The following is a 70,787-nucleotide window of genomic DNA, read 5'->3' as shown; positions in this document are numbered from 1 at the left end:
GCTGACACAAAAAAAAAAAAAAAACGACTCGAGGAGGAGCTCTCTCAATGCTTAAAACTAAATAAAATTAATTTACAATTAGGATTTTTCCATAGATACTCGTATATCTTTTCGATTTGATACTTTTCTTGTTTTCCTTAATTGGTTAGTGCGAAAAAAATAAATTATTGTTTAGCGTATATTATAGATGGTTTTTTGTGTGTATTGGCTAGGAATGTGGTTTCTTGTGAGTGATTTTTCTTAGATCTGTTTAGAGATTTCACTAGAATTAAGCGGGGAGGATTGATAGAGGGTTGAGGACTGATAGAGGTTGGCTTACTTAGAGCTTCTGAAGATTTAAAACCAGTGGATCACTTTGGGAATGCTTCAACAATTGTACTCTACTCTGTACTCTACGCGGGGGACGGGATTCCCTCTAATAGAGGACCGGCACTGGTCGCCTCAGGGCGCTGTCCATGGAGCCGTCCATTCCATTGGGTGTGATGGTTCCCGGCGAGGATCCTGGCGAGGAGGTGGACGATGAGGTGTACAGGCCAGCGGCTGCGGCATTGGCGGAGTGGGCGGCGTACAGGGAGGGCGCCGACATGCCCGAGTAGATGCCGGAGTAGAAGCTGCTCAGGGACGTCGGGGGAAGCTGGGGCGGTGCTTGCTGGGACTCCAGCACCTTGTGGCCCTGATTGTTGGCCGCCGCAGCGGCTGCGGCCTGTGACTGATGCAGCTTTGACAGGGCCAAAGGATCGAAGCCTCCGAAGTACGGCACCGGGTAGGGCTGATCGAGGTGGTGCGACGGGGCAAAGTACGGAGGCAGTTGGTGGAAGGGATTGTAGCCCCCGGCACCGGCTCCTGGACCACCGCCCAACTTCTGCTGTCCCATTCCGTTGGCCTGCATCTGGAGTCCGCCCTGGGGGCCGGCGGTCATGGGATTCTTGGGCTTGCGACGTGGGCGGTACTTGTAGTCTGGGTGCTCCTTCATGTGAAGGGCACGCAGGCGCTTGGCCTCGTCGATGAAAGGCCGTTTCTCGGACTCAGCCAGCAGCTTCCATTCGGCGCCCAGGCGCTTGGAGATCTCGGAGTTGTGCATCTTGGGGTTGTCCTTGGCGATCTGACGGCGCTGGAGCCGCGACCAGACCATGAAGGCGTTCATGGGTCGCTTGATGTGTCCCTCCTGGCCGGGCGAGGTGGCGAGGCTGTGCATCCCAGAGGACTGATGGTTGGCGTGTCCCGAAGATCCGATGCTGGAACCGTTTCCCATGCCGCTGCTGCCCAGGCTGCTCTGGCTGCCCAGACTTCCGGCGGAGCCGATGGAGCTGTTGGGCGACAGGGTCTGCTGGGCCGACACGGCGCTGTGCATATGATGGGGCGTCATGTGATGGTGGTGGCCCATGCCGTGGCCGCTGGGAAGCCCGTTGCCATTTGGCGAGCCACCCATGGCGGCCAGGCTCTGGGAGTAGTGAAGCACCCGCTTGATATCCATATCCATGCCCGGGCTCAGCTGCAGCTGGCCCTGGTGGGCGTAGTCGCTGGGCGAGGGGAGCTCCAGTCCCTGTCCGCCGCCGGCGCCCAGGTGGAATCCGTAGTTCGGGTGCGACGATAAAGTGGCCATTCTAACGGATTGTCACTCAAAAAATCTTTTTCTTCAATCAAAAAAAAATTGTTTTCTTTCTGTGTACTTCTTTGCTTTGTCTCTTTTTCGGTAATCTCTCTTTTATTGGAGGTATTCACTTCACTGTTTCTCACAAAGGTCTGTGTTCTGTTTTTTTTTTTTTTTATTTGTGGACTTGTGCTATCAACGGAACGTCTCTGACTGGTTTCTAGTGCTGCTCGATGCTTCTGTTTGGGCCAACAGCTATTTTCTGACTGATTTGTCTGCGCAATTATTGGGACCGACACGACTGCAGTCAAATCCAGTTTTTCTCGCAGTCCGGGCGCTGGGAGAGCGGAGCAGCGGAGCAACCACCCTGGCGCAGGTAAGTGGCGGGTGTGCGAGTGTGATGGCATGAGAGGACGGCAGGCTACCTGAATGCTGCCGTCGCTCTTCCTCTCTTTGGCTGCGTTATTGTTGGCTTTGTTCCATTGGCTCTTTTATATCGGTTATAGTTGTTCGCCCATTGAGGGGTGTGTTCAATAGACGAGTGAATAGAGCCAAAAGCCAACAGCAGCAGCAGCAACAACAACGACAACAACGACAGTTTCTGTGTTCGGCTCTGCTTCGTGTTTTTCGTATCGTTTGCCGTTGCGACCTCATTCGAGTGTTGAGAGAGAAAGAGAGAGAGAGCGGGAGAGAGTGACAGAGAGAGGAGCATGAGAGAGAAGTGCTTAGGGTCGGAGAACATTGATTTTTGCACAGATTTCCGTTATTGTTCTGCAGCGACGTTGCACTTCCGCGGACTGCATTGTGGGAGAGAGGGGGAAAACGAGCTCACTCGCTCTCCCTCTCACTTCCTTCTTCTCATTACTCTCTTGATCTCTCTTCTATCTAGCGCTCTCTCTTTCTCTTTCTCTGTCTATGTCTCCCTCTCTTTCTCGCTTTCCCCCATGTTCACGAGTGTGTGTGTGTTCTTGTGCTTGTGCGTGTGTTGGGCCAATCACAATGGGCCTTTGGTGTGAATTTTAGTCCATTGTGGGTGGCTGTGTGCGGCTATGTACAGCTCTATATGCCCGGGAGCTGTATTTGTGTGTGTGCGTGTGAAAAGGACTTTTTAGTTTGTGAAAAGGACATGGAAACACGCTTTCCATTCTCTCGCTCTCCGCTCTCTATGGCCATTCTTTCGTTTCGTCTTCCTTTCTTCACCATTCTTCTCCCTTCCCTTGTTTTGTTGTGCTACTTCTTCCCCGCCGCCCGAAAAGGATATTACTGCAATTATTTACTTATTTGGCCAAAGAAAAGTGGGTCCGGATAAAGGAGCGCACAAAGCAATGAGTGGAAATGAGGCGAAGCTCAGCCAAAATGCATGTAAAGTGTTCCTATATGCTTGCCCCCGGCTGTATGTATGTGGAGTGGTTGTGGGTGGCAGGTGGGTGGCTGGAGGGTGGGGCGGGTGGATGGTTTGAGGGTGGTGCGGGTGGCCGCCTAGTTGCCTGCGATTGCACAATGCTCGACAAAGGAAAATGTTGAAAAATGTATAACGCCAAAAGTATATGTACATTTATTTTGATACGTTTCGTTGAGTGGAATTTTCTGTACTCTTTCTGGAGAAGATAGAAACTGGAGGTAAACCTTTGCAGTTTGATCATTTGTCAATCTTCTACCCAGTACCCATTACTCTACGAAGATTGGATACAATTTAGTATTATAACTTTACTAAAAATCATCAAATATACAGCATTCATGCGATTACTGGCTTAGTTGTATCTCCCATTACAGCCCTACACTCCCCCTAGATTCTAACCTGACACTTTCTCTAACGCACACACGTGTGAGTACACACACACACAGAAACAGTGCAGTTTGCAATTGCATTCAAAATGCTCTTATACCTGGCCCATGGCATAGAGCATAAAAAGCTTTCAGCGTTCTTAACGTTTCCTTTGTGTCTGCGTTCACCAAAATAAAGAAGAAGAAAAACGAAAAAACGAATAAAACAACAAAAAACTCAAATAATAAATAAAGAAGAAAAAAACTGTTGATGTGTTGTGTAATGGAAAAAGTTTTGTTCGTGCAACGTTTTCCTTTCTAACCATTCAGCTTTTTCCTTAGAATAAGTGAGTGGGGGCGAGTGAGATAGAGACGGAAGGACACACAGTGGATAAGAGGGGTTTATTGAGGAAGAGAGACAGACAGAGGTTTTTACTTTTTAAGAAGCTATCCCCACTCTTTGTTGCGAAAGTACGAGTACTTATGCATAACTGTATGCACATACATACATACATACATACATATGTATATCGTAATTTTATAGTTCACATTTTGGTAGATTCTGCTCTAGACTCTACTGGGTATTATTCAGTTATGTGAAAGCCCCGAACCCATTTGCCATTAACCATTATCCTTTCACCTTTCTCACTGTCCTGCTTAACCCCCAGCTCAACTCCTTCTCAGTTCTCTGATTCTCATTATCCTCAGAGAGTCGCGCGTTTCATTGTTTGCCCCGCGCCATTGTTGATTGTTGATTGTGGATTGTTGATTGTTGTTCATGTCATTCAATTTTCATTTGGGGAGCTGGTTCTTTTTTGCAATATACGTTTTTTCATTCTTTCATTCTGTATTGTTTTTTTTTTTTTTTAATTAAATTCAGTAACAATCGAGCAATGTGATATTCAACAATTATCACAATGAATAAATGATAATGAGAAAAATGAAACGAAAATAAAAGCCAAACGAGGTTACATTCCACCTTTTATTCCAAATGATTGAATTGTTCAATTATTGATGTACATATTAATGTATATATGTATGTACACATGGATGGAAGGTATGTATGCATCTTTTTTTGCAATCGGACTTCCATTTATACTTATATAATTCTGTATGCACGACACCTGGCATTGGATGAAGAAAAATGAAACATTTTAGCTGGATTTTCTCACGTATTTAGTTCCGCCTTTGTTCATTTTGCATTCGAATCGAATTTCCCCATCCAATGCTCTGCCACCCACTAGATTTTCTCTTTGATTCCTCTCGTTGTGCGGACGTGTCCATTTGATTGCTTCACAGATTTCAGCGCTTTTCACATGTCATTCTAGTTAAGAGCATTTTTGGCATGCTCACGAATTTTCCTTCATTTCACCCGCTTTTCCACTTTTCCGATGCTGATCTGCTTCGTGCTCTTTTTGGGTTGGAAAAATGAAAAATTATGGCATATTTATCTGGCAGTGGGATGGAGAGAGAGAGAGAGCGAGTCGCGTCACGTCGGGGCAGGCAGGTCCTGGTTGGGATAATGAAAACATTTGGCTGTACAATTTACGATATATATGGACATATTTATGTGCAGGAAGAAGAAGAGATATGAAAAGTGTATTCCATTTGAATACATATTTAAATTTATTAAATTATAATTTACAGACTTTTCTCACGGTTTAGAGATTAGGCACATATTATCTAATATGTACCAGATATTCTTCAATTTATATTTACTTCCATCTCCACCTGTGCTCAATATCTTATCTAAACATATACCTCATCTCTATAGCGAAATGCCAAATCACCGCCTAGTTACCAATTTGTTCCACTAAAATCAACGAAAACTATTCATGGGGAGCATGGGAAAACATACCCGAGCTACATTTTCAGAACCAGGCGTGATTATGCGACAAGAAATGGCCAAATTGTCTCAGAAATGTTGTTTCTCAGCTCATCCGTGGCTCAGGCCATTAGGAGAACAAAACAAGATAATATTCAATGGAAAACTGTCCTTATAGATAGGAAAAGGACGCCCACATGTGTTGTCGACTTCCGTTTCGGCTTCACCTGATGCGAACCGGTTCTGTCATGGATATTGCACAATCCCATCCCGAGGAGGAACAACTTTTGTATCCGTTTTCCCCCATTGTTCTACGCTCTATGCAGTTCAAGGGAACTCTAGGAATGCATTTTGTTGTGTACTATTTCAATAAACAATGCTTTACAGTGGACTATTTCCGGGGTCAGTTATTGTTATTGATAATATATATTTTCCAATATCATCCTGGACAAAAGCATTCAGCAATTCAGTTTTCCTAACAATTTGCGGTATTTGCTAGAGGGATAATTGGTGGAGAAAACACGTGTAAGCCCGCATGACTTGGTTGTTCCGCTCTGGGTTCGAAGGAATGTGGGAAAATCGAATGCAAATCCAATTGTCGGAGCTGTCAGAGCGTAGGCCATCGATGGCCACTCATAATCCATGCTCGATTTGAGCTCATTACGGTACCAGGTCCTAGATGTCATAACAGATTAACCAGGAAACGTTCACATCTCTGATTCTGATTCTGATTTGGATTCGGATTCTGATTCCACCTCCTTCCCTTCCTCCATTGTTCAGAAAAGTTCCTCCATCAGCCACTTGGACTAAACGATGTTAATTTCTTGAACGTGTACGGGTACGGGTACGGTGCGGTTAGGGTTAGGGCTTCACGGGTCTGTTCTGTTCTGCCTTTTCGTACCTTTCCCTGGCTAGGATCTCAAACTTGAGGCTTTTTTTTCTTCCCATTTGTAATCGAAACGAGCCACTTAAAGAGCTACGCGATCCTTGAGTCAAATTTCTTTATACTTGGTTTTCATATTTCATTTCTTCTCATTTTTGCATATTTAGGGGTTGACTCCGAGGGGGTGTGGAGGGGTGGTGGTAGGGTGGTGGCGGGCAGCTATGCTATTGAAGTGCTTTGGTAGGTCTAATTTTTGTTGTCGCTCGTCTCGGGGCAAATCGTCGCCGTCAAAGTGCCCACTCGATGCGACTTCCACTCAAGTGCGGGCCCGGCCATGGAGATGGAGTGGCCTACACAGCGAAGGAGAGGCAAGTTCCGTTCCTGGTCGGCGTGCCGAATCCCACGGTGTGTGTTTACGACCAACAAGCACAGTTGGAATGAGTCCAGAACGGGCTGCGACTCAGGAACGGTGTCTGGCCCTGGGTCTGGGAGTTCAGACTCCGTGTAATGCGAGAGGAATTAGCTGCCCAAATTGTGTCAAAATGTGGTTCTTGTGGTTGTAGCCCGAGGGCCAAACATCGGTTTTTCATGGGGGTGGTCGTGGGGCGTTTCCCCGGAAAAACCACAGCCAAATGAGGTCCACTCACCTGATGGGTGAGCGCCTGTCAAAAGCAGTTTATCGTTGGCGTTGGCGTTGACGATGACGATGACGTTTCCAACCCCCCGATGACTGGAATCGGTTTGACAACCTGCAATCATCTTTGCTGGTGTTGGACGCCCACTTTTGAGAGCGTTTTAAAACTTAATTAGAAGCAGCAGATACAAAGCACGGAATTTGAAGGAACACAAATGTTTATTACGATCAAGTATATCGGCGCGAGCAAGCGAGGCGAGTGGGCCGGGGGTTGGCTATGCCATCCATACACAAACCAGTCTGATAAAAAACAAAAACACATAGAATTGATACGTATAGCCACTGCTACCATTTCGTTGTTGTACCTCTGCAGTATTTCCTTTTTAGTTGACCCTATCCTCCCACCCCCCAGAAAGCATCTCCATCTCCGTCTCCCTTTCGTTTTCCCAAACTCAATTTCAATTACACTTGGCTGTTTTTCCTCTCCTTTTCCTTTGACTTTTTTAGGTGCGGCTTCTTCGCGTAATTAATTTCAGTCATTTGGCAAATGGTTTCCCACAAAGTCAAAGGGTTTTATTGAGCGCGCTTAATGTTGGCAGAGATCAAAGCGGTCTTTAAGCAACTGAAAGACACCTTGACACAGGAAACACCCTCCTTCTGACGGAATGGCCCGGCCCCTTCGCTTGTTTGTTTGTATTTTCTATTTTCTATTTATTTTCTTTGGTCGAATGAAACATTTTCACTCAAGTGATTTGATTTGGCGAATTGAATTTTCATTCCAAGTATGTATGCATATCAAGACCGAGGCTTGGAATATCAGAGTGCCCCCTGCTGTCCCATCCCAAGCTCCCCATCAATCAGTCATTCAGTCATTCAGTCGCTCAGTCAGTCAGACTTGGCGGCGTCGCCGTCGTCGTTGTCGCTGTCGCTGTCGTTGTTGTTGTTGTGCTGATTGTTTGTTTAGCGTCCTCCCGCGAGACTCAAGTGGCAAAACATTATTTTGTTCAGGAAATTCAATTAAAACTTTGCGGTTTTTTGTTAGAATTTGTTTTTTTTTCACTTTGGCTGTGGCTGAGGCTGTGGCTGCTGCTGCTGCTGCTGTGGCGGCTGCTGCTCCTCTGCTGCTTTCAATATTCAAGTGGTTTTCAATCAAAACGAGGCGTATTATTGAACCTATGGGATCTGTGAGGGAGAACAGTGAGGGAGCCGTTCCACGGGCAGGAGTCAAATCAATATATTGAAGGTGAGAGTTGGTGGGTGACTTGTGCCTAGAAATACCCTCAACGGCATTAGAAGTAGTTACCGATTCTGGCTTTAAATAATACCCGTTTGGTTACCCATGTAAGGCAGTCCTCCTTTTTGCCTTTCTGCCCTTTTGCCATACTATTTTTTTGGGCACTTGAACGAATCCTTCAATTCCATTCGAACTATCCGATCCATTGACACATAATCAATGACTGCCTGAAATGGAGGAAAAATCGCAGCCACAAGTGTCGAGGCATGCAAATGACAGGCCGCATGGCAATGGCAATGGCAGCCCCAAACACACACACAAATGTCAAAATCAAATTCACTCAAAATAACATTTAATAAAATCAATGTGCTTAAAAAGTTTACCCCGAAAAAAGGAGAGCGCACACACGGGAATAAAATCATCAATTTCACGTTTTGGGTGCTAGATAAATTTCCATTTCCATATGGGTGAGTGGAGCAACACCCCCCGAATACTCTCCCTTCCCTTCCGTTCTATTGCATTCCATTCCATGGGCAGCGACAGTGTTAAATCAAAGAGCAAAGCCCAAATGCAAACAAAGTTAACAAAGGTCAAACCCTTAACCCTTGCTCAATAGCCACCGCCCTCCCCCTTTGGCGGCCCACCCACAAACCAAATAAACGATTGCCAAAAAAGAAAAATAAATTGCAAACTTTTGTCCTTTGTACTTTGATTTGCATAAATAATTTACTTTAAACAAACTCTTGAGTATCCAAACGAACAGAACGCAAAGAAATCTGAGCAAAGAAAAAGGCAGTCAATGCTGAGGGGAAATCGAATTTTCTTTGAGTTCTAGTGGCAGTTCACCTGGGAAAAGTCCATAATTCTTCCTTGAATGCTTCTTGAACAATTTACCTTTGCCCGATCCCGAGCCCAAGCCAAAAACCAACTCCCAAAGGATTCAACTTGAGTTCAGAAACATTTTTCAGGATGTTTTTCTTGTTGTTGTGGGCTGTGAAAGCCAAAAAGAAAGAACAGACCCTGGAAAACAATTACGATAGTTAAGGCCGAATCACAGACGGCATTTAAAAGTCATTTGGCAAACGCCCCTCGCCGAAATTGCGCTATAAACGATGTTGCTCAAGGATCATAAAGCGGCTCCGGGCAGTACGAGTATAGTATGTTTCTAGGAATAAGCAGAATGTGAAAAACTGTTCGCATTAGCATTTCACGTTTTCCTGCCTCTGGTTCTGCCTCTGCCCTTCCAGCGCTCAGCTCGTTTTTATTGTTATTGTTTTACAATGTTTGTGTGGGCCGAGGAGGGGCGTAATTAAACAGCTTTCCCAACCTTTTTTTATTGCTGGAAATTTTCACAAGTCGACTAAGAAAACAAAGATTCTACTCTCTACTCTATAAATCTTTCGCTACTCAGTTTACAAAATACGTGCTGTAAATTGTAATGATCATTATTCAACAGCTATGAAATGGTATCATTCCATCTTCCATGTATCGAACGTAAAAGTATTTCGCCATAGCATTCCAGTAACTAATAAAATTGTGCAAATTTTGATGATTATATTGGGGTAAGATGTATTAATTTCGTAATGTGTTGTATGAACTGTTATTCTGTAGTTATTCCCAACATCCCGAAAGTGAAAAAGAGTAAATATTCATGAAGGACAAGTAATTATTTAGTCATCTATAGTAGAATCGTCCATTCCAGACTATTCCATTTACAAATTGGTTTCCATGCACAAATATATTTTCGACAATTTGAATGATCATTACAGAGGGGTTTATTCCTAGTCAAGAAGGTCAGGGAAATGTTTTACGCTGAAAAAATAAAGGAAGTGGGCGTTGATCTGGGCCTGGAGGTGGGCGTGCCCACACCATTCACAGCTGCCACCGAAGCTGAACCCAAAACATATGATTATCCGTCGAACTCGACACCTCAGACTGTGTGCGTTCAGTAATTACATGTGTACGGACCCACCCGGGACACAAAGCCAAGCCGAAGCCGATGCCAAAGCCAACGCCAATCGCCAAAGCTGGGAACATACTTTCTGGCCACACTGTGACATATTCAAATGGTTATTGTTGGAAGCCCTTTTGTTGTGATCGTCAAGGGTTGGACACCATATCATTAGCGCCACACCCGAAGGAAAGTGTTCAGAAGGGGTTTGGGCTGGGAACTTTTGCACGGATCGAATGGGATCGCAAAAATCAAAACTGAGACTTGGCTCTAGCTATGGCTATGGCACCGGCAACACAGCGGGAACTAAATTGCTCTATTCAAACTCAATTAAAGTCAAGCTGCGGCAAGCTGGGCCTCTGAGAGCAGCTCAGATAGTGAGTAGTGAGTGATCCTTGCTCTTTAACACTTTCGTATAGAACTCTAGGGCCACGGCTACCCTCTATCGTTATTTCATTCCATTCTTTTGTGCTCGAACGCGAACAAAGGCGCCTGCTAAACGCTTCCGGCAGAGAGGGATCTAGAGGGAGACCCTCGAGGATCTGATACCAGCCGATGCCGATGCCGATGCCGATCCCAATGCCGATCCCACGCATAATCCGGCAGTGCTCCCATTGATGTCAATCATCGATATCCCTCGCGATACGGATACAACAATGCAAGGTGTCAGGCCTTTGTTTGCGAATATTTTTTCTTCCAACCTTCAACCTTCGGCCTTCATCTTTTATTCATTCTTTTCCCTCTCCTCACTGCTGTGTCGCTGCTACAATTGCAATTACGTAATCGTTATCATCATGTGCAAATCGATAAGCGGATGTTGTCCTATGCCCCCGCTCCATTGGACTCCATCTTTATTGGCCCAGACCCATAAAAGATGTTGGCTTAATTCAAATGGCCGCCACTTGCCGCGACTTGGCTCTGTTTGCCAAGTCATAAAGCGGAACATTTATGGTGTCTTACGAGCATGAGATGAGGGTGGATAGAACGGATTGGGCAGCATGGTTCATTGCTTCATGGGACTTATAAACGGAACTCTATAAAATAGAATTGTTTGCTACATTCATCTATTCGATATTTGAAGGCGGTTTCAGTGAACTGTTGCTGTGAAACGGACAGTCGACTCTCAATTTATTGCACAAACCGAACAGATTTCAACAGGGCTCAATAAAACTTGAACTAATTAAGTGCTTCGGGGGTCGTCAGGACAGAACAGGACAGGGAAGAAGGACCTCAGAAGTTGTTGTTCTCGGAACTCTCCGACTTGCGGGCGGTGCCAAAGAACTTCTCGTACTCCTGCTGGCGGCGACGGGCCCGTGCCTCCCGCTCCATTTGCCGCTTATTGGAGAAGCGATGATGAATACGCTTCATTTCCTGGACCTCCTTCATCTCCTCCTTCTCCTCGTCCTGCAAAATAGAGGTTGTGCATATCATCTCTGAGCAGAGAAAAGAAAGAGATCTAAGCCTACGGTCATATTGAGGCGCAGAACCAGGGCTCTTCTGCCATCCGACATGGGCTGACTGTAGTGCATAAAGTTCTTGAGACGCTCCGCTGGCGGGACACTTCGCTCCACAACTAGGACAATCCGGGCCCACTGGCGCTGCCACTCGTTGCGTATCTCGGCTATCTTCTGGTAGGTATTACCCATCATGGCGATCAACATGTTGACCAACAGCACACTAACAATCACCATGAACAGGAAGAACAGGATCTTGGCCTCGTACTCGTGCTGGGTGGAGACCATGGCCCCGTAGTAGTCCCCGAAATTTGTCAGCGACATCAGGAACATGGCCACAATGGACTCCATAGGCGAGGGCATGGGATTCGATTCCGCATCCTGGTCCTCTGGCGTCGAGGGATTATCAAAGGTGAGAAAGATGATGTAGAAGGCCTGCGAGAAGCCCAGCACGAAGACTAAATAGATGGAAACGAAACGGAGCAGATCGCCCATCACCATGCGATATATCATCACCACGAAAGGACCAACGGTCTTGAAGCCACTGTGAAACGGGGATTCAAGGATTAAAGCTAGGCAATATATATAGTACTTGGTAGTAGATGGTGTTTACCGACAGAAGAACAGAAAGTATGGAGCTGTGGTCAGCATTATGAAAACTGTGACATGGTCATCGATCTCGGTGAGACAGGACACCCTCAACCAGGGTATGGTCATCATCAAAGCACAAGAGAACAGAAACATGACTCTCGAGGGAGCTGTCATCTATGGGAAGGGGAGATACAAGCCTAAGATATCGATTGAGGTCGGAAGTTATCGGTGCTTACCAAGTTTTCTACAAACATTTTATAGCCCAGAAATCTAGCCTCCCGTAGAGCCACAAGCAGATACAAGATCGCTCCCACAAAGTTGATCATCTCGGCCATGATTCTGAGCTTGGCCAGATCGGATTCGAGATTCATGAGCGGACACTGGGCATAGCTCTCCCACCAGGCGGGCAAGACTTCCACCTCATTAGGATCGTAATACTCCGTGAAGTTCAACCAAAAGGTTTCTGAAAAGAAACGAAAGAGTTACTTATGGAAGCCCCATCTCCGAGCAATACTTAACTGTATTCGGTGCTAAGGGACGAACCCCTTTTGCTCTGTTGATGGTGAACATCGGAGCTATCGTTTCTATAGAGATCATTCTTAGCCGTAGTGCTGTTTGCATTCTCCTCATCCTCCTCCTTGGCATCCGGACCTGGCCGCAGTATAAAGCTGAACAGCGAGATCAGAAAGTAGAACGCGAACATGTAGAACTGCTTATAGAATCGCGACTTGCAGAACGTGTCCCATTTGGTCTTCAGGAGATCTATGACCACGCCATCCAACAGCTCCAGATGCTCCAGCTTGTCCCCAAAGACGACGAAATTCAGCACCGAGTCCTTGTTGATATTCCCAGTCTGCTCGTTGATCGTGTCGATCATGAGCAAGGGATACGCGGCACAGGTGATGCTGCCCAGCTGCCAGTAGATCTCCCTCTCGATGCTCATCACATGGAAGAACATCTCAACGCGCCCCAGCTTGGCAGCCAGCGTGAGTGGGGTCAGGTTCTGGATGTTTTTCACGTGAATGTTGGTGCCCACCTCATAGCCCACATCGAACATTTCGATTTTCTCGTAGATGACCAGCATGTGGAGAACGGTATTGCCATTGGTGTCCTGGTAGTCGGGGTCCGCTCCCCGTGCCAGGACCAAGCGGAAGCACTCCTCCTGCGACAGGCAGGCGGCAAAGCTCAAAGGATACTCGCCCCAGTAGACGTACCCATCGTAGTTGGTTATGGGACAAAGAGCCACGTACTCGTGATCTGGGGAATCCGTGCGAGAGAATTTTGTATCCTCCGCCGACATGAAGGCCCCACAGCAACTAATTTCAATAGACTTGAGTGGTCATATCATTATGCCTTGAAGTTCGACTGCTACTCACCGCTCCTGGACATCGGCATTGGCATCCAACAGATACTTGACCATTGCCGGATCCTCGTTCACTATGGCTATGTGCAGGACGCTCTCCCCGTAGTACTCGTCACTCATGTAGATGTCCAGTATCAGCTTTGGGTAGAACTTGAGCAGCCGCTTGGCGAGGTCCGCGTGCAGTGAGGAGGCGTTGAGCAGACACAAATGAAGGATGGTCTCGCCCACGGCTCCACGCTCCTGTAAGGCAGAAAGGGAATAAATAGGGGAAGCTTCTGGAGCACAGAAACTCACATTTAGATCCCAACACACGAATCTGTAGGCACTCGGATTGGAGATGTACTCTGCCTCCGATACCTCGGGACAGTAGTCGTGGATGTTGAAGTCGTCGTCGGGGTTCTCCAGGGCCCGGATCTCGGGCAGCTGTCGCGTCCTTGGGCGGTCTCGATTGCGCAGCAGCACCAGCTTGGAGATGGGGAAATACCGTCCTGCACCCTTGTTGTAGAGAAAGGGCTCGACCTTGGTCTTGATGGCGTGGTCGATCTCCGCGAACTGTTTCGTCTGGCAGGCGCGCTTCATCATGTCCACGAGGAGGCCGCCGCCCTTGAGATTGACAAATTTGTAGAGGGCCTGTGTGGAGACTCCCGCCTGTTTCTTGACGCCACTGGTCACGTTACTCTCCGTATTCCCCATGGTCCGAAAATACCTTTAACCTTGGACCTCGTGCTTAGTGGTGTTTTTTCTCTGATTAGTTTTCGTTTTTATAGCGCGACATTGCTGGATTGCATCTATGTATCTGTTCTTGGAATTTCCTATGTTATGGCAAGCTTGTGTGGTCCTTGTCCGTTTTGGGTATCGACAAAACATTCCATCGAACTCCTCGTTGCCAATGCAACAGCTGAACTTGAGCTCCATTTTTCTGTTTACCCTACGTTGCCAGGACATCTCGGACCTGTTGCACTCACTCACTCAACAAGTTCAGGTTTGTATCTCTCTTTTTAGTATGTCCCTCACTATTGTGTTTACAATTGGTAATTGTTAGGGAAACTTGTAGAGTGCGGGGAAATGAACGGTATGGGTATATGGTATATTGATATATTGGAAGAAGTATAATTGTCTTGAATCATCATTTCCTTATGCCAAACTGCCAAACCTTATGATCAGGCATTTATTTATTCTTAATTACCATCTGTTGTTATTCAGTTGTGTATTTTTGTTGCATTTTTTGGCACATAAACATTAGGAATGAAGGAAGGAATGAAACATACAACTACGAATGAGGGTTCAAATTCGGATTCTACTTTGGCCAATATCCTTGTACATCATGGCAGCTCTAGAAGGTATGTATGCCAAAGATTAGGGAGTTCTTTCGGATCGCAAGAAGGCGTGGCACTCTTAAAATTACAAACAAACAAGAGATGTACATTTCGTACGTAGTGAAATGATCGCCAAATCGCTCCCAGTCAATCAAGTATATTTTTTCGCTCCATATATCTGAGAACAAACGAGGGGGAACGTTGTGAGTTGCTGCGGTCACCGCAACTCTACAGTTATACCCGATACTTAATCAGTATGGCTCTCCTCCGGCAGACGCCGCTAATATTAAACGACACGACAAAGAGTGCGTGCGAGAGAGACAGAAAATCAGTCTGAGCGTGACGTCGGGCGCTGCGTAGCCAGTGCAAATTGATTTGTTCCTTTTGGCTATAAAAATGATCCGATCTGATCCAGATTCAGCAGTCTGATAGATATGGTCATTATCTATGATTTTAGTTTTCTCGAATCTGCAATATTGTGGATGCAACAGATTTTCGTCCTTTGTGGGGGCGGAAGGGGGTGGGGCGAAATTCTGAGATATACGTTTTATAGTGAGATCTAACAGAAGTGCGGATACCAAATTTGGTTCCTCTAGCCTTAATAGTCTCTGAGATTTGTGGATGCCCCAGATTTTCGTCCTTTGTTGGGGCGGAAGGGGGTGTGTCGATATTTTGACACAAAACGGTCAAGGTCCGATATCAGAGGAGTGTGGATACCAAATTTAGTTGCTCTGGCTCTTATAGGTTCTGAGATCCTTGAACTCATATTTTGCAATTGGCAAAAAAGACCATGAAACCTGTGTGTTCGAGAGAGACAGAGCGAGAAGGAATGAAATTGTTTTCTTGATTCTGGCTGTAATAATTATACGATCTGGTTCAGATTTTACACTCTAGAACATATAGTCATCTTCTACGATTCTGCGTTTTCAGTTTTCTCTTATCTTTGAATTTGTGGATGCCACAGATTGTCGTCCTTTGTGGGGGCGGAAGTGGGTGGGGCAAAGTTTTGAAATATACTTGTATTAGTGACATATCACAGAAGTCCGGATATAAAACGTCGTTGCTCTAGCTCCTATCGTCTTTGAGCACTAGGCGCTGATAGGGACGGACAGACGGACGGACGGACAGACGGACGGACGGACAGGCGGACAGACAGACAGGGCTCAATCGACTCGGCTATTGATGCTGATCTATATATTCTTGGGGTCGGAAACGATTCCCTCTGGACGTCACACACATCCACTTTTTCCACAAAGTTAATATACCCCAATGCTCATTTTGAGTATCGGGTATACAAATATAACAATTATTTTGAATTGCGCTACATGGCATCTACACTATGTAAATTGTTACTACAAAATCGGCAGCGCCACTGTATGTAGAATGTAGAATATTTCATTTGGTAAAATACCTGAAGACATCTATATTTTCAACCGAAAATAATGTAGAACTAAAAGGCAACATTTTCTCTGCAACTTGTATGAAATTAATAATTTTGCAACATTCTTCGGTGACAGAAAAAATTTCAAATTGGTATTAAAATTTGATTTTTTCAACATTGTCTAGTCTCCAACATCGCAATATATGTTACGTGCTGCGAAGAGGCGATTTTGGATTTCGATTTGGATTTCGAAATCGAACTAGTTCATTATACTGGTTATGATGGTTTTGGCTTTGGAAATCCATTCCATCCAACAGTTCCATTTTTTTATTTATGTATCAAAATTGATGAATTTTTTGAATCGGTAATGGCCCGGCGGACAACATTTAATTCCTTGTCGTTCCGTTCAAAAAATTTATATTTGGCACCACTCATATCCAGTCGATAGTATCGATAACAGAACTTGAATCGGGTAAGGACCTCTTTCACCCGGTTGACAACAATGAGACTCATTCCATACACAGTGTTGCGGGCAACATTTACTTGAAAAGCATATTTTAGTCAAAATTTAATAAACACACGTGATTCAAGTTGTTAAGAATGTAGAAAATTGATTCATCAATCGGATAAAATTATGTGAGCATGGCTAAGTGTGCTATATAGCTGAGAATATTCAAAACGGAAGATCAAAAACGAGGAATATGTAAAATAGAACTTGAATTCGTCAGTATATTTACGGTATATTTTGAACATTAGGCGGTATATTTCGGTGCTGTTCTGAGGGTCATACTGTAGAAATACTGGTTTTCGCCGCGCTCCCATGGTATTTTTGTCAATTTCATCAATCTATTAATTTAATTTTCAATGTTATATAGAAATCCAATACAAGCAAGTATTTCGAATAGGCCAATCATGTATAGAATTGATTCATCAATCGTACAAAATTGAGTGGGCATGGCTAAATATTCAATATAGATAGTATTATTCCACGGAACAAAGAATTGGTCGTTTTTTGAATCGAATTTGAGTTCGCCGCAGTTCGCCGCAGGTTCGCTTTTGCAACAATGAGTCTCATTCCATACACAAACATGTTGCTAATTCCATGCACACTTACCCTGGGGGAAATGGATGATATAGAATTGCGGAAATGTGTTTCATCCCATGCTCTAATTAATGCAGAAACTAGTCAGTATCTATTTTAAACGATATTTTGCAATTAGTGGTCTTCTTACAGAGACAAAGAATCGCTACAGGGATCAGGTTTTATATACAAATAACTAATCAAATGCATGAACAGACCAAAAAAATGCAATCTAAAACTAGGCCTTTATTAATCACAATTGAAAGCAGCTTGGAAAACAGTATCTTTATATAATATTCACGAAATAGGGTATACAGACGCACATACCCTGGTTGACAACAAATGAGTCTGCAAATACGAGCAATATTGACGTCACAACCTGCGACTATTGAACATTTTTGTTGAAATCGTGTTTTTGTCAAAACAAAAAACATGCAAGTACTTAAAAATAATTAATCTTGATCAAAATTGTTTCAGCAATCATATAAAATGATCTGGGCAAAAATAAGAGATCTATATAGCTGGGAATATTCGACGGAAGAAAGATTAACCAAGAATTAGTCGTCATAACCGGTTCAGAACAGTGAGTCCCATTCCATGCACACATACCCTGGGGGAAATGGATGTTATAGAATTGAGGAAATGTTTGTCATCGCAGGCTCAGTAGGTATCAGGATCGACATAAATATATACAAGATACTAATAATACACATGAATAAGTCAAAAACATGTCAATTTGAGAAAAGGTCTTAGTAAATTGCGTTTGAGCTACATATAAAATTAACGAAATAGGGTGCACAAAGGCCTATACACGCATCATGTCTTCAAATACTAGCAACACTGCGACTGTTTTTTTTGTTGAACTATTTTGCTTAAACCTTGTTTTAGTCAATATACAATAAAAGCAAGGACTAAAAACTAACCAATTGTGTAGAAAATTGATTCATCAATGGGCTAAAATTATGTGGGCACGGCTAAATGTTCTATATAGCTGGTAATATTCGACGGAATATCAAAAACGAGGAATATGTAAAATAGAACTTGAATTCATCAGTATATTTTCGGTATATTTTGTAAATGAGATGGTATGTTTCAGTATATTCCTGATGGTCGGACGGTATATTCTATCGATAAATAAAAACAGCCGCTCTCCTCTCTCTTTGAATAATTAAACGCGTTTTAAACCATTAGCAGGCAGTTTGCACAGCTTTTATCGCACAACCGCAACACACAGATAAAATGGCTGCATCGATGAGAGCGCTGCTGAAAGTGCGAGGTAAGAATCGAGAGATACAACTATTGCGAAACATAGTCAGCGACCGCTGCACAGCCCCGCATAAATTATATAACTTCGATGGATTTATGGGGTTTGAAAAGGAAAGCAAACAAGCCGTGTATTACAGGTAGCTGTAATCCCGAGACTAATTTGGATTAATCTGATTCAATTGGAATTAATAAACTGTCGTAATATGCCAGCGAAAACGACGTGGCTGGAGGCAAGAAGAAGCAGCAGCAGCTGCTGTTGAAGGTGCACTGTCTGATGAGGGGGGTGGTAGGGGAGGTGCGACCGTTCAAGGTCCGCATGTGACCCATCGAACAAACAAAGTTTTAGCATAATTAAACACACACACACAAACCCGCACATCCACACAGCCACATCCATACCCAACTGATAACTGATAATGGAAATGTTTTTCCTTTTCTCCTGATTGACTCTGTCTCGCTCTTTTAGATGGCTTCGTGGCCGGCGTCCGCTGCAATTCGCAGTACAACAAGACGCGAGGCAACCTGAAGCTGACGAGCGACTCGAAGGTGATTTGCCAGGGCTTTACCGGCAAGCAGGGAACTTTCCACAGCCAGCAGGCTCTGGAATATGGCACCAAGCTCGTTGGCGGCATTTCCCCCAAGAAGGGCGGCACCCAGCATCTCGGTCTGCCCGTGTTCGCTTCGGTCGCTGAGGCCAAGAAGGCAACGGATCCACATGCCACTGTCATCTATGTGCCACCACCTGGCGCCGCGGCTGCCATTATCGAAGCTCTGGATGCTGAGATCCCACTCATTGTCTGCATCACGGAGGGTGTTCCACAGCATGACATGGTCAAGGTCAAGCATGCCCTGATTAGCCAGAGCAAATCCCGCCTGGTGGGACCCAACTGCCCCGGTATCATTGCGCCCGAACAGGTTCGTAGTGCCAGAGGCGCCCCAAAGAGATAACCCGTAATGGACACTGGTGCAAAGTTCAATCGATCGATTCGGACCGGTCCGGTCCCTATCCTCTGACTGTCATTGTTTATGCGGCTTATCTCTTTCCTTTCCTTTCCGTCTGACGCGTGAACCGGTTGGACTCTTCTTACGATACTCTCTGTCTCTCTCTTTTCGGTGTAGTGCAAGATTGGCATCATGCCGGGTCACATACACAAGCGCGGCAAAATCGGTGTTGTTTCTCGCTCGGGCACCTTGACCTACGAGGCCGTGCACCAGACCACAGAAGTGGGTCTCGGCCAGACCCTCTGCGTGGGCATTGGCGGTGATCCGTTCAACGGCACTGACTTTATCGACTGCCTGGAGGTCTTCCTCAAGGACCCTGACACCAAGGGCATCATTCTGATCGGTGAGATCGGTGGTGTGGCCGAGGAGAAGGCTGCCGACTATCTCACGGAGTTCAACACGGTAAGGCACGAGGTTTACGCCCAAAATGAAGGATATTTTCAGATTTTTTGTGTAATCTTTTACAGGGTATCAAGGCCAAGCCTGTGGTCTCGTTCATTGCCGGCGTTTCGGCGCCACCCGGACGTCGTATGGGCCATGCCGGTGCCATCATCTCTGGCGGCAAGGGGGGTGCCAACGACAAGATCGCCGCCCTAGAGAAGGCTGGCGTCATTGTGACCAGGAGTCCAGCCAAAATGGGCCATGAGCTCTTCAAGGAGATGAAGCGATTGGAGCTAGTTTAGATAAGCCATTAAACAACATTAAATATTGAACAAATCGTATGACGAAAGCCAACGTACCAACAGTACGCACTCATCGGAAGAGAAGATCTATGAAATGAAGGATTATTACCAACTAAAATTAAGCAAAAAGATTTGTCTGCCCACCGCGGCGAGCCGTAACTAAAATGAATTGTGTCGAAATCGAAAAGAAGCATAAATAAATTATTATTGTAAAATTCCGCTTAAGTGCAGAGAATCCCGAAAGAAAAATATGTTGCGGCGCGAAATGTATTCCAAGAATTATGTTAACTACTGCCGTACCACCAACTTGAACTAAATACATCCATAAATAACTAAACTAAACTGAATATATCGCACCAAAGACAAAACTCTTGAAATCCAAAATTGTTCATAGCACTCTTGCACTCGAAAATTATGTTGCGAATTGCCTTATTTTGAAATGTTTCTCGAAATATTAATGCGAATTGTATTTAAATGTGTAATAAATATGCAAATTGTGTCGAAATACAGGGATAATGTGAAATTAACTAAATAATTTTAATCGTAAATCAAACTCCGGCGCACTCTGCATAGCAGAGTCTTCACAGAGGTTCTTTGTTGTTAACAGTTTGCGCTAACATGTACTTTTCAGAAAACATTTTTTAGAAACGATAGTGTAAAAATCCATACCGATGGGGAGATAGTTAATATAATTACCAATAGATGGCGCTTACGCATGTAGAGTAGTTGCTGGAACTAAAGCTTATTTTAGACACAATCAAATAAATGGAAGTACTTAAAATTAACCAATCTTGTAGACGAATGTATCAGTCAATCGGACTAAACTGTGTATTTAGGGCTGAGGGTCCTAGCCAGCTTGTAATATTAAACCGAATATCAAAATCGAGGAATTTCCGATAATGGAGAGAGAACGATTAACCCATTAAAAACACACACGAATATTATGAAACTTGAAGAATTTTAGCGCAGTTCAGGTGAAGGATATAATTTTGGAATTTTTTGGAATTATAGGATCGGCTGGATCTACAAGTTCGGCAAAGATCGATATATTTCGGTATATTTACGGTATATTTTGGAAATAAGACTGAATATTTCGGTATATTTCTGAGAGCCCGAGGTATTTCAGGGTCACTTACTTGCTTGCCAGCTTATACACCATGTCCAGCTCACACACCTTGCTTACTTTTATAGTAGTATTTTCATAGTATTTTCGGTTGTTTCTAGTGTTTCTTAAGACGTGTTATTGACTCACCTCGTTGTGCTAATCCAATCATGTAGAAATCGTGTAGAAATGCCATTTAGATCCATGTCCCAGGCCACATCGAATACTAGTTCGGGCTAAGGGTTTAACTTTCAACCGAATATCAAAATGGAGGAATATGATTGAATGTATTCCTATTCATGAGCAGTATATTTGCGGTATATTTTGAAAATGAGACGGTATATTTCAGTACATTACAGAGTGTCGGACGGTATATATTATCACTAACTCCGCGGTCACACCGTTTTTTGTGGAAAAACATACAGGGCCTCGAGTGAAAAGCAGCGCCAGCTGCTGCTACAAAGCACTAAACAAACTAAAAGGCCAGGCGCAAACACCGGACAGCCCCAGCCATTAACTGCAACAATATCCAGCAGCCCCCCTGTTCCAGTTTATCCGCACGGACAGTGAAGTCAATCAATCAACAGAGTCGCCAGTCAACCAAAAGCAAACTTACAATGGCCAGCAGCAGAACTGAAAAAGGTGAGTTTTTCCAAGTAAAACAATAATTACATAGCGAAAAACTATTCCAAGCAATAAATGCAATTTGTTTGTGCACTCTGCTGACTAATTTTGTGAGTTTAATGCGTAGAATCGCCGTCTTCCAGCGGATCGTCGCCGAGCGCCGGCTGCCGCTGCTTTTTTTTTTTTTTTTTTTGTTGCACCACAACATGGAGCCCGAAAGGCGCCACTTGGGGATGTGAGTGAGTTGAGGGCTGGAGCGGTCTCAAATGGCAGGCTTTTTAGTGGAAAAATCTGTTTGCTATATGATAGGAGATTTTATCAGAAGTGTGTAAAAAACTTCGATGAAAAACGATTCCAGTGCCCATTAGAAAAAACAGAACCCACAAGTTTCGCTGACATATTATTTTGCAGCTCCCCGTCGCCGATGGTCGCGACATCTTCTGTAACACTCTTCTTCTTGTTAATGATGGGGCCTGCTGCGGGGCTTTATAGAAATGCTTTTGTTTGTGTTTAAAATAGATTCGAAATGGCTCTTTGGCCTGCGTCCGCCATTGTCGGCGTTTTTCGAGTGGGTTTTTATTGAAAATCTATTTTGCGAATCATCCGACCAGCCTGGCTATAGCCGCGGCCGCCGCGACCGCCGCGGCCGCCGCCGCCAGATCGTACTCCTAGTCGCTCCCTCCTCCTAGCCTTTTCATTTACACTGGTGGCGTAGCGATCATGTCGTCAGTTGGGTCTCTCTCTCTCTCGTTATTTCAAAGGGTATGCCATTCATGTTCTGGCAAGAGTATCGCAGTAACTTCTGAAAAGGGGGATAACAGTGCACGAAAAGGTTATGAGTTAGAGCGAGAGTACGTTATTTCAACTTCTTGTAAGCAGTGTATGAACTGCTTTACGTGAGAAATACTCTGCCTTTATAGGGAAATTAAGCTTCTTAGGGGTTTCTGCAAGTTTATTCTCTTGCAATAAGTGCTATGATGTTTCTCAGATTTCATCAGATTTAAATGCTGGGATATGAAGAGAAATAACATAATTTGTCAGAGATTTTTGAAATTGAATGCCCTTACAGATGGTATTATGGTATTTCCAAAATGTTTGCCTTGTTAGAGGGACCCTGTTGAACCTATAAAATGAAACTACGGACCTTTCGAAAGAGTATACAGACGCTTTTTTTTGATGAATGCACTGATCATGTGAAATCGGGATGAAATACGATCGTGAGATTCGTAATAGAGTTATTTGTGACAATCAGCCTATTTTTTTCATCGATAATCCAATCAAACTTCGCAAGCTGTAATTTAGAATGTTTTTGCATATTTTGATCGATTTTCGACGGATATTTTGCTCTATTTACTGGTGTACACCATTCAATGAGACCGTAATGATGACGCTGATGATGATGATGATGATGATGATGATGATGATGATGATGGTGAAGATGATGAAGCTCTCGTCCTATAAACAAAATGTCGGTGTCTTGGTTTTGTTCTCGTTGTTTAGTTAGTAATTTTTGTGTTTTTTTCGCTCGGATTCGCTTCGTTCGTTCGATTCAGAGGTTTACACACACACGCACACAATATTTTACTTAAAGAAAAATTTTTCATCCGAGAGAATGTTGTGTAGGAATTTGTGTAAATTAATTTATTGCCTTTGTTCATGCCATTTGCTATTTGTTGCTATTTTATTTAACAATTTCTAAAATACATTCTAGCATTTGGCATCCTCCTCTTCTTTTTTGTTGCATCTTATGAATAATCGTCTGTGATAAGAGCAGACGACACATCACATCACATCACATAGCCATCGCACTATGGTCCGAACGACCACTTTTGTTGGCCAAAACCTAATTTTTAAAAGTCACAACTAAAACTTGGTTTTGATCACTCTGCATTAGAAAAAGATGGACCATTAAAGCTGCGTACCAGAATTTTCCATAGATGGCGCCACATTCGCAAAATCAGCTGTGCAACCCAACTGTTTTTATAGTAAAGCACGTGGAGGGAAAAAGTGCCAAATTAATAACCATTTTAGATCTCTCAAAAATTGAAAAACGGCAAGAAGTGATTACATTTTTTTGATGAATCTTAATCTGTCGGGTTCTTACTACGTGTTTTGAGTTTTTAACTGTCTCTGGTAGTTGTGATGTCTTCGTAATTGAAGGTTAAAGTGAGGCCTTCAACATGTGCCAACTTGCAATGAAAACTAATTTTTGAAAAGGTCTACAAAGTGAGTCCTACCTAGTCCCGCCTGAAACCTTTTGTGTCTCGTAGATTAATAAATTCTTTTTGAAATGTATATAGTAAGAAATGCCACAATTCACCACAATTCTTGGAATTTGCATTAATAGAGCATAACCTCAAATTCGAAAATGCAGAGTTGTTTGCCGTAAGGATTTCAAAAAGGGTAAAATTATCAATTAATTGAAAACGGATCTTAAGGCGACATATCATATGAAATTAATAAAGCTTTTGAAGATACCAGCAAGAAAATTTGTTATCGCCTGGCAACATACCGGAACAAATGCAAGTAAAATTCACAGATGTTTGAACGAAAATATGTGGATTGGCCACAAGCCTTTATTTCACTACTATTATCTTTATGCCCGGAGAATGCTAACTAAGTTCGTAAGGCTGTACAGGACCCAGTCGGAAAGCCGGCACATATCTCACCTAACGAGGCGTTAACCTGGCTTCTAGACAAGGATCTCAGCAATAATTTAAGGAAACCTTTAAACGATTTTATTTTTATTTAAATCAAAATTTTGTTTAGGCGTGCAACGCCGTTTTCTTAAATAAAATATGCTTAATACTTTTTTTCACTATAACTAATAATTTAAATATGCATTATTAAAAAAAGGGGCGGTGCCACACCCATTTTTTTCTTAAATCCACTTCTTATTGATTATATATATCCAATACAAAAAACTAAATGAAAAAATCTTGTTCTGTTCGGGAGTTATTAATTTTGGCCAACAAAAGTGGTCGTTCGGACCATAGTGCATCGCACGCCAGTTTTCGTTTTGATTTGGCCCCCAAGCCCCAAGGCGTGTCCCGGTCTCACATCTGCCGCAGACAAAGTTGTGATGCCTATTCCGCCTATTCTATTCCGTCATGGGGAGACAGAGTGCTGTGTGGCAGGTTTCTTTGGGAACAAGGGCCCGACAGAGGCCGCCTAGAGGCCTCCTCCGTGCATATGCTTTTTGCATATTTCATAATTCCCGCAGGTGACTTTGGCTACGTGGCATGAATCTCCTCCTTCGCACAGGTCGCACAGGGCGTGGGCGTAGTCGTAGTCCTAGCCGTAGACAGTGTCCCAACAATCAAATGGCCCCAAATGCTGTATCCCCAGTGCCCCTTTGTGTATGCAACAAGAATTTTTCATATGCCAAATGAAAGATAGTGGCTGAGGAGGGGGGTTGCAGGGAGAGAGAGAGAGAGAGTGCGAAAAGTTGATGCTGTATTTATTTCAAATTTGTATTCTCCAGTTCCAATTGATGTTGCCATTTACAGGACATCATCTCGTCTATTTCGGAAAACTTGTATGCTTGGGCTTAAGCTTCGGTTTTTCGATACCCTTCATTGAAAGATCCGGGAGGAATGGAAGTGTTGTCTCATTGACACAGTATAAGTATCAGAAATGAGAGTGAGATAGCTCTAGAGAGCTCTGTCTGTATAAATACCTGGATCTATTCTGATGCCATCAATTTCGGGTAACACACTCTTGTGGTGATTACGGAGATCGGGCTTTTTTTAATGTATCTACAATTTTAAAGATATAGATGAAAGGTTTGGCATGAAATTATATGATTGTACAGCTATAATGATGAAAAGTTCTTATCTCCTTCGGAGAATTTCTCTAATTTTGAATGGGTTGTTGATTTCCACTTATAAGTCCGAGTATCGGGAAACTTAAAGATGGAAAACTTAGCTTTAACTTTCTTCCCCAATTACGTGCCCCTTTACAGGACATCATCCTAGTCTTGGCCTCCCTCTATCTGACTGTCTGCTTAGCTTAGCTTTTTATGCTCTTGTCTCTCAGTGAGTGAGTGAGTGAGTGTGTCGCAGGACTCGAAATGTTGCTCTCGGGCCTGGCCTTAAAAGTTTTCGCCATGTGTCAGCTGAAAAGCGGAAGGGAAAGGCGAGGGACGGAGGCGGAGGAGCCACAGACAAGCGCCAGCATGATTGCGGGGCCTCCCAGCAGGAGGACGACAGCCAAGAGACATCCATCAAAGCGGGGCATAATCAGGAGGCAGCAGGGTGTTGCAGGGACCTGTAAGGAGCCCCCAAATGAAGACTTCTCTTGTGGCGGGGGGTAGCCTCTTCTCCATGTCTCTCTCTTTCACTCTCTGTCTGTCTGACTCTTGTTGTTGTCTGGGTCAAGCGGTAGAGTGAAAGGATGTTATAGTCTTGTCCTTGCCTCACGTTTGTGCCAGTCTCTGTGCTTGTCTGTGCCGTGTGCCTCCTTAGCCTTAGCCAAGCGTTTATTGTTAACACCTTTCATGGCCGACGACGACGACACGGCATGTCCCAGCCTGTGCGACGGTGCAAATTAATTAAAGGGCCTCCCAATCCCTCCCCCGCCCCCCAGGAGGCTATGTCGTAAAGCATTTAGCATTTTAATTGCGCCATAAAACGTGCCCCCATCGCATGCGGAGGTGTGGGGGGGATTCTATGGCAAGAGTTAACTGTTCTTTGGCATTTGTCGGCTAATTAGATTAGATTTGCTTGGGCATATAGCCCGCAAGGATTAACACTAAAGGATTTAATGACTGGCACTATTGGCTCATCATCCGCTCTCTTTCTATCGGTACGTGTGTGTAGCTATCTCCCTCTCTTTCTGTCTAAACAAACTGGGGCATCCATCCACTAGGCCACACCCACTGGTCATACTCCCCCCTAAAGGAGCCTACCTCCCCCCCCGCCCCCTATTTTCGGGGCATGGATTGCAGTTGACTGCGGAAGTGACAGTCGATGCTGTTGCAGCAGCAGCAGCCTTAGCGCTGGAGCAGCAGCACTTGGCCTCGAAATGCGTTGCGCTTTTAAGCTCACACGTGCGACAGCGACAGCGACGGCGACAGCGGCAGCGGTGGCGGCAAGCTTAAGCTCTCCAAGCTCTGAGCTCTCTCTCCGCTGGGCTCTCCTTCGCTTCGTTTCGCTCTCTCCCGCTGAGAGCAATCTCTGCGTGTGTTGACCCAAATAGATGTCGTAATTGCAGGCAAAGGCGCGACATTTACGAATATGCAATTACATTAACCGTTACAGCGCTCGTGCTCGTGCTGCTGCTGCTCCCGAGAGAGAGAGAGGCAGAGGGAGAGAGAGCGGAAAAACGTTAGCGGGAGAGGAGCAACAGTCTCGTGCTCTCTCGCGTGCAGCCTCTTGCCAAGAAACAACGGTACACTGCTACGTTTCGTCTCGTTTCGTTTCCATTTCGTTCCGCCTAGCTTTTGGGGAGGGGGTTGGCATTTTGCATAAATTATTTATTACGACGCATTTGAGGGTAAACGCATTCGCCCCAACCCCAGTCCTATCCCCAGCCCCCTCCCCCTCTAGAGAGGCCCAAAGGAGAGGAGAAAGACGATGATGCCCCAAAGGGGGGGGAGGGACAGACCGATGCCTAATCGATGCAAATTATTTTTTAATTTCAATGGAGAGAGTTGTGTATAAGGAGGAGGAAACTGATAGGAGCATGAGGCATAGAAGGAGCTTCGTGGGAAGACGGAGAAGGAGGAGCACGGGGCAGAAAGAGCTTTAGGGGTAGAAGCAGTTTCAGCGCCAGAATGGTGCTGCAGCAGACAGCTACGGGTTCCTTCTGGAATCTAACCAAAAACCAAAACTTTGATTGAATTCGAATTCAAGGTCCCTTTCGACCATGTTTTCGCTTCTATTGCGTTGTTTGCCCAACAATTATGTTGCATACTTTGGGGTTGAAAGAGGTCTCTCTGATATCTGTGTGTGTGTGTGTGTGTGCGTGTGCGTGTGTGTGTGTGTGTGTGTGTGTGTGTTAGTAGTGGAATCTGGGGCATGCTTCACCTGACTCTATCTGAAAGTTTGTGAGATGCACTCGTGCGGCTTTTACCAAAGCCACTGAAAATGGGCGGAGGAGAACCTTTTATATAGCGAGGAGCGGAGGCAGAGAGATGAAGATTATTTCTGGGTTGTTATTATACTCGTATAAGCTGTAACAATGTCTGTCCTTTTGAAGGATCTGCTTCCCCTCATCCCTTCCCCTCGTTCTGTTTTTCTCTACCCCGTCTTACTTTTCTTGTCACCGCTTTCTGCCTATATACTCTCTATACTCGAATTCATGTTCTCTGCTTTAATGTGCGGAAATTCTAGAAGCTTCCCCCCCCCTCCCCCATTTGAATTTTAGAGTAGGAGCCGTGGTAGAAGGGGGAATGCAATGAAGATAAAAAGAAGAGAAATATACAGAAGGAGGAGCAGTGGAAGAGAGGGAAACTAGTTACAGTATGAACTGCGAAAAATAGTGATGGAGTAGGGAAAATAAAATAACTTGCATTTTCCAGTTAAAATTCCAATGCAATTTCAGTCTCCAAATTGACAGATATCCAAAGTGGATTACGAAAACGAACAGAAACGGAAGGGAGTTGGGGAGAGGGAAAAATATATATGTATGAGTACGTAGGGAGAGGGAAAAGCGGATATACAGAGGGATGGTAGGACAGGATGATAGGACAGAGGGTGGTAGGGTTGAGAGGGGGAGAAATGGAGATTGCTTCAATTGATGGCCACTTTTTTGGTCAATTTGGCACTGATTTATGTTGGTAATTGAATTGGTGAGATTTTTATTGAGATACAGGGTATGAATGATGGCTTCAAATATGCGAATGGATGTAAAAAAGTCTTATTTTTTGATTGGTGGACTATGAAGTATGATAATATTTAAGTGAAACCATGTATTCGTTTTCGGGGTATCAAAGATAGCTTTTAAAATGGGAAAAATTTGACTTGTTAGGGAAAAATTTATTCACAACCTTAAAGACTAAAGAATTATGGCTCTCAAGTACGAAAAAGTATGATTCAATAAAAGTCCAAAAGTCTACATTTTTAGGGGTATAGTCGATTGAAAAGTACTAAAATATGGAAGTATCTCAACCAATTTAAAAAACTACTGCCATATAACACATGAAAAGGTATCATCCAGTCATCAGGTCTCTCTGTCTCTCACTCGTTTTCTTTTCTCTACATCGCAACTATTTTCCCATCGTTTGCTTGCAGCCTTTCACATAAGCAATTTGATTAAAAACGTTTTGAAGTACCAGAATTCGATTGCTGTGATGGAAAAATGTCACTCTCTTTTCGGTATTTAGATTCAATTAAAATTGAATTTTGATGATTCCCAGGTAAAGCATACAAATCTAGCCCATCCTCAATCCTCCTCAGCTTTAACAAAGTTTTATCCTGCTACCCCCCACCCCCCTCCCCACCCGAAGGCATTCCTGTTCCCTGGCTCTCGGTGTGTTGTCTCTCTTTCGCACACGCATACAAGCGCATCCATGTCCAAGGTCTTATGTTGGCCTGCTTGGAAGCCAAAGAACGAACAGAGCAGGAGATAGAAGAGGAAACAAAGTGCGGAGTAAAACAAAGGAGAAGGACGAGGGGAAGGGGAAGGAGAAGGAGGATGGAACAACAAGAACAACTGCAGTTGGTATATACGCACCAGGAAGAAGGACAACCAGCAACAAGAGAATAACTAGGGGTAGAAGGGGGTAGTAGAAGAGCGGCCAAATGCCACCCCAATAAGCATTTTAGCTCTGGGCCATGGGACATTATCAAAACCGAACTCTAGCTGAGTGAGAAAGAGAGAGAGAGAGAGCGCCAGAGAGCGAGTGCGAGTGCGAGGGGAGACACAACCACACTGTACGCTTTAACCTGTTTTCCGCCAAAGCTTTTACGCACTCGCTCTCTCTCAGTTTGTTTGCCACCCTTTTCTACATATATGTATGTGGAAAGCACAAAGGGGAGAGAGAGAGAGCAGCTCCCCGTTAAAGAGAGAGCGGAGCGTGCGATGCTTTTCTGTGGGACTTTCAGCATGCGATGCCCCAGTACCCAGTGCCCAGTATCCATTCGGTCGTGTTCCCATAATGTCTGCCAGCGGAGCGCAGTGCTTGTCGTCGTCGCAGTCGCAGCCGTCGTCAACGTTGTCATTGTCATCCGTACTACCAGAAGACCATCAGCAGCAGCAGCACCAGCAGAAGCAGCAGCAGCAGCACAGATAGAAGAAGCGGAGCATCAGCACCACCACAGAGATTCTATAGAAGAAGAGGAGCAGCAGCAGCAGCAGGCACACACGATAGAAGAAGCGGACTAGCAGCAGCAGCAGCAGCAGAAGGAGCTTAAAAATACATTTTCACAATGAAGCAAGAAGAGAACGGAGGCAAGGAAGCGGGGCAGCAGGCCCAAGAAATTAGTTTATGTGAAAAAATACAAAAATAACAAAAAGAGAGACAGAGAGAGCGAGAAGGAAAGAGCACGAACCAAGCGAGATAGAGAGAGAGGCAAAGTGTTATGTGGGGGATTGGGGTGGTGGTCCGGTGGGGTGGGTAGAAAAGCTGATGGAAAATGGCACGCGCGAAGCAATAAATAAAGCAGAAAGAAATCGGAATTTGGAAACGGATTTTTAAAACGGCATCCAAATAAAGAAGATAAGAAACTGCAGACAGAACCCCAAAAGAACTATCGGGGGGAAACAAGAAAGAAAGAAAGACAAAAAACCCCCAGTGCCGGGTAAAAAGTGTTTAAAAATATATACATACATATGTGTGTTTGCAAAAGAAAAGTGTACAAAAGGGGGAAAACGTTTACGAAAAATGTGCACAAAAAAAAGCTCAACAGAAAATGTGCACACAAAAAAAAGAGTAAAAAACTGCAAAAAAAAAAAAGAAATGTTCGAAAAACAAAGCACAAAGGGAAAGGTGTTTGTGCACGCAAAAAATACAGTTGTTCCCTGATTTTTCAGTGGCTGTGTTCCCAAGGAATTTTCATTCGATTTTGAAGAAAATTTCTGTCGTTTTTTTCCATTTTTTTTTTTGTGTGTGGATTCTTCTTTTTGGTGTATTATATTGTACATACACACAGTCACAGGCTGTGCTACACGCTTTCCACACACACACAATTGCAAACGAACGACGAAACGAACCAAGTCGTGTGTGCGCTCGGGATTGCTTTCGTTTCGTTTCGTTTCGGCTCGCTTCGTGGATGAGGAGGAATCTTTCAATTCGGTGACGTTTTAAAAAACATTTAGAGGAGGTAGCGGAATGGATCTTTGGCGGAACATATCATCAGGCATGTCAACAAATTACAATAATTTCTCTCTCTTCTGCGGACGAAATGCACGCCCCATTTCGTCTATGTAGTTGTCTTTGCTATTGGGGTTTTTTCAGTGCCTCATTTTTGTGGCCCATTCCATTTTTGCCATTGCATTTCCTGCCTTGCTCCGGAGCTTCCTAAAGTGCAGGAACGCGAGTGTGCTTTCTCCCACGCAAGCGCCCTAGAGCTTTTGCTCTCTCTTTCTCTCTCTCTCCCGAGCTCTACTGTGTGTCACTCTCTCTCTCTCTCTCTCTCTTGTGAGACACCAGCAACACATTTCCTAGTAGAACAGAGCTTTTACCGTGTGTGAGAGCAGCTGTAAACAGACGAAGGAAGGCCAGGCCAGGCCATCAACGTGCCACTTGCACTGGACTTCTCTTCCCTTGGCCCTCTTGCTCCTCTTCTAGTCCGACTCTTGCTCTATCTTCTATCCCTGCTCCGCAGCTCCTCTCCAGAATGCATTTGCCTGACTTTTGTCCCAAATTTTGCTTTGGCAAACTTTGCCTTTGCCTCATTTTCCCTCTTTTCCCCTCGGCAGACGAAGACGAAGGCATCGTCAGCTTCGTTTTGGTCGTGTGCCACACGTCGTATGAGTGTTTCTTTTTAAGGCGGCTACGTCATCTGTCACCTGCCTGTGCCTCTGCCTCTTCGGTTGGGCCTTGCCTCCTCTTCTCCAAATCTTATTCTTATTCCGCTGCTCTGCCATTCCACGCTTTTCGCTTTTTTCGCGGGTATTTCCCAGAATATGAGATTCAGTGCGACTGACATGACATTCGCGAGTTGGCCAGGTGGAATAGTAGGCGTGTTTTGGGGGATTTGTGGGGGGTGCACTCAGACCTTCATTCATCTATAGGTTTTCCTTTCTTTTTTTTTTGTGCTTTTGCTTATATTTGTTGCGGATTTGGTGCTTGTTATTCCATTAAATACTCATCAAGAGGGCAAAAGAAAACTAAGTTAACTAAGTGGATTTTTTTTAAAGGAAAGGTTAAAATAGTAAGAGCAGGCACAGAACTTCCTTTGTTCTTTTAAATAAAGCTCTTTAGAACGTTTTGAAATTTTTGTTGGCTCTGGAGAGGTTTAAAACTGCCTAACTTCGAATCTTGGTCTAAAGGAAGAGACGTGTCTTGTCTTAAAAGGGCTCGTTCGAAAGAGTTCATACTTTATGGACCCTTTTTGATAGTTTTCATCTTTCCCAAAGATCTCCCTCCAAAGTTTTTTCTATGCAAATTCGCTTTTTGTTCATCGAAACTCTTGTCCTTACCCTCAAACACCGACTCCATATATTTATGCAAAAGTCCATTCAACTCGAAAGATAAGCATCAGAATCCCAGAAGATTTTTGGCTGTCCAGCAACCCTTTTGTTGGGAGAATGGGAACAAAATTAGCTACCTAAAAAGTGTAGCAATCAAAGATACATAATTACCAGCGAAATATGAACCAGAAACCAGTCCAGGGATAGGGCATATCCTTAAGGATACCCCACCACAAAAGAGAGAGCTGGTATCCACCCTTTTAATCATGCAAATCTTTCTGCCGAGGGCAATATTCGCATCAGGAAATATTCTCCCGCTCTCTCTCTCTCTCTCTCTCTGCAGTTTTGAATATCAAAATAAATCGTAAACAAGGTCATATTGCTTATTGGTATGCGTATGGGTTTACACAATCTATCTCGCCCTCTCTTGGTGGCCACTCTTCACCTCTGTCTCTCTCTTCCGCTCTCTGTTGCTCTCTCTCTCGCTCTGTGTGTATCGCGTGCGCGTTTTACTCTCGTGGAAAAGCCCTCAACTTGTACTCAAACGGTTTCCTTCAAACTTACAGAAAGAATAAAAACGTGTGCCACAAACAACAAATCAAGGAAATCCTCACAAAACCTCAAGAACTCTATAAAGAACAACAACACCAAAAACAAATGCTGAAAAGCTAAACAACAAACAAGAAACAAGAAAAAATTAAAGAAAAGGGAAATAAACAAAAGAAGAAGTAAAATCAACAGCAAAAACCAACAACAGAAAAAAGAGAAAGAAAAGCTTTAACTAAAATATTTTTAACTATACAATATACATACATACAAACAACATACATATATAGTATATAGTATATATATTATTTATAAATTAATTATAGAATATAGCCATTAAGTGTTTAGTGCATAAATTAATTTTTAAACAACAAATAATTGAGAAAATCGAATAGAAGTGCAAGAAGAGACCAAACCAAAACGCGCGTGAGTGGGCGAGCTTCTGATTTTCGGTGATATGGTGTAAATGTGATAAAAAAAAAAAAAAAAGTTATAAAAACTAAAAACTTAAAGCAAATGAAAAAGAATCAAGTTTTAAATTCAATTAAAATCGAAACAAAAATCAACCTAAAAGAAATACGAAAAGTAGTGTTTTTATTTATTTTTTTCAAACAACACTTTTTGCTACGAAACTCCAAAGAACAATAACTATTTATCTACCTAATCGCAAAGCCTTGTCTCTTCAAAAATACTAAGAGAGAAACCTAAACTAAGTCGCACAAAATTATCTAAAAGCAATTCTGAAAACTGAAGACTTTTTCGCAGTTCCGAAGTTTCTTCGTTTCTACTCTACTTTTTGTATGCAACAAAAAATATTCTATCAACTTCACTGCCGCAAAATCTTTTCGACAAATATGATTTTATTCGTATAAAAAAAATACTCGTACAAAAAGTAAGAACAAAAGCCATCTATGCATAAATTCTTCTGAGAAAAGACAAGAACTAACAAATCAAACGTGCGAGGGAGAAAGCAGGAAGTGAAAGCAGGAGGAGAAAGAAGGAGGCGAAACCTGGAAACGAACTGTTTTGGGAGCTACATAAAAACCGTATAAACAAAATGCAATAGTCTAAAACACTCATTGAGGTAAAGGTCTAAAGGGTGTTTTTTTTTTTTATAATATTGTTTTTTCTTTTTGTTTTTGGACTTCTCCCTAGTTCGCAAAGCTGCATTGAAAAATCAGCCAATTCTTACACTAAAGTAGATATTGAATCCAAGCTAAGAAATTAAACAAGCTATGCTGTAAAGACTGGGATTATAATAAAATGAAGTTCGAAATTTCCAGAATTATTTGGAAATGGAATTCAATTAAAAAGGTTTCCAAGAAAGTTTCTCAATAAACTTCTCGTTCGATTTCCCCTATGAGTATTCCCTATTTCTATATTTATGTAATAGAGCCTGTGTTCTAGAGCCATCTATTCATAAAATCATTTCTTGCGTTTGATCATCATTACGATTCAGTCAGATTCGAATCACTAAAAACCGAGTGAAAGCACTGCTGATTAATATCAGGAAGTTTCGTTCGTATGTCTCTGAAATGACTCCAAACATAACACGGAGTTCGTGTGCCTTCGGCCGTGTTCGGCTTTTGTGAGAAACATTCTCTTGCTTAATTTTGTTCAGTGTAAAGCAAAAATACTATACATATTTTAAGGCAAGGGGCGAAGCAAAAAAACCAGCATTTGTGTGTTGCTTTCTCCTTCTCTCTACTAGAAAATTAAGTGGAGAGTGAGAGAGAAAAGAGCAAAGTTTTCGGATCTGACACAGTAATAATAAAAATGACGAGACCTCTTCGTTTAGTCCGTTTTGGACGAGCGATTCGAAGTTGTGTACGGACGAAACGAATACCGAATCCTACCGAATCGATTCGGTTGCCCGTTCATGCAGGGCTCTAATATGTACCTATCTGTTATTATACCTTCTTCGATTACCCAACTAACGCTAGCTTCTATTCTCTGTTCTTTGTAGTACACTTGACATAAACTGTGATTATGAGTTCCACAAAATCTCAAGTAGCCCTAGCTACAAATATTCCAACCAATATATCCTCTGCCGCTTCTGCCTCATCATCAGCGGCCGCTGCGGCCGCCGTTGTAGTTGTTGCCAGTGCGAGTGCCAGCAACGCTGCCGACGTTGCCCCAAATACCCCTCAAACAGCAACAGGATTAGCAGCTGGAGGAGGAGCTGTAACAATCACAGGATCGGGATCAGGTTCAGGTTCAGGATCTGGATCTGGATCAGGTGCTCCATCTTCAGCAACGGCAGCCATCACCTCATCGTCGGTTGTGGCCACAGGCTCAACGGTAACAGCAAGTGCAACAAACAGCAACAACAACTGTGAAGATTCTCAAAGCGGAAACGGAAACGGCGGTGCTGCCAATTTGGGAAGACAAAATAGTTTTGGCAATCGACGAGTAAGTTTTTTTCACAGAAGAACAATTTTCAGAATCCCTGCTATCTGCTAAAAGGGATGCAGTCCGTTGTTTGCGTTGATCTATCCGCAAGTCAGTCTGATGCGTTGGGGCCAAGAGGAGTGCATACACATATAATACTCGTAGATATCGCAATGGAATATATAGGTCAGGTCAGTCAGGTGTCAACTTATGTTGCATTCTCTCTCTGCTCTCTGCTCTCCACTCGCGACTCTGTGCTTTCTCTCTCTATCTCTCTCTCTCTCTCTGTCTCTTTTGATGCAGATACATAAGTGCAGCCATGAACTGAACTCTCGAGCAAAGGATACACGCCCAAAAAACGTCTATTAAAGTGGGTCAGGTCACTGGCAAAAATCTGAATGGAGAAAATGGGGGATGGTACTATAGTGGGAGTGCAAATGCGACCCAGGGATTGGGGAACTAGGAGAGTGGGAGAGTGCAGTTGCGACAGGGATTGTCGGGGGGTGTCTGTGTTTTTGTGTGCATTACTCGGAATCGGTTATGCCTGGAAATTCCCCAATCGACCCCTACGGACGATGATAGTCCCAAAGAGTTGCAGCAATTGTTGGTAAACGTGTTTCTGATTGCTGGCTGCCTGCTGCCTGGCCCTCCCCTCCACAATCCCAGACAGCTCTCTGCTCTTTCTGCCAACAAAGTTCAAGGTTTATGTGTGAGTGTGTGTGTGTGTGTGTGAGCGTGTGTTTTTGTGTTTGTGTGTTTATGGGGGTGGCATTAGGTCTGTGGTTGCCTTAGTTAACTCCGCTCATGGAGGATTTATCGTCAATCATTGTTTATGTGCGCTCGGGCCGGCCACAAATTTTGGAGCTGCTACTGCTGCTCTGCTGCTGCGTGGTTCCCAAGGTCGATTTATTGATTTTTCACACAAAAAAACATTAAAAGTTCTGTTCCTGGGATTCCGGGAAATCTGTTTTTGAATTCAAAGAATTTTGCCAAGGCAACAAAGTTTCTTCCTTCAAGATGAAAGCCTAACAGGACTCTTGGGGCTCTCTTGGCAGATGAAAATTAAGGCTTGGGGGAAGGGAAGGGGCCTCAGGAAAGTAGTGATAATTAGGGGTTTGGGAATCATTGATTAATAGGGCTAAAGGACAGGCGGGACAGTGAGAGTTCTTGTGCTCTCCATTGAAGCGTTTCCCTATCAAGTGTTAATAAAGGACTTTACCACCAATTTCGAGTGACTTTCAGTGACTTCAACAACAACTGATTAATGATGTCAGTCTGCTGTCGTCTGTCAGTCGTTAGATTTGTGGCTGGGTGGAAAATCAATGGAGAGGCAAACAAATAGTAAAAGAACGAAATTAATGGATGGACTGACTTACTGACTGACTCATTGACTGAACCTGAACGATGGCTGAATGACTGAATGCCTGACGCCTGGGCTGACTCTCTCTGTCCTTCACGTGCCGCAAAAATGTCAAAAGGCAACCCAGAAAGGAGTAGTTTTCCGCCTCTAACCTTTTCCGTTTTCCAATGTATGCCATGGGGCGGCGACAGCTTGTGTTTTCACATTTGAATGAGCCAACAATTGCATCATGGAACATGGAACAGGGCTATGAACACAGGTTACTCCTTTCCCTTCAACTTTGGCATTCATTTTTGTAACTAATTTGAAACTAATTGCTACCCCTTACCTTACTCACACTCTTTCTATTTTACAGGGTAACATGAAGGGCAAACATCTCACACGCAGTCATGCCATGCGTGAGTCCACATCGCCTCCACGCACGCCAACGCCGAGAGCTGCCTCCGAGCCGCAACAACAGCAGCAGCAGTTCCAGGGGGAACCCAACGAGCACAACAACAACAACAATAATAACAATAACAACAACAACACCAATAATAATAACAGCAACAGCAAAGCACAATCATCCGGAATTCGGGGTAATTCCCCGCTAATGGAGACACCTGCCGTGATTGTCACTAGTCAGCAACAGCAGCCACAGCAACAGCAACAGCAGCAACAGACGCCGCCAAAGCCGCCACAGAACATGCCACTCAGCAATGAGGCAGAGTTCCCAAAGTTGTCGCCTCCGAAGAAATCTGGCGGAGGACAGCACAATCGCACCAACAGCAATGGCAGTGGCATGGAGTACACCAATAATAATAACAACAATAACAAGAAATTCGTGGTGGATTTGAAGGCCAATGGTCTGGACAACAACAAGCATCACAGCAACAGCAACAACAGCGCCGCCGCGAATGTCATCTATAATTCGGGAATGAACTACAAGGCGGCCGATCGCCACGAGCGCCACGAACGACATGAGATGTCCAGCCAGAATAGTAATCTCAGCAATAACCATGACGAGGAGAACTACCACTACGAGGGTCCGAGAGGCGGAGGCGGTGGCGGTGGCAAGAAGCATCGCGCCAATACCAATTCGAAGGGAAACAAGCCCCGCTTGAAGAACATTGGAGGCAGTTCGTCCGGCAGCATTGATGGGGGAGGAGAACGCGAACGCGGTTTCGGTGGAGGTGCCAATGGAGGAGGCGGTGGCGGCGGCGGCGGTGGCGGCATGCCCAACAATTGCAATTCAAACAATTCGAGCAACAACACATCGGGCTTCATATCGCGCGGTAAGTGGCATCTCTTGCGGCATCGAAACTGTGGCCCATCATCCGGCTTATGTCACTCACTGATTCTAGTCTTTCATCAATCAGAGAACTCGAGCGAGCACTACACCGACTTTGGCGGCACCGATCTGCTGATGTTCTTTCGCGATACGCTCAATAAGAATCCCAAGGATCGCAATATACTCTTGAAAATCGAGAAAGATCTTATCGATTTCATACAGGATAATGGGTGAGTGTGCCATTAAGATGTGCCATTCAGTTTTCATTAATGTCTCTCTATTGTTTTGTAGACACGATTGTGAGTTCCGTTTTCCACCAGCTTCCTCGTACAATCGTATGCTGATCCATCGCACGGCCGCGTTTTTCGGGATGGAGCACAATGTAGATACAGAGACACAGCAGTGCGTGATTGTGGCTGCCACAAAGGGTACACGCATACCCGAGGTAGGGCTCTAACTTTGATCCTATTCAAAATGTATATGAACTCTAGTGGGATTTGTTTGTTCAATTTGTTCGACGCAGATCCGCTTCCAATCGCTAGTGCGCGATGATGTACGCAAGTCAATTCTCAAGCGGGACACACACAGCTTCGATGAGGTACGCCAGTCGCCGTATCTCTGTCCCGAGCGTGTGATGCTCGACCGGAAGGCCAAGAGCTTTGAGGAGCGCGAGGAGGATTATGATCGGGCGCGTAGTCGCATCTTCAGTCGCACCGGCACTCAGGACTATGGCGATGAGGATTGCTATGGCGGATGGGAGCAGCAGCAGCAGCAGCAGAAGCAGTCACAACCACCGCGGCCCAAGCGGCCCAATGGAAAGATGCTGCAAATGCAGAATGTACGATACGATAGCTTTATATGAAGTATCCCCTAAACTAAGAACAATTCCATTCCCTAGTCGACGGAATCACGTGATGGCATGCGTTCTGGCGGGGCAGTGCCCAAGTCCCATAACTTTGGCAACTATGGTGGACCGCCCAGTGCTGGTGGTCCAGGAGGCAATGGCGGTGGCAACTCTTTGCCGCGCGGCGACTCCAGCAACTCGATCAAAAGCGGACGCGGGGGCTTTGCCAAACAGGACTCGACCGGCAGCAACAGCACTGCCTGGCGGCTGTCTCCTTCCAGCAGTGGGTGAGTAGTACTTGCAGCAGCATACCTTTCTGGCCGATTCCACATCCTCATGCCCAACCAATCCAATCGCTCTCGCTCCATTTCTTAAATTATATATGACCGTAAAACCGAAAACCGAAAACCGAAACCGTACATTTTTGTGTGCCAAAATCCCCCGCGACAAAACGATCACAAAACGAAACGAAACAAAAACGAAACATTTAAAACCAAAAATTCCAACCCCCCTCCAACCAACTCCAGCTACAAGACACGCACCCAGTCGGTGCGCTCCGATTCCGTCACGCCCTCGCCCACCGGCTACGGCAGCGACCGGCAGACACCGGAGCTCAGTCAGCCGCTCCCGAATCGCATGGGAATGGGATTGGGATTAGGATTGGTAGGGGGTGGCGGCGGAGGCGCCTCTTCGTACCAGCAGCAGGCAGCAGCAGCAGCATCCACAACAGCAGCATCAGCTGCAGCATCGTCTTCGTCCTCATCATCGTCGGCGTCATCGGCGTCCAATTGCTCAGGGACATCATCGGGACTGGTGTGGGCCGTCACAGACATTTCGAATGTGCCAATTGGCAGCCTCCTCATTGATCCGCAAACCCTCCAACCAATTGTCAATGCAGACGGGTAATTTACAAAAACTAAACCACAAAAAATACGAAAAAAATTTTAACCACACAAACAACTAGAAATAAATTCAAAGTTCGCTGCAAAATTTTAAGCCTATTTATTTCCAATAAAACAACAAACAATTATCGCAATGCTTTTGGTCCTTATACGTTATATTACGTTATACGTTTACGTTACGTTTTGTTCTAGTTTTATTTCGATTTCGACACTAATCCTAACAGAAGAACATAACAAAGCGACAGACAGGCGGCTTAGTGCCAGAGTTGGTAGATTAATTATAGGTATATTTTCGAAGTATTGTATCGAAAGACGGAGTAGTGTTTGTATCTACATTAAATCTACCTAATATTGTGTCCTCAAAGAATGCCAAAGATTTAAGATATAAGGTTTATCCCACCAAAATGCGCCTAAATGTTTTGTTTGTGAAATATTTATATTAAAATAGCTTTCAGGCTCAATATTCAAATCCAATAATCGAATCAATAATCATAGAGATACATAATGCTTATTTAGAAACTGATTATCGGGTATCTTGATGTCGAGGCACGTGTCCTCTCGGCGACTCTTGTTGTCGAGTATCAGGAATACCCGCTAGTCGGTTTTACTTTTTATCTTAATTTCTATAAAAAAGGGTCATTAGTTGTTTTTGTTTTTGTTATATCTTTGCACATATTTTGTTGAAATGTTTGTTCAGGATATACATGAGGATATATAATCAACAAAACCACCTTGCATATTCGCTTCAAGAACTCGCAAATGTTTAGCCATTTTAGTAAAACCATATAGAGTATTCCTAATATTTATATATACATTTATATATATATATATATATTTATATAAACGTTTGTTTTTTCATACTATATGCAATACTATTAACGTGTGAAATATGCTATTATAACTAGCTTTTATTTGTTCTGTGACGACTTGTTGATGTTGTTTTTGTAAATTATCTGCCTAAAACTCGAAAACTACTCGATAAATTAATCGAAAACCGACACCAAATGCAAAACACCAACTGCTATCGAATATAATTATTCGTGTCACCCTCTCTTAATCTCAATCTTAATCTCTATCGCTATTCTCGCTCTCACGATCATCGCTCCACACCGCAAAAACACCAAATTCACTCTCTTCACATACCACAGGGCGCTCTCTTCCACTTCCACTCCAGAGAACTCCACTCTTCACCCTTCCACTCTCCATATTGTCAGATCACATCCCATCACATCATTAAGTGATGCGATGATTGATAGAATGAATGGAATGATGTGTGTACTGTACCAGTGTCTGCCAGTGTTGTCAATTGTCTTAAACTAATTGTTGTTCGTTCAAATTGCAACCAAAATATGCCATTCTGTTGATGTTGTGTTTTTTTTTCGATTTAAAATACTTTAAAAAATATTAAGTGTCTGTCGCTGTCGCTGCCGCTGCCGTATCGTCGTGCTAACACACACATCCACACCCACACCCACACCTACACCTATATACACTCACACAAACACTTCAAAAACTGTGGCAACCCTGTCAGCAGACCGCTTGAGCTGACTGTACTTTCCTTTTATACTTTATACTTGGTTGTTTCTTTTTTGTATATTGTCTATTCGAACGTTGCATGTCGCCGAGCGAGAAAAACCAAATGACACTGAACCCCAATTTATTGAAACGTCAGCTTGCAGATCTCTAATGTTTCGTTCTGATTTTGCAGTTCCATCTACCACTACGACCCGTCCAATTTGCCGCCCAATCAGGCGCTCCAACATGCGGGCAACCAGTACCAGTCGGTCAACAACAACTCCGGCAACTACTCCAACTATCGCAGGTCGTCGCCACACCAGCCTCAGCCACCCCAACAGCAGCAGCAGCAGCAGCAGCATCACCAGCAGCCGCCACAGCAACAGTTGCAGCAGCAACAGCCACCTCCACAGCAGCAGCAGCAGGTGTATGCCACAAATGAGCTGTCCTGCAGCTCCACAGAGAGCTACGCCGAGGAGGTTCAGTCGCCGGGTATGGAATGCTCCGAGGGTTACGAATCTGGTTACATGGTCAGCGAACAGCAGCCGCTGCCACAGCAGCAGCAACAGCAACAGCTCCCAGTGCAGCCGCAACAGCAGTCGCTTCCACAGCAGCAACAGCAAATCCCACAGCAGCCGCTGGTGCCACAACAGCCGGTGCTCGCACAGCAGCAGCCACAGCAGCAGCAGCCCACGATCCCACAGCAACTGCCACAACAGCAGATACCACTGCTGCCACAGCAGCTTCCGCAGCAACAGCAACAACAACAACTGCCCAGCAATGACGTCGTCAGCATCAAGCCGGGCGACGATTGTGATAGCAGCCTGGCCAGTGCCACGGCCTGCCTGAGCATTACGACCTCGACCTCCACCAAGAACTACGATCGAATTGAGGTGCAAAAGTACAAGAATCAGGCCACGAGTCCGAATATACCGGCCTGCTGTGCCGCCGTCGAGAAGGAAATGGAGGCAGCCGCCATCGAGGAGGAAGAGCCGGATGAGCCCCTGCCGGCACCATCCACCTCTGCATCGTCCACGTCGTCCTCGGGCACTGCCGAGATGCCGCCCAGCAGCAGTCAGACACCGCTGCCAGTCGTCGTTGCCGCGCAGATGAACTGCGATGTCCAGTCTGTGTCGCCCAGCTCGACGCCCTACAGCCAGTGCGAGGCTAAGACCGTCAGTCATTTGCAGTGCATCAGCCAGGGCGTGGCCGTCGAGGAGCCAAAGACCACCTGGACGTACACGCAGAGCTACCAGGCGCCAGATGGATCCACGGTCTTTCACACCACAACCACCCCGAACGGGGCGACTCCTTACTGCGCCACCACATATCAGCAGGGGGTAAGCATGCCATTTTCTGTTTGTGTCTCAATTTCTGCTAAAGCTAATCCTTCTCCTCTCTTTCACAGCCCGACGGCAACATCTATGCGGTGCCCCAGGGTATGGTGTATGCCGCCTATCCGCAACCGGGTGTGACCAGCGCCGGTGCCGGCTCCCAGCCGCTCTTCCAACTCACGACGAGCACCCATCCGCCCGGACAAACGCTGTTCGCCTCGCCGGAGGCCGGCGGTGAGCTGTCCGGCGGCACCTACATGATACCTGTCTTCGATCCGGCCCAGCAGCAACGCGAAGGTCTCATCCAGGCCCAGGCCATCTACCAGGCGGGACCGGGTGGACCGGCCACCGCAGTGATGCCAATGCCCGCCGCAGCGGCCTATCCGGGAGCACAGTTTGCGGCCGCAGGTCCCAACGGGGCGCCCATCTACCAGGCGCCGCTGATCTACTCCAGCGAACCGGGTGGCCCGCAGCTGCAGCAGCTGCCGATGGCCTCGTATCCGTTCCAATACTCCTACCCGTACTACCACCCGATACCCTACTACGTGCCGCAGCAAGCGGTGGCTACCGCGCCAATGGTGCCCACTGCCCAGCCGCTAGGCGGACAGGGAGCCCCAACCCAGGCACTGCCGGGCCAGAGTCAGCCGGGGCATGCGACTGCCTTAGCGGCTGGACCGCCCACGGTGTCAGCAGCCCAGCAGCACCACCACCACCAACAGCAGCAGGCCGGCAACGGGGGACAAGTGGTGACCCCGGCCTACATGACTGGCGGCGGAGGAGGAGGGGGCGGTGGTGGAGGTGCCCGGGTGAAGCGCACGCCCGGTGGCGGCTCCATTCACTACAATCCCAGCTACCCGCCGACGTCAGTGGGTCACGCCAGTGCGGCCCATCACCCGGGTCCGGGCGCAACACAGATCATCGCTGCTCCCTCTGGAGGCACCACAACATATCATGCGCTCCCGACGCTGACCCTGGCCCATGGCGGAGCGGCGGGCAGTCAAGATCTCAATGCCGCTGCCGCAGCGGCCGCGGCTGGCGCCCATTGCTACATTCTGCCAGCGCAGCACGCCACGGCCCCGATCCCAACGAACATCTACCCCTATGCGGCGGCAGCAGCAGCTGTCGGCCAGGCGGGATCTCAGCCCGGAGCACAGTTGGTGCAGCAGCAGCAGCAGTCACTGTCCCAATCCCAGTCGGCTCCGCATCACACACTGATCACGGCGGGTCCCTTCTATCCGGCGGGAGCGGGATCCGTGGATCCGGGAGCCTCACAGTCGGCTCCGAGTACGCCCGCTGCCCCAGGTCGTCAGGCGCCGTTGTTCAGCACTCCGCCAGCTCCGAATAACAGCAGCACTGGCAGCAGCAGCGGCGGCGCAGGAGGAGGCGGCGGCGGCGGTGGTGGCTACCACAGCAACAGTTCCACGCCGCACTACTACCAGAGCAGCAACGAGGGTGGCTATTCCACGTCCTATGAGAAGCGCAACAACAACGGGGGCGGCTCATCCGGTCCCCCGCGCAAGCCGTACCATCCGGGCGGCTACAATCCTCGGCATTCGGTGCCACTAAGCGGTATTCCGTCGGGCGCTAAGACTCCGCTGCTGAACTCAAACAACGAGCCTACGCCCCGTGCCTCGCCCAGCATCAGCCTGGGCGGTGGAGGAGGAGGCGCTGGTGGACCCCTTTCCTCGTCAGCCCCGCCCTACCACCATCGCGGACCGCCGCCGCATGTGATGAACAAGCGCGAGGGCAAGCCCAATCAGCTGCCTCTCATCAGTGGACCACCGCCCAGCTACGCCCCGCCCTCGAACCCGGGCGGCAGCGGAGGGGGCTCTAGCTACGAGTCCAAGCCGCCCGTGCGACTCAATGCGGCAGCCGCCAGCTTCCGCAGCCAAAAGTCCATAAACACGGACTACCGGCGCAGCGTCTCGCAGAGGAATTCGCCCAGCGCCAATGGCGGAGGCGGCGGGGGCAATGGCAGCCACGAGAGCAGCAACAATTCGCCGAACAGTATTGTCAGCAGCAACAACAACAGTGCCGCCAACACCCCGAATGCCACTCCAGCTTCCACGCTGGTCAGCCATACCGGCGGTTATGTCGTCCTCGATCAGGCCATGGGCGCTGCCATGAACGCCTCACCACCCTCGATCTACATGGGAGGTGGCGGCGGCGGCGGTGGCTCGAATGGCGGCGGCAACAATGCTGGCGCCGGCGGACCACGCGCCTCGCACATTCCAGCTCAGCTGCATCACAGTGCCGCCGCCGCAGCAGCAGCCGGAGCAGCCGGGCAACAGGCCACAGCGGCGGTGCTCAGTGCCGCCCTCGGTGGATTCAATCCGAATGGGGCGTCGGGCGTGTACTTCAAGTATGGCCAGACGTACTTTGCACATGTAAGTGGGATTAATCTGCCTTTAAAACGGATTCACCATATATATTTTAATGATTCTCTTGCAGCCATCGGTGGCCTTGCCCAACAGCCGACGCTCGCCGTCTAACGACATCAGGCCGCAGATGGCGCAGATGGCCGGCATGTATCCCACAATGATGATACAAGGTGAGTGGTCCTTGGCAGTCGCAGAAGATCTTCCAGCTAATGTTCCGTTCTCCCTGCAGCACGTCATCCTAGCCGTCATCCGAATCCCAACTACAAAGGTTCGCGTCCTCGGTAAAGCCATCCACCGGAAGGATGCCCACAAAAAACCCCAAAAAAAAGGAAGATAAAGCGAAACAAAAACTACATACACATAACGGCATACCTAAGATAAAGATAAATAGCAACCTAATCTAGTGGAACATAAAGTAGATGACAAAAAGAAAAAGGGAGTGAAATGGAAAAGAAAAAGGAACAGAGCGCAAGCGAAAGCGAGGAGAGCAAAAGGCGATCACCAGAGATCTGTGGCAGAGAAGGAGATCCGAAACAGAGAGCGATAGCAGATAGTTGTGGGGCAAATAAGAGTATTGGTAGCAGCTGGAAACAGCGAGCGCTGGGCAGGGACTTATAACTGAAGAATCAGAGTCAGCAAATCAAACCAGGCCACAACACACACCACAATCTACACAGAATCTTCCGCAGAAATAGAAACAGAAAAAAAAATGGGGAAGAAAACCAACATAGCATATAGCATATAGCCTCCATATATATATATATATATATATATATATATATATATATGTATATATATATATATGTATATATATAGGAGGAGTATTGTACGCAAGCAACAGATGAAAGGATAGCCGATAACCGAAAGATGAGAAATATGAATGCTGTATATTTTGTGCCATTATAAAATAGTATTTAATAAACTACTAACGAGTACCCGGAAAAGCAATAATTAAACACACACACAACGACGGCTAATACAAACAAAACAAACGGACTAGGACCTGCAGACGAACGTAACTCCACACTGACTTCCAGCCCCTTTCTCGCTGATTGGTATATTGGTATACTCCAAAACCAACACTAAACTTTTCTTCTGAGAGAGATCTCGAAGGGACCTGACCCCACATACACACTGAGAGAAGGAAGGACCCCATCCAAGCCATGCCATGACCGAGAATCTACCAGAAGAAGAAGGCCCGGCCCCCATTGAATGATATTAAATCAATTATTTTTCAAAGCTGCTACCAAAAACCGAAATCAAAAGACAAAACAATTCTAAATGTCGTCTTGCTTTGGTGTGTTTAATTGAATGCGTTTTAATTATGTTAGAAATCTCAACCGAAAGCAGTAGCAAAAGCCAGAGAGAGATACTCTACTCTACTCCAGTCTGCTCCACTCCAATCCATCCACTGACGCGACATCTGAACATGGACCTGGACCAGGGACTCGAGCTATACGCGTATCTGCCGCCAGAACTGGGGGCAAGAGTCTTATATCTAATTTTGTTTTGCAAAATTTTGTGTAAAGCTCTTCGACGAAAAGTAGTCTCGACAACAGCAACAACAAGAACACAATCAACTAAATCTGTTTATTACATAAAAAGTATATTATATAGATATATCTATGATTTAGGAAGTCAATTCTTATTATTTTCTAATTTTTTAAGTTATTGCAAACTTTTGTTAACTATTTCTTTCATTCATGAATTATTCGCTATTATTACGTTTATGTTCTTTCGAAATAGAATTTCTTTATAATTTTTCTGTTCCTTAATGCAAAGAAGCTGCAGCAAAACAAAAAAAACTTTCGTTAAAAAACAAACAAAAAACTAAGAACGATTATGGAGAAGATATTGGAGATTGAAAGATGGAAACGATGGAGAGCCAAGCAGCTATACATTTATTGTTAAACAAAATAATTAGCTTAGCGTATAAACTACATATGTATATGTACCATCTAATAATACGATATATAGGCAAGTGAAACAACAAAAAAAAAAAAAAAATCCACAAAAAATGCGAAAATCGAAAAATATAATAAAAGAAAAACCACATGATTAGTTAAAGTTACAAAACTTGTGTTGCCTTTTCGTTTTCATTTATCATTTTCCTATTTCCACATATTCAAACATTTTGTGGGTCTAACTGCGCTGCCCAAAGCCAAGCCTGATCGCTCCGATACACACACTATATCTATCTACTGTAAGGCTTATGATTTGCTTTTGTACAACGAACTCGAAAAGCAATGGCAGAACTTCTCTCTCCCACTCACTCGGAAACTTCTACTAGAACTGTATCGTATGTCTAAATGTATATAACAATAATTTACAAACCACAATCTAAAGTGCGACTACGAGTATCTACTATATAGTATAGGTGATAAGTTAAATAGGTTAGGGAGCGTAATCCGTAATCCGTAATCCGTATCGGTCGAATTCAATTGATCATTTATCATTTCCAATCACGTAGTGGCCATAGACAGTAACACTCTTATGACGAGAACCATGGACCATGGACCACGGACCACGGAGCACAGACCACAGACCACGCGGGTACGCGGCAGCGGTGTCGGATAGAGTTGGTGGATGATAAGTGGATGAACCATGAGCCATAAACCATGAACCATTTAACATTAACCTAAGTACGAGTATGAGTCACAATATGAATAGCTTTCGAAATAAGGTGCATTAGTAACTCAGCTTGATAAATCATATACATACATATATATATATATATATATATATAGCATTATAACCAATAACTTTGCAATACAACAACATACAAAATACCAACAAACAAAGTACCAAATAAGTTAGTGAACAAAAAAACTGCTCAAGATTCGAAACAAAAAAAACAAACAAACCAACTCGAAATCGAAACTGAAACCGAAACCGAAACAAAATGATAAATGGATTATAAATAAGCACAAAATCGTATTGTACCACACATGAACACAGAAAACGCTTTGTTGGCTAGTCCCCAAGGAGTAGATATGGATAGGAGATGGATGGATGGATAGGAGATCGCTAGAGGATGGAGATGGTAGGAAGAGTACCAAAGTATCCTGAAGTATCGAACATTTGCTCCTGTTGTGCATTTCCTTGTTTGTTGCTCTGTTTGTTATAGAAAGAAAAGTAAGAAAAACCACAAAAAATGTTGAACGAGTAAAGCATGTTGGAGGATAGGAATGTTACGAAGGATGGGATGATGGGTGGTGATGAAGGATGGGTAGTGTGAGAAAGAAAATGATACGAAAACCTATGGGCTGACGGAAAGGTAACTAAAAATAGTGTATGTTATACAGTATATTATTATTGCTATTATTATTATTATTACTGCGCATCATGATAAGTCGATCCGATCTATTAAACCCGATCTATTAAAAACTAATTATACAACACGACAACTGCAACCACTGCAACAGCAACAGCAACCAGAACAACTCGAACAACCCGAGCATGCAATGAGATATAAAGACAGACAAAAGAGCGGAGTTTTTACCGACGAGGATTATTCTAATGATAATGATCATTGATGATGATGCTAATGATAACTATTATTAAAAAAACAACAACAAAAACAGTAAAAAAACCAAAAAATCACCAACCAAAAAAATGTATTTATTTATTTTAATTTATATATACACTAGAGAGTTATTACAAATATATATATACATATATATATACTATAATGTATAAGGAGAACGAAGAAAAAAAGCTATGAAAATTGAGTTTTGCAATTGGGGGGGTGTGGGGGTGGTGAAGGAAACGCTAAGTTTCCTATCGGAAATCCAAAAAACAAAGGGTCCTCCATTTAGTAAAAGACTGCTGTCCCCCAGAGGACATTCAACATAAATTGTGGTACGGCCATGTTCAGATGATTTATGGAGTTTGAGAACGCATTCGACTGTCGTTTTACTACCACAAAATGATGTCCTATGGCACATGTTAGCAAAGCGGTCATAAAACTTGAGCAAACAGGAACAGGACAGGCATTATGCAAACAGACGCGGGCCGAATATAGGTGTATTTCTGTGGAACATTCGCCCAAAAGGCCTGTGGCTCTAACCCCTGACAATTAAGACATAGTCCAGGGGTTAACATCTTCATAACACGCGCGATAGGTAGCAGCAGCAGCAGCAGTCCAACGAACATGCCACCAACAGTTTTTGGGCTAGAGAAAGAGCAGTCCCAACAAATTACCCTGAAATTTTCACCGATCAAAGACAGTGAGAGAGTTGGTTAGAGTTGGATCTTTGGGCAGCCAGCCCTTCGATGGTATCTTTGGATGATATCTTAGTGGAGGAGCAGCACATAAATCTGCCAGCAAAATGGGAAGACCCCGAGAGACAGACAGACGTAGAGACGGAGAAAGAGAAATACCCAAGACCCAACGACAGGTTGCAGCTCAATAAAGATCCAAATAAATATTATATCGCTGGTCTATGGATCGAACAAAGAAAGAAATGAAAAGGATGAGTTCATTTAGGGTTCGCGGTGCAGGTAGTCTTCTTGCGGTGGCGGTGGCGGTGCCCCAGGCCCAAGGCCCGATGCCCGATGCCCGAGGTTCAACCTGTTCCGATCCAACAATGGGCAACAAGAGGGCAAAACCCTACTGCCAGAGGCGGTCGAAATCAAATGGTCAAGGCTTTGTAAACGGGTGACATTTGAAAATTATGGCATGTAAATGGAAGGCATTCCGGGAAAGGCTGAAGCGTTGACAGCTTGAACTGTCTTTCTTTTTCTTTTCCTCTGATGCTAAGGATTGTGGTATGGGACTACTGTTAATCAATTTAGTGCCTCTTGGATCGAGTTATTTTAGGGGCAGATGTGGCCAAGGATAAGTGAAAGGCTGCGCATCGATGTGGCTGTTAGATGTTAGATCAAATCGAAGGAATCTATTACTAGTTCTTATAGATGCTGTGGCTCTATCGTTGAAACTTTGGTTGTAACCTCTCAGTATCTCAAGATGTGGAGAACCACAACTTGCTCCATTTTATCTTCTCTCAAAGCTGTCCCCAAGTATATCATCTACATAGCATATCTCTGCATTCTACTATATCTCTCTTTCTCACTGCATACCTTCCGAATGGAATATATCTGCACGATCAAACCATTTGGCACTTCGTCTTCTATCGATAATCTAGGCATTAGTATCCCCAGATAAGCCTGTACTATATTATTTATTTGTCTATCTTTTGCATCATATTTTCTGTGAGGGGCCACCACGGGGCGTATGCGTGTTAAAGCTTTGAGCTGCTGTCAAGCTTTCCTCTCGTTTGATATACGAGCATGCATGCGAGGGGCCAGGCCATTAAAGTGCCGCCTTTGTAATGCGGAAACATCAAAGTGCATTCACTCACAGACACACACAAGAGCAAACATTTGCATACACATACACACACACAGATGCACAGATGCACCCATACAGACCCGACGAAAAGCCATAAAAATCACTTTGTAGCCAGGAAAGAGGGAGCACTCACGAGGACGTGGAAACGAAAGGGAGCCTGCCCCATGGAGGCGGCGCATCAGCGCAAACTATGCAACAACAACACCAGCCACAGGAAAAAGTGCAATGCAATCAATTCAAAGGAGTGAAAGGGGACTGGGGTGTGGGAGAAGGAGGAGTGGCAGAAGCAGAGGCAGAGGCTGAGAGAACTGCCAACAGACGGCAGCATTTAATCCTGCAAAAAGGCATTGCGAGGCAGCATAAAATGATGTTAATCCTTAAATAACGTGAGCAGAGCGAAAAAAAAGGAGATGGAGAAGGAGAATCGTGATGCAGATGGAGAGCAGGGGAAATGGAGTGGTAGTGGGAGGAGATGCTGGCTGAAGTCGACAGCAAAATGCCAATTGAATGCCAAGCGGCTTTAAAAGGCATCACACTCCAAAAGAGAATCGAGTACAGAGCAAAAGATGCTGAAAAATAATTCTGGTCACAGACGGAGCATCTTTGCAGATCCAGCCTAACCAATGGGCCATCACGTTAACTGATGGAACAGCTTCAAGATTACAATGCTTTGGGGATTAAAAAGGAGGAAATCGGAGGAAAGTCTTCAAAGTTCCAAGACAATTCAAGACTGATCTCTGAGGGTCATATGATTTTCGAAATCTATCGAATCGATTGGTATCCTTGTACGTGGTTTCGATCTTCTATTTCAAATTGACTAAGAATTATAATTTTTGGAATTGAGAGATGATACATAAAATTTAAAGCAGACTTTTTGATTTCCCAAGCTTTGAAGTAGGGGAAATTAATGTATGTTCAACAATAGAACAAAGGAGTTGCAACTCTTAAATGATATTCTTCTCCATCTATCAGATTTCTAACATATCTATCCACTATCCCCTGCCCTCAAACTTTCCCACCTTAAAATGTTACCCAAATTAAATTTCCCGCAACTTAAATGTTCTCCATGCAGGAAGCTCTACTCCACTATCATATCTCTGGCATTCCATTAAATGAAAAAATACTCAAAAAAACGAATAAAGTATCCAACAACATCCACAACTGTCAACTGGCATGGCAGCCGCCGCCTCTCCGTCAAGCGGTTTGACCCCAAAAAAGTCAAGTGCGGCCGCGTCCGAGTTCCGCTCTCCGTCCGTCCATCCATTGAGACAGAGTGTGGCAACAGCAACAGCAACAACCATCCATCCAATGGCACCGGCACGCGCCGGCGCACTCAATTGGCCGTGCAGTGGTGCTCTGGTGGTGCGGTGCGAGAGCCATTCGAATCCACTCAAAATGGGGGACGACAAGCGGAAACTCGTTCCGAAAGGGGGCGTTGCCCGTCGAGCCGGAGGCAGTCATGGCAACCAATCACCATCAACCCCGAGACGACAGCTGTGGCTCGAGAACCAGTTGAGCGGGTTTTCGAGTCAAAATTCGGAGTTTGTGCTGCAGTGGTGGTGGTGGTGCTGGTGTTGTGCCCTGTATGTGAATGTGTGCGTGCTTGTGGTGGTGGTGTTTGCAGTATGCTATGGGCATATGGAAACCGGGCGTCATCGTCACCGTCGTCGTCGTCGTCGCCACAGACATCACAGATCCAATGCTGCCGTCAGATCCGTGAGGCTAGAGCACCGGCAGTTTACGCAGTGGCCTCGAAGCTGTAACAACGTCGCGTCCGCTCCGCTCCGATCCGATCCGCTCTGAAAACGTATTCTTGGTTCTGGTTGTGGCTCTTTCGTCTGAGCCACGATTGCCGTCGTTCTTGGCCCAAACGTGTTATCACGACACGCGTACGCGTCGCTCTTGATAAGGGTCCCACAGTACGAAAATCCGCAACATCTCTACCATCCATACAGCCGACGGCAGAGTGAACTATTATCGAATGTGCTAATCAAATGAAAATGTTGCAAACGCTCGCAAATTGATCCATCGGAAACATCGGTTTTTTTTTATAGCAGCAGCATATTATATAAGAATTATTTTATGAAGTCAGTGACAACTGTTGGACGCTTGACAAACACTGATCAAGTCGTCCTAAGATCTACTCTTTAAGATCTGAACTCCGCACTCTAAGGTCCAGTTCGACTAAAGCTGGCTAAAGAATTTTGTGCAAAAGACTTGGATTAAAAACCGCCAAAATTGTGGAGGCAATTAAAATGAAGGTGAGTTAGGAAGAACGATGTGTGATCCTACAGATAACAGAAGATGGAAAATCCTATAGGATATATTTTTGAAATATGTATAACTGATGGATATCATAATTTCTTCAAGACCAGAATATTACAAGATATAGTACTTTCATATTGATTTGTAAAGGAAACGTTTTAAACTTTTGAAAATAGTTGGAAACTATATATTTAAGATACTTTTCGTCTAAATATTATTAAAAATAGTTTGCTTATGCCTTACGGAAAGTTAATCACGGCCTGAAACCTTATCTAAGTGATAGAAAACCATCCTTAACTTGTGTTAGAGCATATAAATCTCTCACTTCAAATTATAATGAGACATCTCACACGTAAATCCACACATCTGTCTATATTCCTTCCATATTCCACCCGCACAGTCCATAGCTTATGATTTTGCTTTCCTTTTTAATTGGTGCACATGTAAGACAACTCTCAGTGACCCATAAAATGGGTTTGTTGTATAGATTGTTAGCCCGCTGAGAGCATTTGAGCCGGAAAACGCAACAGGCGGCGTCAGGCCGCCAACCATTAGATATGGAAGTGAGTGTGTGTGTGTGGGGGAGCGTTAAGACAATGATTTTCGACTCGAAGCCCAGATACAGATACAGATACAGATACAGATACAGATACTGACACAGATTGAGATTCAGATTCCGATCGAGATCCAATTCAATTTCAAAACCAAAGCGATCTGATCTCACTAATAGCCGCTGGAAAACGATGAGTTTCCAAAACACAGACGACAGACAGACCAAAAACCACATCGGATCGCGGTGAATATGAAAAGCACACAGATCGCACAGTGGGGGTGCATATCGGAGGAGCGACGGATCCCATCACACAGCCCACACTTTGAGTGGAACAAAAAGTTTTCGGCTGTGAAACGAGGCTCATCTGAGGTTCGATCTACGAGCAGTACTCGTATCTGCAGTGGATGCCAAACCCGAACCGCAACCAAAGCCCCAGTCCCAGCACCAGCCACACACAAAAAGTGATATTCAGTTGAACATTAGCTAAACATTTTCTCTCGATGTTGCATTGATCGTGTCGCCTGGATGATGTTGCTCAATTCAATGTTCATTCAACAAAAAAGATTTCATTTTTATCCGGTTCTTTTTTTCCTACTCTTGGGCTTAAACGTTTAATCGATTTTTGCACCCGCTGTGAGAGCTTTTTTTTTTGTGTGAACCACCCACAGGATTTGTATATTTTTTCGGGTTGTACGTATACGAACCCCAATACGAGTATTTTGCCATGAGTCTGCAGAGAATTGATCATGATTTATGCTCGGCGATGATCGATTTGCCATGGCTTTGTTCGACGAATGTAATTTTCATTACCATAGCAAATTGGACAAGGTGCTGACGCTTATTGCTCTGCCCCCACTAGACCGAAAGTGTTATAGATTCTCGGGCAAAACTCTTCGATCTGATCTGATTGGAGAGTATCCGATAACTGTCAGTGTGAGAACAGCGGGAGATCTAAGTCGGAGCCGCTTACAACCAAAAAATCTAGGGCTTAGACCCCGAAAATCAAATGTCAACAGTTCTAAGCCGCTGGCTTCGGTCAAAAACAACAACAACACCAACAACATTAACAATGGGGCGATTCTGTTGCCCAAGACCTTTTCTTGACATCATCGATCTTGACCCCGCCCCAGTTGTTCGGCTCTTTCGGCTGCTACTCTCATTCCAATCCCCATCCCCATCTCCATCCCAATCTCTATCCCAAATACAAATCCGAAAATGACGCCACTAGGCGCTTGCTTATGAATATTCAACAATGTATATGGGGTCTTTCTTCTGGCAGCTCTTAGGTAGTACGTATGGTCGGGAGAAAGAGATATAAAAAAGGCATAAATATTTAAGCGTTTAAATGTCGAATGCCTGCAAAGCCACTATAAAAAAACATACCTATACATATTTCAATAAATGATTTTTCATTAATAATTCACAAGAAAATTGAAAGAAGTGAAAAAAGAAAAAGAAAGAAACCCCCATAAATATTACAAAGTTTTGTGTAAAAACTTGTTGACGCCTTCCTCTCATATGGGATCCTCATCGAATGATCTGTGGCGGCGTGTTTTTCTTTTCTCTTGTGGAAAGAGTTGGAGATTTGAGTTGGGTTTTAGCCTTAGCTTAAGGGATTAGTGAAGGTTGTAACATTGATTTGTATTTATATAAATTGTGGTTTGGTATCGGCTTTAAATACGGAATAGCAGGAATATATGGGTTCGGAGTGCTAAAAGGTAATAATTCTGTAAATTTTAATAGAGTTTTGATTGAAATTTTTTAATATAAGTGAAGGCTGTATTTAGAAACTCCAGATACTCATAGTTGAAACCTTTAGAAGTCCATAGTAAAGATTAAAAGCTAGTTTAGCCAATTTAGAATCATATTAGAGATATAATATAAGTTGCAAATCTGTCTTGTAGAATATACAAATAACAATTATTGATAGAGCAGAGCTCTATCCTTAGGGAACATCCTTTCTTCTGCAATTATGCTATTATGCGATTGAGGAAATCGTACAAAATATGATATGACCACAATCTACCCATGATAAACATGATAAATCTAAGCTAATTCCCAACTTCTCACCGACTTGCCATATCTGCAAACTACTGATTACCTTTGAATCTTGAACAAAACACCTTTTGGTAGATTACACGCCTAACTCTCGTATTGTCCGCCAAATCCCACACAAGAGTCCAGGCCCAAGCGCGTGCCAGTTGCATCTTGAAATGTGCTCTCGAAAGATGGCAAACAGCTGCTGGACCAGCGGTCAGCCAGAGACAGATTTTTCACCATACACTGATCATAATTGGCTTGACAATGCCCATATGCATCCAGTGTCCAGGGTTCAGTGTCCAATATCGGAATCTGTCTAATTGTCAGGGCGGCGTCGACGTCTGTATGGCGTGACAATGCTGACAAGAAGTCTACGCCTCGGACCTCTTCAGCCAGAACAATGGACAAGCCAAAATGCATCTTGACTTGAGCCAATTGCCCCGATCAGGGACAAAAGAGAAACAAATATCACACCTTTGTTTATGTCCCACGAACATCGTATAGAGACAATAGATCTCTCGAGAGGGCCTGCACAGATAAACATAGATTTTTTGGTCAGTTTTTGGTCCTCTTCTTGGCTTGGGTTTGGGTTTGGGCTTGGGTTGCGCATGCGAACTGCAATTTTCCCCGATCTATGTGGCATTCTCTAGGGAGAAACGTGTCAAAATCGCAGCAGCACTTTTAGCAGGTAAATGTGAAAAATCCCCTTCGAATGAAAATCAAATGCAGAAGGCAGGAGGACAGCAAGGCAGGAAGGCAGAAAGGCACAAAACCGCACAAAAGAAACTGTCTTGAGGAGAGTCGAGTCGAGGAGTCGAGTCGAGTGTCTTCCATTGTTCGTTTGAGTGCATCCACAAAATAGTCCTTAAAGGACGCTTAGTTGGCTTACAAATGATGCATGGCCATGGGGCAGGGGCAGGGACATACGAAGCAAATAAAATTGTAAAATGCCACAAATCATTCGAACTCCTGTCTACTGCTGGAACCCAACAAAAAAAAAAAACAGAGAAAGACACAATCTACCCAAAACCCGCCCCTAAATTGTTTAGGGCTGTGTCATACAGGCCTCTGTCCTTCAACAACCCCCTGAGGAGCTTGTTATATTCTCCTGGTGCTGTTACTGGTCCTGGTCGTGGTCCTGGTCCTACTTCTGGTCCTCCTTCCGGTCCTAGTTCAGGCCCCATTTCCTGGCCTCGCCTAACAATCCGCAACGACAAACCAATCGATTTTGGCCCCCAAAAAATTACCAAAAACATCCATCGTTTGGCAAAATAAATGTTCTCTGGCCTGCTCCATCCGTGTGTGTCTGAAAATATTGTTATTTAATTGTTTGACAATTGCAAATTGGCCAAAAGAGCAGCTCTCGGAGCAGCTCTTATCGATGGGTATCTGTGGAACAGTAGCCGGAATGAGTGGTAGTTCTGAAGGGAAGAGACTACCTCAGAACTAGTTTCGATAACGTTTGAAAAGCACCGCTAAAATCATTCAAAGTCACCTCTGTCCCATAGACCAAATAAATTATCAGTTAGAACTTTGGCGGTGGCCCACAAAAAAACCGCTTCAGACTTGATTTATTGCCCCACAAAAAAAGAGAGGAACAAACAAAATTTGCATTGGAGGCTGCGTGGCTGCGTGCGAGTCGAAATATGAAAATATTATTTGGTAATTTATGCAAAATGCAGATTTAGCTAATTAATTGTGGCCAATGCCCAATAAAAAGTAAGAAATCAAACACGAAATCCCCCTAAAAACTCTGCACAAAGATGAGCTGTAAAAGAGACAACTTCACAAATGAAAAACGAAATCAATAAAAAGCCAACTTATTGATGTTTAGTGGCTGTGACATGTTGACGAAGAGACAAAGGCATTACGGATTTTCGGTTTCGGATTCACTCAGACTCGGACTCCGACCCTCAACAGACCCCGTCGAGACGACTTTATGATGAATGCCTTAAAAATGCGAAGAGAATTGGGCAAAAAAAAAAAGATGCAAAAAAAAGAGATACAAAACAAGAAAAACGCGTGTCGAAAACGTTTGAGATACTTGCGGTCGATTTATAAGCGATTTATTAGCACTCGTAGAGTGCCAGAGAGAAATAAACAGAGAGGGGGATTTTCTCTCTCCCTAGAAATTATTTGCACAACTGCCGTTTGATGATATTCCCATCTAAATTTATGCACACAATACAGCAAAAAGTTTATAAAAAATAGAAATAGAAAACAAAAGTTTGCGAACACATATAGTAATAAAAAAAAATGGCAATTGAAATGTTTGCTGTACTGCCAATAGCAGGCCGTAGGGTTCAAGTCCATTTAGGAAACCCAATTTTTATGCAAATCTTTAAGTGGAATTTATTGCTTAACAAATTGCAGAGCCACAGGGCGCTCTATTATACAAAGTAACGCAATAACTTGCTATTCTTTATGCATTCACAACAAATTCGACAGAGATCATCTTTAATTAAGAGCTAATAAATGTGTATGAGAGGAGATATCAAGCATATTTAGATGATATTTCCATGAATTTCCGAATAAATATTGTATTTATGTCGATAATAGATCGATATCTTGAAGGAAAAGTTTCCTAAGATGGAGTTTTGTAAGGAAGCTGAGACCATTATTCGTCTATTCAAAGACAAGTCACATCCTAAAAGCTCCCTGTCATGCTCCCATTAAAAAGAGGTCCCAGAAAACAAAAGGTTGTATCGCTCCGGACACAGACACAGGTATAATTTACATGTTCGATTTGGGTTTGCGTTTAGGTTTTTGGGCAGCTGCCGAAAGCCGCAAATGATTAAAACACGAAACAAGTTCAGGAAATCATTTTTGGTCTCTCTAGAAAATAGTTATAGACGGGTGGCGACCAGAAGCCAATCCGTAGAGCCATTTTCAGAGTGCCACCAGTAGAGGTTTTTTTTCTTCCACCTTCCACCTTCCATCTTCCACCTTCCAACGCGCTTTTTGTTGGTTTTTATTTTTTATTTTCGTCGGAATGTCGTTGACGCTGGTCGTTCGCTTTGAAATTTAATATCGAAACGTTGTCTATGCAAATGAACATTGCCACCTGTCTATGTTTATGGTCAGTGGAAGTGGCAGTCAGGAGCTTCATCTTCAACTCTAACTCTAACTCCCTCTCCATCTCCATCTCGATCTCCATCTCCATCTCCGATTCCATTTCCAATTCCATTTCCAGCGGCAGCTATAGAAGCCCGAAAACGGTATTAGCTGCATAAGTCGAGCGATCTATCAACCGTCGATCTCTATGCACACTATGAGGACTGGGAGTATACGAGTTCTTGAGTGGATAATCTTTCGGTGGGAAAAATCGTGAGAACAGTGTCCGTCTCTTTGTCCGTTATGCAAATCACTTTCGGATCAACTCTGGATACCCACCATTAAATAAAATATACGAAAACTAAAACGAAGAAAGTATTAAAATGAAATTTATTTCGTATGCGAGCAGCAGTCAACAGTTATAATAAAGCGACGCGGCTGGGAGCGGGACACAAAGCCCGATGTTTGCCAACAGCAACAACAAGAACAACAACAACACGAATGAACAGCACATCTTGGGGCTGTAAAACTCCAACCAGTCCCCAAGTGATATCCCAACCGAACAGAACCCAGAACGGAGATCATCTCGATGAGTCTGTGGCTCTGATGCCGAGGCTGAGTCTGAGTTGAGTTTTGTGTTTTGTAGTGTAATAAAGTGCGACATTTTAAGTCGTCGCCGCTCTTTGGGCAATAACTTGTCAACACTGGGGGATACTCTTGGGTACTCTGGGTCTCTGAGATACTGGATGATACCCTGCCCCCTCCCTGGAATAAACTTCTACCGCTCCTGAGAGGAGAGGAGATCAGATGAGATGAGTCTTTGTCATCGTGAGAGTATCAGAAACAAAAACAAAAAAAACAAAGCCCAAGATACTCTTTTTTATTTATGTGTAAACTTTTATTTTTGTTTTTGTTTCACAATATTTTTGGTGTCTCTTTGGGGCTTGGCATTTTAATGATCGCTTGTATATTATTTCTTTAAGAATACCATTTGTATTTTAGTTACTTTTTTGGCAATTGTCAATGAGCCACTTAGCGCTTTAGGCAGCTGCAGATCGAAGAACATTTCGTATTTGGGACCCCCGCCATAAAAACGTTGGCAACTCTGGCTCGAACCCATTTGGCCGTAAAATATTTTACGATGTTACGCCAATATTAGGCCCCGAAACAACACCAACACCAACAGCAACAACAACAAGACTGCCATCCAACCGAATGCCCTGTCCTTGTCCCCCCACATCGCTCTTTCTCTATCTCTCTCTCTCTCTCTCTCTCCCGCTAGCTCAGTCTTCGGAGCTGCTATCTGTGCGACGAGCTGTCTGCCATCATAATATTTGCCTAGGCTGAAAGGCCCCCAACACTCTACTCTCTCTTTCTCTTTCCTGAAGGCCTGGGTGTGCGTGCGATGTGCGAATATGTTGTGAAAATTGAATGGCATATGCACATTTTGTCGCCAGTGATAAAATTTAATAACGCTGATAAATTTAGCAAAAACACGCTGGACCATTGACATAAAGCGGTAATTAAGTTTGCTGGAGAGATGCACAACACACACACACACAGCACCACATATACAGTCGTAACATGTTTTGTGCAGTGGATTTGTGCATCAGATGCATGCAGCATACAGTGGGGATTCGTTTAGGGGGAACCCGCAAAAACTTCTATAAAACTTCTGTTCACTGGGCTACAGAATGGATGCCTGGCAAACTAATAAGTCGATAATCTTAGAAATCAAAGTACCCATTAGCATGCATATATGCATATGTTCATTGAGTCATTTTGTCATGAATCCCACACATAGCACCATCTCCCTAAACTTTAGTCAGTATTCACTGTATTCCTATAGAAAAGTCTGCCCTTTTCATTGCTGTGGCTATGGCTGTGGCTTTGGCTGTTGCTGTCGCTGTGACTGTGACTGTGTGTCGGTTTCCCTGCATCTGTTATAGCCGCCCATCAATTTGATTGGATCAATGGGCGCGACAACAGGCACAGCTATAGACTACAGATATATATACGAGTAATAGTGTATGCCAAGGAAGGGGCAGACAGAGGAAAAGAACCCATCCAGTCCCGTCAGCGACATTACCATTAACCGTTTCCCGATGAAATATTTGTAAACATTTATCCAATTTATGGAGCGTGCGCGTATTATGGATATTCCACAGATGATTCTCTTTTTTTTTTCTGTCGTCGATCGTGGGCGTCCATTCATAAAGAGCAGTTCGTGGGGTCATTAAATAACAATCAGATACGATGCGATGATCTGAACTTAACGCCAAACAAACGCCGACGTGTAAAATGTTATTTTTTTGGTAGTAATATTTTAGCATAATTCGATGTATATTCAATACAATGAAGCCCACGCCTAGCCGCAGCCTGATAACACAAAAAAGTAGCTCTAATTAAAAAGCGATACGCCTTTTTCGAAAGTCACCGAAACAAAAAGGAAACCAGACCCAAAAACCAGAAAAAAATTATATATATTTATTTATTTGACAGACGCCCGTTGAAAATTTTCATGGCATATAAATCAACTAAAAAGAGTTTACACAATACAAATATTGGTAGTATATGTATATAGAGTTTTATTGTTGAGCTCTTTTTATTACGGCTTGGCTATATAGCCTTCGCTGCAATTTGCTGTTGGTGTTGTACGCGCTGTACTTTGTTGAATTTCTGTATTGAAAAGCAGCTTAAATACAAGCGATCGAGCTCGGGCGATCGTAAGATCGAAAGGCCTTAGGAAAACATTCGCCAAAATCTGTTCAAGTGACAAGTGCTCAAGTTGTTGTCATAACTGCTTCGATATCAGCTGAAAGATATACCCATTGTCAATGTTGTTGCTATCAAGCGGCTTTGTTTGGGTGATTTTTTTTTTTACTATTTCTTTCTTTCTTTCATTTGTGTTTTTTTTTTGGGAGCGCAACATTCTCACGGTGGATGGATGGCCAAGGCGAAGAGATGACAAGTCACAACCACAGAAACCAATTGAGTGTGTGGCAGCAGAGTCTGTCAAGGGCTTTTGTCATCCCTCCATCCGTCCATCCATCCATCGATCGGGCGATTCATTGATTCATAGATCCATCGATCGGCTCAGAGTGTGATGATGATGATCGCTCAATTTGCGCAATGACGTGAAGATTGTCGGATTGTCGTGTGTTTTACGGGTAATCGATCTTCTAGGCGTGTCTCCCTCGAGAGGATGGAGAGCTCTCTTTTTCTGAAGATGATATAGTTTGTGGCCCTTTCGGCTACCGGTTGCAGTAACTACCGATCTCCCAATGGATCAGGTTCTCTACACACACACGCACACACACAGTTTTGTGGATCCCAGGAGGTGGGCAGATTGTAAATTTTATTGCCTACTCTTCAGCGTCCCGCCGCCCTTCGCATCGTCTGTCGCCTGTCGTCTGTCTCTTTTTATAGTTCTATCTTTGCCTTTTGTTTTTCCACCTTTATATGGCTGCCCGACAGTGTTATTTACGACATTTCGAGCCAAAAGTTGCAAGGTGCAAGTTTTAAATTGTGGAATTTTTATGAGGGCCAGCCAAAGGGAGTGCTTATATAACACTGACTGCGAGTGCGACTGCGAGTGCGAGTACGAGTATTCATAGCAAATAATAATCATAAAAAAATGCAGGAAAAAAAGAAACAGAACTAGCCACAGTCCCACAGATAACTGGGGGACTTTACGACCCGCAGAGATCTGGCAAATTCATCGCTCCGTATCGGTTCGGGAAATCTTTGATACATACGTACTCGTAGTCGTACATCTCTCGATCTCTGGGATCCGAACCGCAGCTGCAAGGGGTCTGGGCGAGAATAATGTGTATATTATTGGACATTGGCACAGATAAGTGCTTTAAAAACTCCCTTCATTTCAACTCAATCTGTGCCCTAGTAAAGCATTTGCCTTTACTTCCGACTGTGTCACACTTCGCATAACTTTGAACGAATTCTAAGCTTCAACTTTCTGCAACCGAGAAACCCATTTGAAATTCATGGGCAGATAGATTTATGCATCTCACACCCAAAAACACTCACGTGAGTCAACCGCAGGAGACACGAGAGACACTCACGAGTAAATTACAGTCAAATGACATGCTCGCCAAAAATGCCACTTCAAATGGGTGTCGCCTCCCTCCACGAGTACTGGGATATGTGTGTCTGTTTGTCCGTCCCGCTGCCGCTGCCGCTGCCTCTGTCGCTGTCGCTGCCGCTGTCTGACATCTGACATATTTTCAAAAGTGGGCATAGACATGACAACAAGAATTGCATATGTATCTACAACAATGGCAACAACCAGAACCACCAGAAGACGGGGCTAGTACTTTTTGGTCCCAGTCAAGTCAATGTCTGGCCTTGCCACACAGCCTCTCTGGATCTGCCACAACCTCTGCATCTGCATCTGTGAGTGTGTCTGTGTCTGTGTGTTATAACGGGCGTTGGGAAAACAAATTGCTAAAAACACCCCGAATGCAGCCCCTCACCCCGCGTGGCAAGGCTGCGGCGGCTCCTGGTTGTGTTTTTCGGGCGCGCAATGTGAAAAGTTAAACGAAAGTGACAGGCTGTGGCAGGGCTCTCCCTGTGGCCAGGGCCAGAGGCAGGCGCAGAGGCAGGGGCAGGGGTATTTTCAGTCAACGCGCAGGCTCGTTGAGGGGACGGAGGAGAGTAGGGGATGGGAGTTGGGAGTAGGGAGTAGGGACCCCTAGGGGAGTGAGGCAAAGTGGCAGCCTACTGCTGCCATTAAACGTGTCACACGCAGCAGCACAGTTGAAAAGTTAAATGGCAGCGGTTGTGGCAGTGGCTGTGGCAGTGGCAAGGGACCGTAGACCGTGGACCGGGGGCCGGGGGGCAGGCGCGCGCACACCAAAGAAATGAGCAGCCCATCGGCCATGTTAGGATGTAGTTATAGCTGCCACACACGCACACATGTATCTCACAGATACACACATGTTGCGCCACTGATGATGGCGTCCATATTGCACATTTCTGTCAGATTTCAATGGAATTTCAACCTCAACCTCAACCGAGCCCAACCTCCCTTCAGTCCAGCCCAGAGGGCCCTGTCGCAGATACATTTGTATCTGATAGTTTTCGGCCGGACTGTCATAAATTATTCTCATAGATATCTATTACGACGAGTACGAGTACCGCTCCGGAGCGGCTTCTGGGTTTTCACCTTTCGGCCGCTTTCGGTTCGGGGTATTGTTTTATTAATTGCTTTAGTCGCAGCTTTCGGGGCCCTTTGATCTGCTGTGCCGCCTTTGGGCCTAGTCACGGCCGCAAGTTTCTGTTTAAATATGTATGTATTTATTTGTTTAAATTTATACTCGGTATTTATTCCCTGTCAATGGCAGTTTTCCGTTTGTGGTTGCCGGCAAAAAAAAGACACATTCGTCAGCCAGGTTAACATCAGATCGGCTTCCGTTAAAAGTTAAACGACAATTGTTTTGCCAACAGCAATTTACCGCTTAAATCATAAAAAGCGGCAAGTAAGGGAAAGCTAGCCAAAGGAGTCGAAGCGGCAGATACCCTTGCAGATGCATGTTTTACGATTATTGAGAAGACGGGCAGCAGTAATACAGAGGAATTATATTGAATTATAATCTCAATTGATTTGATCTCAGTCCAGAACATACATATTCGGAAATTCTTCCCTCTGTTCCCTACCTTCCGTCGCAGCAAATATCTGATCCAGAAGCGTAATGCCCTCTTCTAGGGTATGTTAAAAAAATAAAATGAAACCATTTTGTTGTGATTAATGGAAAAACAATTTGTGGCCGTTGCCGTCGCGGTTTATTTGGCTTTTCCTTCTCATTCCCCTCGCTTTTTTATTAATGACTGAAAATACATACATACATGTAAAACGCTGGCCATTAATTAAATGCTTCAAGTATTGCATTCAAATTTATACAAAAAAAAAAGATGCGCTTCGAAATTGCTCATCAAAATCAACAATAACCAGATCAAGTAATTGAAATTTTTTTTGCACCATCAAGTGGCGGATAATGAGAGGGAATTATCATTGAAGTTTAAATGGGAAATTTTCTCGCAATTGCAGCCTACTAGGTGGACAGACTAATGGGAAATTAATTGTGTGTAGTGATGGATAGTTGAGTTTTTGGGAAATTTCTGGGGCAAGTACAACATATGGGAGTTGTGAGAACTCTGCAGAGATGCGAATATCGTGTAACCTATGAATCTTATTTTCTACAATTATTTCTATCGTTCGAATGCTAATACAATGCTTGATACCAAGCATTGAGCCCCCCATTAGGCCGACATCCCCGACATCTTTGAAATAATAATTTGGCATACCCATTATATACGTATATTATATTTTATTTGATATTCCCCCAGTTGAATTATACATATTGGGGATAATACACTCCTAATTGAAGCTCTCCATAAATAAGTGACTGCAATTTGATGCAGATTTTGCAGCTGTTAAAATAATTGTCGAAATCGACACTTGCCATCGCTGTCTCGAGGCAGCACTAAAAAATCAATTAAGAAATCCCTCCGTCTATATGGATTTTGGTTGAGCTTCGGTTTTCGGTTTTGGATTGGGTTTTTGGTTTCGGTTCGGTGTCTTTTGGTACTTTATGAAACGCAATAAAATTTGTTTGAAACACTCATTTAAAACGGCGTAACATGCAGGCGAGATCGTGAATATTCATAAGATCGATCGCGCAGATGGGTCTATAAATTTCACATTTTGGGGGTAGACCTGGGCCTGGGGACTTGAAGCAGTTGCCGTCGCACCAGCAACAATACACGGACAACAACAATTAGCATAACATTTTTAAATTTATGGTTCAATTCTGGAAAAAGAGCAAAAACAACACCACAATATAAATACGTACAAAACAACAACAAAAACCAAGAAAAAAACACACAAAAAAAGCGAAAGAAACTCGTCTGTGATAAGATTTCCGATGCGATGCTGTTATTGGCCTGGTCTTTTGTGGCTATTGAGATTTTTTAAATATACATAAGTTAAATGCTGCAGCCGAGAAATAAAACAGAAGCCGCCGGGACATTTGCCAGATTTATTGAACGATTTCATTTGAAGGCACAACAAAAGAAGAAACAGTCCGACGGGGCGCTACGGTTTCGCATAGAGAGTGTATCAGAGATTAGAGATCGTACTACGGAATCCGATTCGATTCCATCCCATCCGATCCCGTCCGATCCGATCCGATCCGGTTCTGTGCGTGGTGCGTCTGATCAAAAAGCCATGACAATTTGCATAGAACAGATGAAGATCGATATGCATTGTACTCGTAGTATGTAGTATGGCTAGTAGCTCTAACTAATAATCGAATAACACCATTTTTTACGGCTCTCTTCTTTTTCAGACTGAGCTGCGTTCCTGCGCAGCGTGTGGCGAACCAATCTCGGATCGATTCTTTCTCGAGGTTGGCGGCTGCTCGTGGCACGCCCATTGCCTGAGATGCTGCATGTGCATGTGCCCCTTGGACCGCCAGCAGTCGTGCTTCATCCGGGAAAGGCAGGTCTACTGCAAGGCCGACTACAGCAAGTGAGTTTACCATCTACTACGAGTATGTGGATGCCACATCTGTTCCTCAATGAACTTTCCCTGCTTTTTTTTTTGTTGGTATGCGAGTGTTTTGTTTTGGAAAATTCCAATTGATTTGCCATCTCGTATTGTGAGTGTGTGTGTGTGCACAAGTGTTTTCCAAATAGTTTTCCCACACATCTTTTTAAGAGTTCCAAAGATAATTGTAACAATTCGACAACGTTTGCGACTTAATCCATAAAGTCAACAACGACAAAGATGCAGCAGCAGCAGCAGCCAAAATGAAAACTTTTCCAGCAGTATGCAACTTGCAAGCAAAAGTATCTTACGGATACATCCATACACAGAAAGATACAGCCAGAGAAAGATAGGAATGGGAGGCACAGAAAGAGAGTCGTAGGAAAACGGTGTCGACGTCGAACCAAATGAAAATAAACAAACAGACGCGCCGTGAGATGCTGTAAAAATATTTATTTTTCAAGTTAAGAATTTTAAGTGTGCATTGCCCGATGGAGACATCATCCAACAGGGCTCCAGCTCCAGCTCCATCTCCAGCTCCAAACCCAACTCAAAGCCAGGTCCAGGTCCACAAACTCACGTCCGAGTCATGCTCCATACACATACCCCATACATTGTTGGGGGCTGTTGTAAAAATAAGCTTAAAGGCTAACAATAAGCTACCAAAAGTTGCCAACTCATTTGGAAAAACGCTGGAGAGAGCGAGAGAGTGAGAGCAGAGGCAGACCCCACTACTTCCGCTTGGAAAATCAATCCAATATTCCAAGGAATACTCGTACGATGTACATATATAGGCTATGGGCTATAGCAAAACTGATTACAATATCCGCTCTCGCCTTTTTTAATTGCAGAAATTTTGGCGCCAAATGCTCGAAATGCTGTCGCGGCATCTCCGCCTCGGACTGGGTGAGACGTGCCAGGGATTTGGTCTTTCATCTGGCCTGCTTTGCCTGCGATCAGTGCGGACGCCAGTTGTCCACCGGGGAACAGTTTGCCCTCATGGATGACCGGGTGCTTTGCAAGGCTCATTATCTGGAAACGGTCGAGGGTGGCACCACCTCAAGTGACGGTAAGCGAATTGAAAATCAGAAACAAAATGAAACCAGACCAAACCAAACAGAACTCTTAAAGAGCATAAAACATCAACGAAAAAAACAAGTCGAAAACATGATGCACGCTTCAGTGGCCGAATCGGTTGCCAATTTGGAACGCTTCACTGTTTTAAATACAGTGAAAACAGAGAAACAGAGGAAGAACTTAGCGCCAGTCGGTCGCCAGACCAGTAGCAAGACCAAGACCAAAACCAAGACCAAGACCAGACCTGGACCGACCTTCTTCCCTGATGAAATCGTGTCACACTCGTAAAACACAAACTCTTCATCTCAGGTCTCAGGTCAGGTCTGACTCTGGCTCTGGCTCTGGCTCTGAGGCGACGTGATCGGCTTGAGAATGTCGTTCCCCCCTCCCCCACTCAATACTCTCTTCACGGAGAGACCACCAAGATGGTCCGTCTGTAAAGTACTATAAACTATAAACACTTTTTGACATTTTCAATTTGGTTGGATGTCAAAATGCTTTTAGACCCTAAGTCCAGTGGCAATAAGTCGTTTGCCCTACGATACCCATTTATGATTCTGTTTCTGAGTCTGAGTCTGAGTCTGATTCTGATTCTTATTCTCATTCGAATTCTCATTTTTTCTTTACTCTTTTTCTTGTAGAAGGCTGTGACGGTGATGGCTATCACAAGAGTAAAACGAAACGTGTGCGCACCACCTTCACCGAGGAGCAATTGCAAGTGCTGCAGGCCAACTTCCAGATTGACAGTAATCCGGATGGCCAGGATTTGGAGCGCATTGCATCGGTGACCGGTCTGAGCAAGCGTGTGACGCAAGTGTGGTTCCAGAATTCGCGTGCGCGTCAGAAAAAACACATACATGCTGGTAAGAATAAAAGTAAGTAGTGGATTAGTGCAGCATGCTCTCCCCCAAGACCCCCAACCCACACCCCTCCAAGAGACCATAGTAGTACTAGAAACCACCATCCTGTATCCTGTATCCTGCCCTGTATCCCGTACAGTAGCACACATATCTAAGAGAGACAGACACTTGAAGTACAGACAAAATACACACATCCAAGAAAAGAGTATAAGATGCTAACACCAGTATTCACAATTTCTTCTGTTTTTTTTTCTCCTTTCAACAAACGATTTTTGATTGCAGTACGCGAACCGGAAGGAAGCTCATTTGCGCGTCATATTAACCTGCAGTTAACGTATTCATTTCAGAATAACGCACAGAATCCAATGCATATGAACGGCTCTAAAGCGGGTCTATACCCGACGCACGGTAAGGCAGTAGTGGCAGTAGTTAACGGTCTGAACTGGTTTCGATCATTTCCTTACCTTCCTTAAACTATTCGACACGTAAGAAGCCTTCCTAATCTTCCTAATATTTCTTTGTAGAATCCTCCATGGATGAGATGTCGCAGGACTCGAGTGTGCATTGCATGCCCAGCGAGGTGTGACTAGAGCAGTCCTCGCCAGCACGAGCCCATCGCTAGCGGGGGCACTCCTCCTCGAAGTATCTAAAGCATACACACCCCCTCAAAGCACACCATCAAAAACGAATGAAAACACTAAACGTCCTTTCCTAGTCAAAATTATATGTGAAGCTTGCATATGAAATGAAAAGATCCCAGCTAAAAAAAAACACGATACCATAGCGCATTCCCAGTTAGGCTTTGAGCATCCATTCAGCATCGAACCAGCAATCTCATGAGAACCCACACAACAAACCAACAAACAAACAAGCAAACAAACAGAAAGACAAACAAACAAACAAACAAACAAGCATTCCTGCATTGTAGTGTAAGAAGCTGCAGTTTAGTTAATTTAATTTAAATGAAATTTAAATTTAATTTAGTTTAATATTCGATAGTCGCTAAGTGTTTTGCCCCTCGTAAATGGATCTACATATAATATTTTTTTTTTTAGATTGTAATATTGATATCCTGCTTGCCAAGGCTCCTGTAAAATATATTTTTTTTTTTTGTATGCCTATCCTATCAATATCGTATACCTACCATGAGAAACGTTGTTATTGTTTATTTTCTTGTTTTTTAAATGTATAAAAATCGATATAAATATATATAGATGTATCCTTTGTCGTAGCTGTCCAGGCATTTGTAAATAGTAATGATAGCCGCAATGGATACGAAATGAAAAGAAAAGAAAACTAAAACAAAAATATTAACATTTAGTTAACACAAATTATAAAGAAATACAATTAATGATGAACCGAAATCAATTAAAAAGAAAGAATAGAAAGCAAAAAGCATTTTTTTAAAGAAACCATGATGTGATTTTTATATATGAAACTGGGATTGGTTGGCGGTCAAACACAAACATAATTAAAAGATCGGTTGCATTCTGGGGAATGTTTCAGATAGAACATCTTTCACTTTCCCTAACACTTTCCATAGAAATCGCCTGCTAATGCCTTAATTTCTATCACTCCCATCAGCAATATCATTTGCTAATGCTAATGCCGACCGATCTCTTTGGGCAACACTCGAAATCGATTTCCGGTGCAGCTCCATCATCAACCTGTACCCGTACCTGTACCTGTGCCCATTCACCGATGGATCAACTAAAGCATCTGCAGCAGACAGTGTGACGACGATCTTGGCCGTCATCCCATCTCCCATCTGCAGCACTTCGGACGATCGGACACTCATGTTGCCAGTCATGTGGTTGGATTCTAGTGTTGCACTTCAAGTTTGGGCGTTAAGTGCACAGAGAGGGACGAGTGCGAGTATTAATTGAATTATAAGCCTAGATTATGCAAAGATTTCCTGCCTGCACCAGCAGCAGCAGCAGCAGCTGTTCGGATAAAGCAATTTGTGTGGAAGATCATCATGATGATCATGCTTATTGGGATCGAAGAAGATTGAGAGATTCGAAAAGGGGCATTCGATTGAGAATGTGAGAGGGCGGGTGGTGGTGGTGGCCATGACTTGGACATTTTGAGAGGACAACAACAGGCAGCAGGCAACAGGGTCTGGTCTGCAGGGGACTGCACTTGTTTGTAATTTCTGTTGTTGGTTTATAATTGTGCGATCGCATTGCAGACGGAGGAGGGCTTTCCACAGTACGTTACAAAAATATCAACAAATCGTCATCATTAATAATGATCACTCCGGGCTACAGACTTGAAAACACGGTTGCTATCAGTATTATACATATCGTATACGTTTTTTTTTCGGGTTCGGGTTCGGGCTCCGGCTTCTCGGCTCCTCGGTTCATTTGTCAAATTTCACCGCGCCCCCAAGAGATCTCCCGAGAGACCGATAGAGAGAGAGAGAGAGAGAGAGAGACAGAGAGCGAGATCTAAGATCTTGAGATCTGTTGCCTGGTTGCTGTATCTGATGTTGTTGTTTTCGTTGTTATTTGAGCAAACATTCAACACTTGAAGCGAGAGATTTTCGTGGCAAGCAACGTACAACAACTCAATTCCCAGTGGTGCCCCTGTTGCCTCTGTTGCCCTGCCCTGCCGTGCCCTCGATCTTGATCCCCATGATACGAGTACGAGATCCCATGCTCTTCTCTACGGCAATGAAATTATGAATGATGTGATACTTTTGCCATTGAGATGTTTTCACAGTCGCGAGCCTCATGACATGCCCCAGCCATATCTTATTTGCTATATCTACATCGCATTCAAGATTGGAAACTGGCAACTCGAGTTTTGGCCTGCCTGCTCCGCGGGCCTGCCTGTTCGGGCCCTCTCCTGGTACCTCGTCCGGTCGGCCTGTTGTGCTGTTGGTTCTGGTTGCTCTTGCTGTTGCTGGTGCTGCTGCCGTGTTTGTGTTATTTCTGCTGGAAATGAGCGATCGCGTGCAATAATTTGTAGACGACTTTGGTCTCGAGGCTGAAGCTGTTGCCTGTTGGTCTGTTGGTCTGTTGGCCTGTTGCTGTCGCTGGTGCTGTTCCTGCACATGCTGCACATCATTTTTCAAAATCATTCAAACACTTGTTAAATATTTTCTTAACCGATTGATGATGATTGTGACTCGCCTCGCAGAGTGAGAG

General features: G+C 44.4%; 5 protein-coding genes across 10 annotated transcripts in view; 3 read left to right on the top strand and 2 right to left on the bottom strand.

Moving 5' to 3' along the window:
• LOC108153354 (SOX domain-containing protein dichaete) overlaps positions 1-1,876 on the bottom strand; it is a 2,090-nt gene extending 214 nt beyond the window's left edge. The window contains exon 1 of the mRNA XM_017283321.2: positions 1-1,876. This exon is cut by the window's left edge and continues 214 nt beyond it. Coding sequence (XP_017138810.1) covers positions 416-1,603 — 1,188 coding nt within the window. The 5' untranslated portion in view covers positions 1,604-1,876 and the 3' untranslated portion in view covers positions 1-415.
• Positions 1,877-10,962: 9,086 nt separating this feature from the next.
• LOC108153772 (transient receptor potential cation channel subfamily V member 6) lies at positions 10,963-14,766 on the bottom strand. The gene is made up of 7 exons (XM_017283911.2): positions 13,585-14,766; positions 13,304-13,530; positions 12,447-13,243; positions 12,164-12,390; positions 11,950-12,101; positions 11,349-11,880; positions 10,963-11,286 (listed from the first exon to the last, which is right to left on the bottom strand). Exons 1-7 carry the CDS (start codon positions 13,981-13,983, stop codon positions 11,113-11,115), a joined length of 2,508 nt encoding a protein of 835 aa, XP_017139400.1. The 5' UTR covers positions 13,984-14,766; the 3' UTR covers positions 10,963-11,112.
• A 3,444-nt stretch (positions 14,767-18,210) lies between these two features.
• LOC108153236 (succinate--CoA ligase [ADP/GDP-forming] subunit alpha, mitochondrial) lies at positions 18,211-20,526 on the top strand. The gene is made up of 4 exons (XM_017283073.2): positions 18,211-18,344; positions 18,801-19,249; positions 19,454-19,738; positions 19,804-20,526. The coding sequence occupies exons 1-4, from the start codon at positions 18,308-18,310 to the stop codon at positions 20,017-20,019; spliced, it is 987 nt and encodes a 328-aa protein (XP_017138562.1). The 5' UTR covers positions 18,211-18,307; the 3' UTR covers positions 20,020-20,526.
• Positions 20,527-21,500: 974 nt separating this feature from the next.
• Positions 21,501-45,589, top strand: LOC108152372 (protein encore). Of its 4 annotated transcripts, none has more exons than XM_017281655.2 (12): positions 21,501-21,763; positions 34,836-35,281; positions 36,976-37,894; positions 37,979-38,120; positions 38,182-38,335; positions 38,414-38,728; positions 38,789-39,021; positions 39,262-39,636; positions 41,345-42,491; positions 42,560-44,872; positions 44,937-45,036; positions 45,096-45,589. In XM_017281655.2, the coding sequence occupies exons 2-12, from the start codon at positions 34,859-34,861 to the stop codon at positions 45,149-45,151; spliced, it is 6,177 nt and encodes a 2,058-aa protein (XP_017137144.1). In that variant the 5' UTR covers positions 21,501-21,763; positions 34,836-34,858; the 3' UTR covers positions 45,152-45,589. The 4 variants fall into 4 exon arrangements, with proteins under 4 accessions (XP_017137144.1, XP_017137143.1, XP_017137146.1 ...); XM_017281654.2 differs by having other exon boundaries at positions 37,964-38,120; XM_017281657.2 differs by lacking the exon at positions 39,262-39,636 and having other exon boundaries at positions 21,503-21,763.
• A 6,330-nt stretch (positions 45,590-51,919) lies between these two features.
• Positions 51,920-68,252, top strand: LOC108153504 (LIM/homeobox protein Awh). 3 transcript variants are annotated; one of them, XM_017283555.2, is made up of 6 exons: positions 51,920-52,480; positions 65,499-65,680; positions 66,550-66,767; positions 67,417-67,638; positions 67,918-68,043; positions 68,160-68,252. In XM_017283555.2, exons 1-6 carry the CDS (start codon positions 52,475-52,477, stop codon positions 68,219-68,221), a joined length of 816 nt encoding a protein of 271 aa, XP_017139044.1. In that variant the 5' UTR covers positions 51,920-52,474; the 3' UTR covers positions 68,222-68,252. The 3 variants fall into 3 exon arrangements, with proteins under 3 accessions (XP_017139044.1, XP_017139043.1, XP_017139046.1); XM_017283554.2 differs by having other exon boundaries at positions 67,417-67,650; XM_017283557.2 differs by lacking the exon at positions 68,160-68,252 and having other exon boundaries at positions 67,983-68,043.
• Positions 68,253-70,787: the final 2,535 nt, after the last annotated feature.

Source organism: Drosophila miranda, chromosome XR (genome assembly GCF_003369915.1).
Source record: "Drosophila miranda strain MSH22 chromosome XR, D.miranda_PacBio2.1, whole genome shotgun sequence".
NCBI lineage: Eukaryota > Metazoa > Arthropoda > Insecta > Diptera > Drosophilidae > Drosophila > Drosophila miranda.
This window is presented reverse-complemented; position numbering and strand designations above follow the sequence as displayed.

Bases quoted from the DNA above. Each gene is read 5' to 3' on its own strand.
- LOC108153504 (XM_017283554.2), top strand. The intron at 65,681-66,549 runs GTGAGTTTACCA...TTTTAATTGCAG, and splicing joins TGCAAGGCCGACTACAGCAA to AAATTTTGGCGCCAAATGCT. The intron at 66,768-67,416 runs GTAAGCGAATTG...TTTTTCTTGTAG, and splicing joins TGGCACCACCTCAAGTGACG to AAGGCTGTGACGGTGATGGC.
- LOC108152372 (XM_017281654.2), top strand. From the start codon at position 34,859: ATGAGTTCCACAAAATCTCAAGTAGCCCTAGCTACAAATATTCCAACC. The intron at 35,282-36,975 runs GTAAGTTTTTTT...TCTATTTTACAG, and splicing joins ATAGTTTTGGCAATCGACGA to GGTAACATGAAGGGCAAACA. The intron at 37,895-37,963 runs GTAAGTGGCATC...CACTGATTCTAG, and splicing joins ATCGGGCTTCATATCGCGCG to TCTTTCATCAATCAGAGAAC.
- LOC108153772 (XM_017283911.2), bottom strand. From the start codon at position 13,983: ATGGGGAATACGGAGAGTAACGTGACCAGTGGCGTCAAGAAACAGGCG. The intron at 13,531-13,584 runs GTGAGTTTCTGT...TCTGCCTTACAG, and splicing joins TCGTGTGTTGGGATCTAAAT to GAGCGTGGAGCCGTGGGCGA. The intron at 12,391-12,446 runs GTTAAGTATTGC...GTTTCTTTTCAG, and splicing joins GTCCCTTAGCACCGAATACA to AAACCTTTTGGTTGAACTTC.
- LOC108153236 (XM_017283073.2), top strand. From the start codon at position 18,308: ATGGCTGCATCGATGAGAGCGCTGCTGAAAGTGCGAG. The intron at 18,345-18,800 runs GTAAGAATCGAG...TCGCTCTTTTAG, and splicing joins AGCGCTGCTGAAAGTGCGAG to ATGGCTTCGTGGCCGGCGTC. The intron at 19,250-19,453 runs GTTCGTAGTGCC...TTTTCGGTGTAG, and splicing joins GTATCATTGCGCCCGAACAG to TGCAAGATTGGCATCATGCC.